The sequence below is a fragment of the Rhinolophus ferrumequinum genome, chromosome 14 (genome assembly GCF_004115265.2).
Source record: "Rhinolophus ferrumequinum isolate MPI-CBG mRhiFer1 chromosome 14, mRhiFer1_v1.p, whole genome shotgun sequence".
In the NCBI taxonomy this organism is placed as follows: domain Eukaryota; kingdom Metazoa; phylum Chordata; class Mammalia; order Chiroptera; family Rhinolophidae; genus Rhinolophus; species Rhinolophus ferrumequinum.
In genome coordinates, this window is record NC_046297.1 from 5,661,201 (window position 1) to 5,725,239 (window position 64,039).

General features: G+C 38.0%; 1 protein-coding gene across 9 annotated transcripts; it reads left to right on the plus strand.

Moving 5' to 3' along the window:
- The first annotated feature begins 15,945 nt into the window (after positions 1-15,945).
- IL7 (interleukin 7) lies at positions 15,946-59,915 on the plus strand. Of its 9 annotated transcripts, XR_004424990.1 has the most exons (7): positions 15,946-16,245; positions 21,628-21,751; positions 50,136-50,216; positions 51,278-51,409; positions 56,140-56,193; positions 58,384-59,054; positions 59,857-59,915. XR_004424990.1 is itself a non-coding variant. In XM_033126523.1 (6 exons), the coding sequence occupies exons 1-6, from the start codon at positions 16,211-16,213 to the stop codon at positions 58,501-58,503; spliced, it is 546 nt and encodes a 181-aa protein (XP_032982414.1). In that variant the 5' UTR covers positions 15,946-16,210; the 3' UTR covers positions 58,504-59,387. The 9 variants fall into 9 exon arrangements, 8 of the variants coding, with proteins under 8 accessions (XP_032982414.1, XP_032982415.1, XP_032982416.1 ...); XM_033126523.1 differs by lacking the exon at positions 59,857-59,915 and having other exon boundaries at positions 58,384-59,387; XM_033126524.1 differs by lacking the exon at positions 59,857-59,915 and having other exon boundaries at positions 21,618-21,751; positions 58,384-59,381.
- Positions 59,916-64,039: the final 4,124 nt, after the last annotated feature.

A 64,039-nucleotide genomic window follows, 5' to 3' on the forward strand; every position in this document is an offset into this window, starting at 1 on the left:
TTTCTTCACACCATACAGTCAACGTGTTAACAGCTTCTGGTGACTCAGTGCTCAGATTATATGTCTCCCCGGCACCCTCACTGTGATCACCTTGGTCCGTGGCTAACTCTTCTCAGCTAGATTATTGCAACATCTTTCAAACTGGCTTTCCTGCTTTCACTCTTGACTCATTCCAGTCTGTGTTCAACAAGACAGCGAGAGGGATCATTTTAAAATGTAAGTCACATCATGTCACTCTTTGCTTAAAACCCTGAATATAAAATAAATGTGCATATAATAACCCTGCATATGAATTAAATAACTCCCCACTTTAGAGCAAAAGCCGAATTCTTAAATTTGCCTACAAAGCGCACACATGTGGCCCCACCGTTATCTGTGTGACCTCCCGTTACCCTCTCTCTTGATCCTTCTGCTTCAGCTACAGTGGATTCACGAGGAAACCTTTACCTCAGGGCCTTTGAACGTGCTGTTCTCACAGCCTACATCCAGTCCCTTAACAAGTCCTGATGGCTCTACCTTCAAATTAATTCTAGAATCTGATCTCTTCTCTACACAAAAATGTTCTCACATTTCTGCCCCCAAAATATCTACAGGGCTCAGTCGCTCAGACCTCACCTAACCAATGAGGCTTAAACTTCTTGTAACTCCTAACCCACTGGGTATTTCCCAACTCCCTTACTTTGCTTTATTTTTCTTCATAGCACATGTTACATATCACATAACTTCATTATTTATCATGTATTTTTGTCTCTCTCTCCTTGCTGGAATGGAAGCTCTGTGTGGGCAGGGATATTTGCCGTTTTTGGCCACTGCTTTAGCTCAAAACTACTCCTGGCACACATCAGTAAACCACTGAGTGAGTGAATGAATGAATCTAGCTCATTAGCATGATGGGATTTACAATGAGAACGGTGAGCTTCCCCAGTCCCCTGGTATTCACATCAAAAGTAATAACATCTTCCACTGCTAACACCTTTCTCACTGTGTACATAAAGTGTTTATTCTAGGGAGTCTTTCTACTCTCACAGTTAGCAAAACAGAGGTGGGCAAACAGGGGCCCGAGAGATCACGGAAGGCATGTGTGCAGGGAGTAATAAAAGTCTGCATTTGAGAGTTAGAACGTCTATCCCATAACACATCTGGGGAGCTCTATTATGTTAATTGACGAGGGGGGAGATCATATCCCCCTGTCAGTTTCCTACAAAAACTAGGCATTATAAACCAACGTCATCAACCAAACTATAAGAATTAAAGTTAACGCTGCAACAAGTACAAGAAGTTGCAAAACCCTTTCCCCAACTGCTCAGACTACCGAGATCTTATCCTTGTGAGCGAATTGTTTTGGATGCTGTGCCTGTGAGATGGGTTCTAACAAGCTGCAGCCTCCTGTCAGCCAGCTCCCTTCCACAGAACGGCGTGCCTTCTCCCTTCCCCAAACCCACAGACTACAGGCCAGTCTTTCCTCAGTGCATAAAGGAAGGAGGCTCTTTCAGGTAGTCATCTTGCCGACACCTTTTTTCTTCTTCTATGGGCCTTGTTCATTCTTCTCTCCACAGTTACTTCGAAGCCCCTTTGATATCATTTGCCTTTCTTCCTCTGTCATTCCTCCCACCAGTTTAATATACCTCGTGAGAGAAAGTAGAATGTAGAAGTTAGGAGCACAGGGTGAAGCAAGACTGCCTGAATGCAAATACTAGTGCCACCATCTAATCACTTGAATGACTGAGCTGGGTAATTAGCCAGTCTATTCTAAAATGAGGATAATACCTAGATGAGTAAAACAATGGCAAAAATGGCTTCAGTTCTTTATTGAATCCATACATGTAGCACTTTGACTTTGGAACAGTAAGCAAAGTGTGAGAAAAAATTATGCTGAAGAGAAGAGATAAAGGGGATTAAGGAGAAGTCATCATGCAAGAGTAGATTTCGAAACCTCTTGCTTCACCCTGCCATTGGTAGCCAAGTTTATACCAACTGTCCCTTCTAAGAGACTGGAAGAATCTTCTCTGCTTTTAAGATACAGAGAACAAAACAATGAAAGAGAAAAAAGAGACTCAAGTGCAGACAGTGCAGGTAAAAAAAAAAAAAAGGACATTTAAATATATTTCTCTCTCTCTTTCAACACAAAAGAAAGTATTGCAGTCACAAATCAAGAATAGGCTTCTATATAAAAAGAGGAAAGAATCAGAGAATAAGAGCTCAAAAATGGGGGCTCTAATTTACTGTTCATTGCTTTAAACCGAGACACCAAAAAGTTACAGCCTCATTATAAGCAGGCACTGTAAATAATACCACTCCTGCATAGTCTTAAAGCCTGGCTTTTCATCATGTGGATGGCCCAAGCAATCTTAAACCCTGATCTTGGATTACGATGGTTCCAGACCTGAAGTACCTCTAGTTACCTAGCAAAAGCAAACAAAAGTTCTCTCTGGAGAAAGGTGTCTGTCACTTTACACTTCCAATTATTCTTACAAATGAGGTTTCTAAAAGAATGTCTAGCACACAATATGATATAATCAGAACGAGGCACAAAGAAATAGGACCCCATGAGGGAAAATAAGCAGCAACAACAGGAGATAAAAACAAATCCACAAATACCCATGAATTAGTGGAAGTATACAGGCTTACTTTATTCAATAAAAAATAAAAGACCAATCTCAATTATTTCATTAGGGTACTATTCATCATAAAAAGTGATATGGCACATTAAAAAAGAAACAAATAAAAAAATCAAGAAAATAATAACTTTGGAAAAAACTTTCTATGGGATTTCTCATTTGAGTAGACATAATTGAACAAAGAATTAGTAAACTGGAAGAAAGATTAGGAGAAACTAAACAGTGTAAAGCACTAAAAGACAAAGTGATAAAAAATATGGAGGAAAGGTAAGAGATTTTGAGGGTACAAAAAAAAGTATAGTATATAGTATATCTTCCTCAGAAGAGGAAGATAGAGAATGTGGCAAAAAAAAGTATTTGAAGAAATAAGAGCTGAGATTTTCTAGAATTGATGAAAGATATCACATCAAAGATTCAAGAAAATCCATGAATCTAAAACAGTATACATGAAAAGAAATCCACACCCAGACACATAATAGTAAAACTTTAGAAAAATTAATGCCAATAGGAAAGGAAGTCTTAAAAGAGCCATAAGACAATGGCCAGATTATTTTCAAAAGAGAAACATGCCCTATAACCCAACCTGCCTGCCTGCGTTGTAAAAGGAAATCTCTAAAATAGACCTAAATACTGCCTGTGAGTTAGGTCATTCTGATGTTGGATGGCTCTAAATGCTAAAAAATGCTTTCTTTGGCTCAGTCTGTATCGCACAATTATGGTGTCCAGTGGTGTGCTGGTAAATGATACAACATTTGTACCATTTGCTGGTTTCTGTGGCGGAGACAGTCTCACCAGGGCTGGCTTCAAGCAGCCAATGGGATTGCTGCAGTGGGGAAGCAAGGCATGCAGTCAGCCCCCGTGTGGGCCATGCCTTCAGCTGGGCTGTAGTTCTGGTTGTCCTTTCTTGTCAAGGTGACATATCCCTAATTCTTGAGTTATTTCCCCCAGGTAGTCAATTATTTGTGGAATATTCATTCACTCCATGCCTAGTTATTAAGGGCCTACTCTTTGCCAATAAATGTTCTAGGACGTAAGTATACATCAGGAACAAATCGTGTCTTCATGGAGTTTGTGTTATAGTGGAAAAGGCAATGAACAAACAAGTAAATATATTATCTGTCAAATGTTGATAAATTACTACAAGACCGGGTCTTATTTTACTGTAAGCCTGGGTCTTATATAATGTGATATTACATTGTATAAGACCCGGTCTTGTATTAATATTTGCTCCAAAAGATGCATTAGAGCTGATGGTCCGGCTAGGTCTTATTTTCAGGGAAACACGGTAAGACCATTTGATATATTTCCTCTCTGCTCTTATTCTATGCTGTAATGTTATTGATAAATTAGAGAGGAAAACTGATGAATTCATGAAAAGAAAGCTGAATTTATGAAAACATTTAGAAGAGCTTACATAGAGTATAAGTACTATGAAGACTTATTGCAGATATTGCAAGTGTTCAAAAGAGCTGAGCTAACATTTAAAAATTGGGAGGGTCCAGTAAATATGCAAAATTTCAGCCCCGCCTGCAAGATTGGAAAACCAGGCAATGTGGCCCCTGCATTCTCGTGTCCATCAGACAAGGTCCGAGCTTTCCATCCTGGCCCTGCCGTCCCCAGAGGGCTGTCTGCACTCATCTTATAGTATCCACCCGGCCCCTGTAGCCATTTCAGTTTGTAATCCTGCAAAGTTAATAATTATTTGTTTTTAAGAATTGATAATTCTATTTGTTTTTAAATTGCTTTTTCACTGTGTTTGAAAATCAAATCCACAATCAAAACCCAAAAAAATTTAAAGTAGGTAGCTCTGCAACCTACTTTATGAGGGGTTTCCAAAATACACTTGGAAGAATGGTAGCACGAATACAAAATAGGTATATAAATTTGCAAGGTAGCCATTTTGAAGGGGGAAAAAAAAATCAGGAAATAAAATATCCAGAGTGTTAAAATATTCAAAATACCTCATATTAGTAATCAAAATATATAATACTATACAGATACTGATATTGTTCAATGTGTGTCTATTTCAACATAAATTGTTAGTGTTAGAGCAGTTTCTTTTTGTGACTGACCTTGTCCTATCAGCATTACTAAAATACAATGACGTATAAGTGACATTTCATACTTTGAAAGTATTTAATATATATAGGACAATATGGAGGAGTATAACTAAATTAATTACAAATCAGTGCAAATATCTTTTCATCAACAGCTGTAATATGGTTATCAAATTATTGCCTATGCAAGTTAAATATTTTATAAATCACCAGCTCCAAAATACCAATCAACTTCAAAACCAACAGCAAAATCAACACCTACACCAGTTCATAAAACATAGTTTATGGACTCGGTTTATGCAACATCACCTTCCATGTGCCAAGACACATACTATTTACAATGCTGCCTAGAAACCACTATTAGTCATTATAAATATTGATATAACTAAATAATTCTCACAAATCAAATGTTGGCAAATAAAAACAAGTGATTCTGAAATACTTTCTAGAGCCAGTCTCAGCCATTTCAAATGGTTTATTTTGTTTGTTTTTGGAAGAATAGGAGGAGGATAAAATAACTAAAGCAAGTATTAAAACGAAAATAACATTGTCAATTTAATAGTGTATATACATGGAAATGGTTGAATAAGAAATGTTTGACATAAGAAGCTATTTTACATTGAACTCAATTCTCTTCCTCATCACATTGTTATTTCCTTATATCTAATTGTCAGTTGTAGAACTCACACAAATACATGTATTTGGTTGACATTAAATCCCTCTGGAGACCATTTCAAAAACATTCTTGTTTCATCCTTATAGTGTTTTTCTATCTAGATTGTGTGAGGTCCGAAGACCTTTAAACTACATTTTTAATATAGCCAAATATTCTAGTTATCACTGTTGATATCAGATTGGCATGATGAAATCGTAATAGTGGATTTGTTGTTCAAATATATGACTCAATTGAATGTGTCTAAAAGATGGAGTCTGTCTGTATCTAGAATTTCTGAGGAGTGAAATATTCCAATTAATCTAAATCCTGGTCATGAGCTAATGAATCAATTACCAGCATGTATACACGCATCTGTCTCTAAGAGGACATTGGTTACACGTTTATGGAGTGCCTGTGATGTCCAGAGCTGTGCAAAATATTGAGAATAGAACCACAGACAAGATAGGTGTCTGTCCTCAGGAAATTGTGCAAACCTAATAGTGTAACACATGCAACAGCAAAAATAGCCATCTATTCACTCGACAAACTGATACCAAACGCCTAAGGCAAGACCACCACTGAGCTTGGCTCAAAAGATGCCATAAATAAGACAAGTCAGTACCTTCAAGGATCTCACACTGTAGGGAGAAAATCATGAAACCTATTACAGTATAGCTGATAAGCACTTGATAACATGAGAACCTAGTCCGTGCAAGTGATATGAGATAGAACAGCCCTCAGGAAATAAAACCTAAGCTTAACATGAAGGATGGAGTGGACAGGGGCAGTCCAGGCTGACGGGACAGATGTAAAGACGCAGGCAAGGCCGAAGGTCTAATGATTTGAGGGTTCAGGTTGTTGGGTGGGGCGTCTGCGTGACTGGATGGCAGGAGGGTGGCGCTCAGTCATTAGAAACCTTGTGTTCCACGCAGAGTGTGTGTGGACGCTGTCCTTAGGAAACAGGAAGCCCCTGGAAAACTTTAAGGGAGTGACATAGTCAATTATTTTTCAAAAACATCTTTTAAGGAGGTTGTGTAGTTGAGGAGAGATAAAAACAGGACCTAAAGAAAGACAGCAGGAATGGATGAAAGTGAACAGTTAGCAGCAAGCAACTGGTATCAAATATCAAATAGAATTTAGCGATTAATTTTATCACGCCTAGGTTTCTGGCCTGGGGAATCAAATGTACATTTAAAGTGTATATTCTGAAAGAATATGGGGTGGGAAGACTAGAGTTGAAAATAAGTACGTGTTTGTTATACATGTTGAGTCTGAGATATCTCAGGTAGAGATGCACCACAGCTTGTTGGGTAACACGGTTGGGATGTAAGGCCTGAAGGACTAGGCCGGAAATATAAACTGTGGGCAGCACCGGGGTGGACGAGGTGACTCCGGAAGTGAATGCAGCCTGAGAGGGGGCAAGGGCAGAGCCCTGAGGAATAGAAAAGTTACAACAAACAGGCAGAAGCAGTCAACCCAGAGAATGAGAAGGGAAGATTTTAAGTCTGTAGGACAAAAATCAGGACAGTGACGTCAGTGGAAACATCAGAGGGAAAAAAAATCCAAGAAAGAGTAAGTGTCCAATGCGCCTGAGATGTCAAGTAAACTGAGTGGTGAAATGTACCCGATATGTTTTTGCAAGATTGCAACCAAACCAAGCGGCCGGCAAGAGGGTTCTGGTTGAAGAAAAGTATGGGCGATTTGTATGTAATGCAGCTATTTCCAGGATCAGAAAAGGTCGTATGTTCTGGTATGGGGAAAATTTTATTTAGTGGGGGAGGGAGAAAAGGATACAAGAGGAAAGAGGTAGAACATAACACACAGCACTTCTGCTGCAGGCTTTTCTGTGTAGCTAAATTTTAAAAAATACCAGTGGAAACAACGGACCCTATCATGTACAAAAATTGGTAGAATAACCATAAGTAGAAAAGATTGATTTTTAAGTGACTTTGGGATACAATATTTTGATATTATATACATTCTTGGAAGGAGTCATCCAAGGAACAGAAAGAACTATGAAGACAGTTTAAAATCCGCTTAGTAGTTATATTGTTTGATGTAATATTAATATCAACATTTTGCAACTTATTTATATCTATTGTTAAAAAATAATTAAGTTAATGATTGAGGAGTCAATATTTTCAGTGAAAGATAAAAGTGATAACATTTTAAGTGAACCAACAAAAACAAGTGAATAAACCTGAACAATGAAAATGTAACTCAGTTTTTCCACCTCTGACCACTGAAATGGCCTAGAGACAATGAGCACTTCCGGTGCCCTGGCTGTCGTCTCTGGTCTCTGCTGATCTACTGAAATAAACCAGAGCTCCAATGCAGTGGACGTTCGGGGGTCAATTTGGGACCGTTGACTGTCTGAGTAGTAGATAAGAATTCACTAAAATGTAAAGGTGAAGACAGGTGACTGAAAACAAAGCATGTTGCAAGACAATATGTATAGTATGATCTCATTTGGGTTAAAAAATTAGACACACACGATCGTCACAAGTGCAGTGCATGGTTAGATGTGGTTTTAATTTTTTAAATTTCGCTTGTCTCCATTTACTAGCTATTTATATTTTACACGATCTGCTTTCATAATTTTAAAAACGCACTTTGAGAAGGAACATCGTCAAGTGGCCAAATAGCTCCCTGGTGACTAACAGGCAGCAGACAGAAGCCAGGGTGTGGTGAACGCTGACCAGGCATGGAAACTAAGTGAAAACTACTCAGGATGAGTCAGCACGTAAGAAAGGAGGGAGCAGGGAGAGGAATGAAAAGCGGACGGCTCAGTCTACAGACAGACGTTCTCTGTATTCGCTTTGGCGCTGCTTTCCACTCCCCGGAAGATGCTTTCTTACTCATGTCTGTGCGGCTCACGCAGTCCCCTTGCTTCAGTCTTCATGCAATGTCTCCTGTCTCCTCCCCATGGAAGCCTATTTAAAATCACGACACTCTTTCCCACCCCACCTCTTCCCTCCACATACACAAATCCCCCCCACCCCCCACCGCACTTGGGGTCTATAGACCTTAGTGAATTTCTAACATTTTATGTAATTTTTACTTTTTGATTGTTTATTGTCTGTCTCCTCTCCTGGAGTGGAAACCCAATTTAACAGAAATTATTTTAGTCCGTTTGGTTCACTAATGTATCCCCCCTCACACCTACCATGTTTCCACAAAAATAAGACCTAGCTGGACAGTCAGCTCTAATGCGTCTTTTGGAGCAAAAAGTAATATAAGACCCAGTCATATTTTACTATGATATAAGAACAGGTATAATATAATATAACATATTATATGATACCCAGGCTTATATTTTAGTTTTTGCTCCAAAAAACGCATTAGAGCTGGTTTTCCAGCTAGGTCTTATTTTCGGGGAAACATGGTAGAACAGAGTATGGCACATAGTATTACTTGATAACTATGTGCTGAATTAAAAGAAGGGTTACTTAGGGTTAGGAGAGACTTGAGCCCATTTATGCGCTGACCTTGACTCTTCCCAGGAAGAAAGACAAACCCAATTCATGAACTTCAGGATGTTAGAAGCAGTCCTCATGAGATTTCTTGTATGTCTTCCTAGAGCGTATATAGTACACATATAGGAGTACGCAGATAAAAGCTGTGCAGAATGTCTTCTAAGCCAGTGAAAGGGGAACTGATTACCTCCTGTGTCCTTGCTATGTGGCCTTTATTTCTAGTAACATAACAGGCACTGCCAGAACAAACAGCTACACAAAATTTTGTTGGTGCTTTTTCGGCGGGGCTGGGAAGGAACTCATTACTTTTATAACAGTGTATTTCAGAAACACACACTGTTGGCGCTGGTACATACTATCATGGAAAAACAAAGGTCCACTTCCTTGCACTTACTGGTATGGCATATTGAACCAGCTATACCAAATAACAGGAAAAGTACCAAAAGAGAACTGCCTAAGAGATCTACCTGCAGAAATAGGTAGTTCCTTTTACAGCTTAATATTCAATAAAGATGTAGCCGAAGGAAGAAAAGGAGGAATTGTATTAAGTCAGATCTTTATTAAGGGCAACAAAAGACCTAGAAAACACTAAAGCAATAAGGAAGATAGTAGTCGCAATCAAGATAAACGCACGCAGCTATAATAACAACATCAGCAAAAGGATGAATTTGATCTATTCCATATCTCCTGGCACTTTTCTAGATTCAACCTCCCGAGATTTCGGTAGGTCTCTGATCTTTCTTCCCTTTGATAGTGATCCATGTGGCTTTTGAAAGTCCTCAATTTTGCTGTTTTGTTTTCATTATTTATGGGTTTTACTTTAAAATCACTTATTTAAATCTGTCTCTTTTTTTGGAGAATGCCTGCAAAAACCTCTGACCTCAGAGGATCATTCTTAAATCATCGATGCACCACTGCACACAATACTCGTTTTTGTCTGTTTTTTTGGCTATGTCTCATGGTGTACCACTTAGACCATGTATATAGAGTGAAGATATAGACACTGAAAAGCTTAAAAAGTAAATTCAAGTAGCTTAATGCATAGGGTCATACTTGAATTTGGTAAGCAGCAATAATTTCATAAAATTTACTTTAGAATAGAAAAGCTTATAAAATGGGTTATTTTGAAATTAGAATCAAAGGATCCTAACTTTTCTAATGTGAATAAACATTTAGAGGTTTCGGAGAACAGAAATGACACAGAATATCATTTTGAAAGGAGGGAAATAATGAGAAATAGAAAACATTACATGTCACGGGTAAAAACAATGTCTTCTCCAGGACAGATCAGGAAAAGAAGTGTTGGTCACAAAAATATATCTAATGAGGAAGACATGATTAGAAAATGTGTTTGTTAAACATTAGTGAGAACTGCCAACATAGTCAAAGAAACAAGGAAATCAAAGCATGTAACCTCCATTTCATAGGGCACATTACTCAAGAAACATATGACACTCCACTTTGATACGCCAAACTCGATAGCTCACTATTTCAGTCTCCTGAAAACTTCCATTTTTGTGCTCTTCTCATTGAGGTGTATCTGTCACTGCCAGCTAATATATTAAAATTTAGGGCAAGCACTTAAGTAGTTCTGGGCTTGTAGGATGCCAGTTATTGATTGACACAGTTCTGGCACAGAGCCATGGCTGGAATCGAAGAGCTCAGGAAAAGTACAAGATCTTTTTAGATTACCGTTTATTGACTTCATGACTGTTACAATACACTTAACCATCCCGTGTCATACACAAGTAGTGGATATTCTGAGAGTCCAGTCACAGTCCGAGGCATTTAGAATGTGCTGAAACAAAGTTGGTGCGCCTGAAGGAGAGGCAGATTGGACTAATTTGCTAATATAACAATAGAAATATTTAAATAGGTCATCCAGCCTTTTATATTTAAAAAAGAAAAAAAAAAGAAGTCTAAATCTATTAAGTAGGAGAATTTTGACAAGCTTACTAGAACCTTAGGCATTTCAAGATCAATCAGTAGTTGGTGCTATAACATTCCTTGATGTTATCACAAGATCTTCAGAAGCACCGGTTCTCTGTGAGAACAAGACAAGACCTGTGTGTATTCTGACTTCTCCCTTTTCCACAAGTCACCCTTGGTGGAATCTGTATCATGAAAAGAATTCTGTTGACTTCAGAGAATTCCAAGTTGAATAAGACAGAATCATGGTTTTCCAAGAGCTCATAAGAACAACTCAACATCTTCCCATAATAGCTGGATGATATTAAAGGAATCTGTCCAGGGACTTGAAGACAAGAAAGGAAAACATTTTTTCCATTTTCTTCAAATAATTTGCATAAAGAAAACTGTCATAGGTGTAATCTTCTCATTAGTTATCTGTAAAGTCAGTGGAGAAAAGCATAATCTGTCTAAAATTTAGTATATAAATGATACCTCTGAATGCCAACAACATATCCATTAATGTACAAATATGTACAAATACAATGGACAATACAAACTACATAAGCCCCAGTTGCTCCCTCTGACAAGCAATTTGGGAAGCGTTTTTCCTCTTCGACTAGCCAGTACACAATCCAGAGGTAGGAGAGTGTTACAGGGAACATTTCAATAAGGGGCGCAAATGTAGGCAGCAGACACACAGTGGATCCTGATTAGTTAGAATTACAGAATTTAAGGACTGAAATGAAATGAGGAGAGAGAAATGAAGGGAGCATAAGGAAAAACAAATCAGATATCTTGGGTTTCTTGGATTCATCCTTTCCTACTTCTTCAGAAGAACCTAATTTTATCAATTAGTATATAAATATGGTCTAGTACCTCTCATACATGAAAACTGAAACTTCTGTGATGCTTTGCCTGCTTTTCAAACCATTACCCTCATCCTTTTATCTTTACCAGACATCTTTAAAAAATTGTTTCCTTTCCCTTTATTCGCATCTCATTTATACCCCCCAGACTGGAAATATTGCTTCTATCTACACTTTTCTCAGACTGTTGTCATGAGGACCACAATTTCTCCTCTGTCAAATTCCGTGGACACACTTTTTAGTCTTCATCTTGTTCAACCTGTTTGTGACAACTGGAAATGATGAATACTTAATCTAATTTGAAATTGTATCCTCCTTTGCTTTCTAGGACACTGACTTCTGACTCTCCCGCTTTGCTGCCCACTGTTTGTCATTTTGTTGGTGGGCACCCATTTCTCCATCTACCTAGTGTTCATGTCTCAAAGTTCTTCTCACATTAGCTCTCTCTTCCCTCTGCTAAGTTGCAGGTTGGATAATTTCATTCATTTCCTTGGCTCAAGTAATCATTAATACACTGACATACACATTTCCAGCAGGGGTTGTGATATTTTGATGTGGCCATTTTGAATTCAGCCTTCAAAAGAAACCTTTTTTTTCTCTCTCTTATAATGCTTGAAACTGGCAGTCTCATCATATCTCTGAGCTTCATCACATGAAATTAAACATGCTTTATTATTGAACTCTAGCCAACCATCCACAAATAAATAGTTCATATAATGCTTAAACAGTTACATTTTCTAGAAAACAATCCCCAAATCCCATTATGAAGGTAAGAAAATGTGACAAAAAGCCAAGCTCAGTTGAATATAATATAAAGAAACATATACCAATTATGCATATAATTGCAAAATTCTCAGTTAAATATTAGCAACTTAAATTTAGCATCATGGTAAATTTGTGATTTATTTGGGAATGCAACAAGAAAAAACAGGACCATGTAAATAGATGCTCAGTAGTCATTTGCTAAAACAAAATTCATCCTCAAGCTCAGGCTTGAAAATCAAACAGATCTGATTTAAATTATAGGTTATCCATCTATATAGCTATTTTCCCACTAGACTGGTAAATTAACCTTTGCAGGACCCTAGATTCACTAATTTTTAAAACAGGTCTGTCTACATTGCATTAAATCCATGGTTTGAAATGACATCTTATTCTTTCCTTTTCATAATAATATTAATCCTTGAAATTACACACGTAACATCTGTTTTCCCCACCAGACTGAAACCATCTTGAAGACTTGCATTGCTATCTACAACGTGTCGTTTAATAAGTTGTGTACATCACCAGCGACGGAATTTGCGCGCGCTCAGTGAAAAGCAAAAATGAGAGTCCCTATGTCCAAAAATGATTATAAATTTCAAAGGCAGTGACATCAGAGCATTAAACCAAGCATAGAGCCCTTGTAAACATGGGTCCCTGTGTGACTACACAGATCACGTGTGTCAAGTGTGTGTGTGTGTGTGTGTGTGTGTGTATATGTGTGTTTGAAATACATTGAATATTATGCCTGGAAAATTAAGTCATAGGAACTTCAGAAAATATCCAGAGACAGAACAATCTCAGGCTATAAAGAACAGTCATATTAAGTTGGGTAAAAATAGTTCAGATAATAAGTCAAGAAAATATTTTCAGGTTATCAATAATTGGCTTTTGATTGAAGACTGTAGAACGTGTAACAAGATACTGGTTAACCTTTAACAATTCTTTCTTGAAGTTGACTTTCATATCTTATTTCAATTTTTTGTATTAATTGTATTATTGAGAATGTTGTCTTCCCTTCATAATATTTATTGGTTATAATTCATACCCTTTAAATTCTATTGTTTCCATGTTGACTTTTCTGCATAATTCATTGAGTCTATGGGTAAACATAATAGTAACCACTGCATTTCTCTAATTATAAGACATCAGCATATAAAAATTCTTAAAACATTTTATACTGGCCTATCTGTCTTATGAAAAATAATGTTCAGTTTATCAAAATATCAACCACTAATTTAAGACTTCACTTTGGATTTTTTTCCAGATGGTATTAATTCTCTCAGACAGAAACATAATAACTTGATGTAGTGAGAATGTGCCCATTTTCGTACAACAATAAAAATTCCAAATCCTTTATGAATATTTTCTTAAGAGTGGTTCTTCACTTTTAGGGTCAGAGACCAGTGAGGAGTTTACATCTCTCCTGGAGCTCTGAATAATTTCCCCTCAGGCTTCCTGAAAGTTCACTTATGCACAAGCCCCTTGTGCCAGGTGTTACGGTGATTGCATGACAAAGGAAGGCAGATTTCCTCTGGAGGACGTTATGGTCAGATGCTCTTTTATCTGTCTCTGAAAAGTGAAAAACAAACAAAACTGTGCAGGTGATGTGCAGTGTATATACCTCAGTGCTGCTGTCTGGGATTTTAAGGCAAGATCCTTGTACGAGTCGACCCCACCCAAGTGTGTTTAGTTAGAGCGCCCTGATAAGTCACTCCACCTCCTGTTTCTCCACGCTGCCCCCCCCCCCAGATGCCAGTTACATTTCCACTTGGCTTTGCCCCCCCCCCATCCATGCTGCCTCCTGTTCTCATTTGCTTCCCTTGCTGGCTCCCTCTTCTCTTCTGTTTCCCTTGTGCCCTCACATGCTTTCACACATGTTCTCATGCAGGTTCTCTCACTCCGTTGTTCTCTCTCATTCTGTCACTCAGCAGTTGTCTGAATGGCTGTGTTCTAGATACTGTTCTAAAGTGGAAGGAAACTTGGCTGGACACGGGGCACAGACAGGCCAGTGTGGCTGGAGCAGTGAGGTGGGCACCAGAGAGGGTAGCAGGGCCCAGGTCACCCAGGGCCATCAAGGCCTGGGAGACAGTGGGAAGTGGCCAGAGGGTGGTCCCAGGTGGCAAGTGTCACCTGATATCCTGCTGCAACGAGGAGAAGAAGGGAGAAGAAGGGGTCGTGGGCAAGAGTGAAAGCCGGTGACCCCTGACTGCAGGGTTTTAATGGTTTGTCCATGGGCGATTCACAGAGTGGCGAGACTGGATTCAGGCTTTATTTTAGAGGTAACAGCTGACAGGACTGGCCTATGCACAGCGTGTGGGAAGTGAGACACAAAGAGGAATCAGGGATCCAAGTTTCAGGCTTGAGCCGCTGTCTCAGTCTCTGGTTCATTGTTCTTTCTCTTTCTCCCTCCCGTCTTTTCCTCTTGGCTCTGTTCACACTGTAACAGAATGGGGAATGCTTCCTTCCCCAGCTTAACTCCTGCTGAGGTCTCCATTCAGAATTCACAACCTCCAGAAACGTTTCCTGAGGTCCCCATACTGAGGCCACATGACCCTGTCCTCTCCTGGCACCCATTTCTACATTATTCGTAAAGATTTCTGTCACAGGGGCTCCCCCGTGGGCTATAGAGCCCAAATGGAGCAGATTTGGAACGGCTCTGTCGCCAACCAGCTCCGCGAACTCAGCCAAGTTACACGAAGGAAGTCTCAGTTCCCACATCTATGAAGTGCAGATAAGAAAACTGCCTAACTCTTAGAAACATTTGCATGAGAGGACATGTGTGAAATGCTCACCACAATACCAGTGCAGAGCAAAAGGGAGACGAACGACAGCCGTTATCATTATCACCGGTATTGCATTACCGTTACCAACCTTCATTGAAGCAGGGTTTCTGCAGAATATCAGAAACCAAACTAAAACAGGAAATACCTAAATAATTCAGGCCTGGAAAGAAAATCAACTCCTCAGCCACACACAGTCAAAACGGATAGCGTGATTTATTAGCCAATTCAGATAAAGGCGCATGTGAGGGTCACAGTTACTGTTACAGAAAGTCTCCATTTCCTCCACCTAATCTGGGCTTTGGTTTTCGCGTGCAGAGATACCTCTTCCCCAGAGCAGGTGGACCCACAGCATTATTTTTCTGTGAGATCTCACCTGGGCAGGTGCATGTAAAAAAGACAGCGGAAAAAGGCACTCAGAGGGACGCAGGGGCTGAGGGCGTGACCCCCTCATACTTCCCTTTTTTACAAGACTTGGCATCGTTCCCCACATCCGCGCAAGAGCCCCAACGCCTCCTCCGTGGCGTCCGCTCGCTACAGCCCAGCTTTCGCCCTACACGGTTGTCGCTTCGGTGGACACATTGGCACAGATACTTTTAGATACCAGTGGCCTGGCTTTTCCAGGGTGGCCAGAGGTCATCTGGAAAGTCTTCTGCCTGAATCGCTGCTTCAGAAGGCCCGCTGGGTCCTCCCAGGACGCGTAGGAGGCTCGCGCCCTCCTCTGGTCCTGGTCCAGATGCACAGGAAGCGCTAGGGGAGGACGCAGGTGCACAGGAGAGGGGGGTGGAGAAGGCGCCCCGTGATGAACCCAAAGATCGAACCTGCAGACCCGGCGCAAAGTAGAAACTGAAAGTACATTGCCGCGGATCCTACGGAAGTTATGGGAAAGGCAAAGCGCTGAGCCGGGCGGTGGTGTGTGCCGCCCCCCCGGGGATGGATGAAGCAGCAGGCGCGGCGTGGGTGAGAGGAACCAGTGGCAAAGGCGGCCCGCCTGCACCGACTCCCGGCACCTGCGTGAAGGCCAGGGTCCTGGAGGTGACCATGGGCGGTGAGAGCCCGCTCCTGCTGCAGCTGCGGTCATCATGACCACGCCCGCCTCCGCAGACCATGTTCCATGGTAAGCGCCCCGCTCCTGGGCGCAGAAGTTCGCGCGCTAGGCACGAGGGGGACTCCGGGGCGCGCTGCCGGGCCCCGCGCCCAGGCGCGTCCGGGAACAGCCCGGCCTTGCACTTTGGACCTGCCGAGAGCGCTGGCTCTCCCAAAGGCAGCCGGCAGCCGCACCGGAGTGCCCTGGCCCGAAGCCACCACCACCTGGGGCGGCTGCGCCTGGCAGGCTGCGAGTAGCCGTCCCCGACGGCCGCTTTCAGTCGCGGGACCCAGCGCTGCAGCCTCGGCGCGGTTCTCAGTGGCAGCCCGCAGCGGGGTCTCGGGGAGCCGGGGGCTCGGTCCGCCCTCCCCAGCAGCGCTGCCCTGGGTCAGCCCGGCGCCCAGCCCGCGGTGCCGGTACTCCCGGCGGCGTCCGATTACTACTCACGAGCGTCGTCGGGGATCGGCGAGCATCTGGGCTCCTGCAGCTCCCGAGTCCCTGGAGAAGTGAAAGCGCAGCTCCCACGGGACGCGCTTTTAAACCCTAAGGGGATAGATAGGTCTCTGGAAAACCCCGTTTTCCTTCCTCAGTGGGGCTGGGAGTTTCCGACTGGGGCTGTCCCTCGTGCGTTTTGCTGGGAAACGAGTCCACGGGCTGGCGCTGAGAAAGGCCCGTTTCGGGCGTCTGTTTGTTTCTATTCGGGAGCTCCTTGACGGGGACAGGATTAAACAGGAGTAACTCTGCATTCTAGACCCTTGCTGAGAGCGAATGTATTTTACTTGTGCGGAGTATGGACTTCAAATGGACAAGGGCAGAGTCGGGGCGAGCTGGCTTCCGCTGGCAGCCATATGGGGCCAGAAAGTTTACTGGAAGAAGAAATGGGGAAAAGAGATGCGAGGGGAGAGGATCCGCTGAGGGAAATTGGAATGTTTTACAGTAAATGCCTCCTCAAGCAAAAGAAGCAGGTGGGGGAGGGTGCGGGAATAGGGAGCAGCTTGTTCCTGCGTTTGGTGCCTGGTCTGTGCGCTTTCCTGGCTCCACCATTCGATGAAAAGGGTCCCTTTCCCGCTGAAACGTATTCAAGAATCAGGAATTGATGGAGCCCAGGAGTACCAGATCAGTAACAAAATACAAAGGGTGGTGGTGGGGTGGGGGATGGAGGATCAAAGGAGAAAATTACGGAAGAAGATTTGTCCTGGGCGTCCTCCAGAAGTTCACAGAGAATTAGATATTGTATCCCTGTTCTCCTTCCAGTGCTCATGGGTCCCCTGCAGTGACTGCTTTCTGGATCCCCAGGGCTCTGTCTCATCCTTGTATCACCTCTGATCTGAAGTGCAGAGGTGAAACAAGACAGGGATGCTAGGGTGTGCGTGATCCGCAAGGAGCCTTCATTGCTTGACTAGATCTATATTACTCACGTACCATAAGTTGTTAGCAGCAAACAGTATTATTCTAAATTTCTCCTAAGGATTACAGTGAGTGGCTTTCAGCGTTTTGTTTCAATAGATTTCACTAGAAGCTTCAGGATAGGGTTACTCTTTGTCTGTTTTCTCTGTTACTTCTTTTGGGAGTTGAAGTAGTTGAGGACCTACTATGTGCATGCCAACCCTGCCGTCTAGTTTAGATAATTTCATCATATTTGAAGACTGGAAAATGGATCAGTAATATGGACAGAGAGCTGAGAAAGATTAGGAAGCCTGAACATGGCACCACATGGATGTTTAAATACCTTAAACAAAAATGTAAAAGGTTATTTTATAGGACTAACTTATATGTCTTATTCACATGAGAGATTTTTTTTTTCTTGTCTCACCTCTGACACATAGCCTAGTGTGTTCCTGAGGTTAGACTGTTTGATGCAAGGAAATCCTTTTAGTGAGGTTCGCATGGAGGAAGATGGTGTTTGTATTCCCCTTGACTATACACACACACACTGCGTTATTTTTGTAGGAAGCAGGGTAGCTCAGTGGCAAAGAGCTAAGTTTTAGACTTTTCACCCCAACAAACTTGGGGATTTGAAACTTGCCTCTTACTAGACACATTCTATATCGGGGGAAGTTTCTTTGGATCCCAGATTCTCCATCTGCAAAATGTTAATAACTAACAGTATTTACCTCATGGAATGGTGAAGGGATTCAGTGAAATAAATATTATATGTATATCATAGGATGGCTTCAGAAATGTCTTTAAGTGTCTGTCATGGGATGTGTGGATAGAATTTGCAGTCCAATCTTAATGTGTTTGTGGCAGATACTAGATTTCTTTACGTGAGCAAAATCAGATTCATTTTTGTAACCTTAGAGAGCTGATTTCCATACAACATATGGCTGTTTTCTACTCTTCGTGAACTTTTTATTTATTCACCCATTAGCTTGTGCCAATGGAGCACATTAAAGCCAAGTCATATAGTCAGATAATGTCTTTCATTCCATCCTGAATGTCTTTTGAACATTTTTTTTTAAATTCCCAGTGAAAATAGGTCTATACATGTTTATAATGGACAGTCAGTTAACACTCATTTGTCTTAAAAGCTGATGAAAGATTGGATTTGGTGGATTATAGAAACTAATTTATTTATGTTCACTTTGACCCCATAACTTAAGTAGCTGAGGATTGAATGTATTATTTGGCTTAAATTAAAAACCAACAGGAATTTTTTTAGACAGCCATCATTTTGGCTTAACCAAATTCCCTACTGAAAACAAACTCTCCAGTTTCAATCCCTTCAGGAGATCTAAAGAAAACTCCACAAGCCCAAGCTCGCCTCGCCTTATTCCTTATAGATTATCTTTTCTGTGACCTAATGAAAAGGTCAGGTTTAGGGGAACGTGTGGGTGTCTGTGTATAATCTGAAACAAAACAAAATAAGAGTCCCTTTCCCACTGTGACAATATCAAAAACAAGCTCAGGCTAAGCGATAGTCAAGTTACTTTCTACGTGGTGTGGAGAGAAGACTTTAATTACAGAGCAAAGTGCGAATGATTCTTGAGAGAGTTGGGGACCTATGATGTGTGGGTCCGAAGCCGCATCATCTATGAGGCTAATTCAGATCTAAAGAGTGACTATATTTGGATGGCCAAGTCGATTTTTAGAATCAAGGTGCTTCAGAGTTGGAAGGGACATGAAGGGCTCCTTTAGAGGAAAGATTTCTTTTTACAAATCAGGGAAGTGAAGCTTAAAAGATGTTCTGTCATTCATTCAGTCACACAACCAACCCGTTGTCATACCAGCACAGATGCCCCAAGTCTCCACCCTGCGAACCCGATGTGCTATACTTGCCTTAGAGTATCTGGGGCTAACTTATTTAACAGTGGTACAAAAGACACTCTTTACGGACAAGTCAAATTATGTTTTCGACTTGAGACACTAGTTGTGATACACACACACACATAAAGACTGAATTTTCCACCAACCTCATTTGAAAGCGTTAGTAAAATGCCATTCAGTGAATAAATGGGCTCATGTGAACTTGGGAGCAATAATTACTAAAAGTTGGGGTGAAGAGGACACAACAGCTATTGTTCTGTATAGAAAATAAAACAACCTTCCTTATTAAAATATAAGAGGTGGACCTTTGAAATAACATTTATGTATAATGGTAAACATGTCTTTTTCATTCTAGTATTTAATTGCTGTGTTATATTTCACTTAAGCTCATTTCAGATTACGTGCTATATAACTTTTCCTCTACTCTTCCCAAAGTATACCTCCCAGATACCTATAAGGTGACAGAGAAGAGTTGGGCTCTATACAATCCATACAAATCTGATTTTAAAGTTAGGACCCGGTAATTGCTCATGTCCGAGAATCTTTAGGATGAACGGCCAGTAGTAGAAGAGAGAGAGGCAGAGTTGTATAATGTTACGTGGGCGTGGTGTTCAGTCACAAGACCAAAGTGATTACATGTTATCAACAGATACGGTCATTTCTGATCAAACCCTGGTGAGGCACCTGTGTTTTAGAAAAAGATGAATTTGCAGGACTCTTGATCTTTGGAGAGAAAATGTGTGTGGCACCGAAAAGTGCTTGGCACATGCTAGGTAGTCCACTAAGGGCAATAAGCATCATCATCACCGTTCATCTCTTTTGAATAATTCCTTGTCATGTGTATAGACACACAGTGGCAGAGCAATGACTCCATTCTGTGTCTCGTGTTGTTTCTCTGCCCTTGTCAGTGTCAGTGGCATAGGAAGATGAGAAGCAGATAGGATCATGTGTTGCCATATCTGCTATCCAGCCAACCTTCTCTATTTGGAAAAATATGGGTCTCTAATAGCATGTAATTTATTGGGGTGTGCTACTAATATTTAGACGACAGATAATGGTATAATGGATGACAGTGTCATTGCGAACTTTATGATCTGTTCAACAGTCTTTTAGGTCATTGTCACAGTATTAGTTCTTTGGGTTCCAAAGAGTATTGTTTGCAGTTTTAATCAGGAAAGGCACACGTATGAAATGCCTTGCACTTAACAAGTACAGTTACATTTATAGAAAGATGCAAACATGAAGCCCTGGCAGGCTTATGAAGAAGTCAGTCACTATATAACCAGATTTTAATGTCTGAGGGAACTACTGGTTTTCTGTCCAGTGTATTACTTCCTGAAATGATATCGTTTATAATCTCATTCCTTTTGCTGAGACAATTGCCCATATTTGTGAAAGTTTATCAAAAACAGATATAAATCATTCGTTAACAGGGCATGAACTTATTTATTGAGTGTTCTAACATGTTAAGAAGCTAGACAGATCTGTGTTTGAAGAGAATATGGGTTTTAGGGCACAGGAGATACTGGAAAGATAAGAAGAGGAGTCTCAAATACGAATGTTATCTCTGTCACAGTTCTGGGAAGGGTAAACCCTTTAAGAACCATCATTAAAAGGAAAGATTATATCATAGTGTAGTCCCATAGCGATAAACCTGCAACGCAGCATGCAGGAAGTAGCTGGATACTTGGACAGCTGTCAAGTTTTTACATAAATATACAATCACGTGCCAGAGGTCATCAAATTTCAAAACAACTGTAACTGTTTTACCTGTAGTTTACCTGCAGATGTTCAATACAAGTCAGCATTGGATTAACAGTATTTATAGCCTAGAATGTTTTCAGAAGCACAAAGGATCTATTGTCATCACACACGTATTCTGCACTTCCCCAAAGAGTAATTTCTAAACTAAAAAGTGAAGGAAACCTAAACACTGAAATACCGTCCTACTTTGGTTACATAATATTGAATTTTAGGGTCCTTCCCACTCTATCCAAAAACCGAGGTGCGTGTACACAATTATTAGACATCAGTGGTCAGGCCAGCTGAGACCCCACAATCAAGTTAGGTAGTAAGGGGTTAAGTGATGAAACCTGCCGTATATTTCGCTTCTTCTTACTTACTGTTGACTTTAGTTTCTCTTAGGTATATCTTTGGAATTCCTCCCCTGATCCTTGTGCTGTTGCCGGTAGCGTCACCTGATTGTGAGATCGAAGGTAAAAATGGTGAAGAGTATCGGCACGTTCTCACGGTCAGCTTCGAGATCCTGGTATGTGCTTGTTTTCTTTTTCTCACACTTGAACTCATTGGGAAAATTTGATAGATACTGTTGTTATGCAATTGTACCTTCCTGTATCCATGTGTGTTCCTCGAAAGAAAGTGAAATAACAAAAGAAGAAAACTTAATGAGCTAGTGACTGTATAGTTTCATTGTTGGCATCATTACATCCTTTAAAAATAATTATTTCCCAGACCTTTGGACTCCTACAACTATCCATCTCAGCCCTGGTTCCTTCCCTTCATTACCAAATACATGGAAGCATAATTTAGCATAGCGTTCTGCGTTTCCTCACTTCCCATTGAGAGTCCCTGTAGAAGCCTTATTAGGAAAGGGAAAATAACAGAATATAACATTTATAAATTATCCTGAAAAGAGATGTATAGTTATTTTTTCTGAATGTGTGTACGTGTGTGTGTGTGTGTGTGTGTGTGTGTATAATTTGCTGTTAGTTAATTTTTCTATTTACTATGGACAATTTTTTTATAATAGATTTTATTTTTTAGAGCAGTTTTAGGTTTACAGAAAAACTGAGTGAAAAATAGAGATTCCCATATACCCAATCTCCCTCTGCACAATTTCCTCTATTATCAACATCCTGCATTTGGGTGGTACATGTATCACAACTGGTGAAGCAATACTGACACATTATTCTTAACTCAAGTCCATAGTGGGCATTATGGTTGACTCTTTGTATGGTACATCCTGTGGGTTTTGACAAATGAATAATGTCACGTGTCACCATTTCAGTGTCATACAGAATAGATTCACTGCCCTAAAAAATCCCCTGTACTCCACTGATTCATGGCTCCCACGCTTGCCTTGAACCCATGGCAACCATTGATTTGTTTATGGTCTCTGTAGTTTTGCCTTTCAGGAACGTCATATAGTTGGGAGTCATGCAGTATGTAGCTTTCTTAGACTGGATTCTTTCATTTAGCAATGTGTAGTTCAGGTTCCTCCATGACTTACTGTGGCTTGACACCTAATCTCTTTTTATTGCTGAATAAAATTCTATTGAATGGATGTGCCACCAGTGTGTTTCTCCATTTACCGATTGAAGGGCATGTCTTGGTTACTTCCAATTTTTGGCACTTACAAATAAAGCTTCTATAAGCATTTGTGTGCAGGGTTTTGTGTGGACATAGAAAGTGTGTTTTCAACTGACTTAGATAAATACCTAGGAGAGTGATTGCTGGATCAATGTGGTAAGACTATGTTTAGCTTTGTAGAAAACCACCAAACTGTCTTCCAGAGCGGCTGCACCGATTTGCATTCCCGCCGGGGGTAAGGGAGAGTTCCTGTTGCTCCGAGTCCTCGCCAGAGTTTAGTGGTGTCAGTGTTTTGAGTTGTAGCCATTCTAATGGGTGTGTTGTGGTAGCTTATTGTTGCTGCTTTAATTTGCAATTCTCTAGTGTCGTCTGAGGTGGGGGATCCTTCGGGTACTGTTGCCATCTGAGTATTTTCTTTGTTGAGGTATCTGAACTAACATCTTAACAATATTGAGTTTTCCTATCCTTGATCATAGAATATCTTTCCTTTTGTTTTGATCTGTCTTTGATTTCTTTCATCAGAGTTTTGTACTTTTCCTCAGCTAGATCCTGTTCATATTTTGTTAGATCTATACCTAAGTATTTCATATTTTTTATGCTGTTGCAAATGGTGTTGTGTTTTAAATTTGAAATTCGAGTTCATTGCAGATATATAGGAAAGCAACTGACTTTTCTATGTTAATCGTGTATCCTGAGACCTTGCTACAATTGCTCATTAGTTCCAAGAGGTGTTGTTGCTGATCCTTTGGGATTTTCTACTTAGACAATTATGGCATCTACAGAATATTTTTTTTTACACTTTAAGAGTTGGATCAATGTAATGAGATGTGTTGATTTAACTGATAACAAGTCCTTGACGCCCCACATGGAAAGTGAAACACCCTCCCAAATGCTCATCAGATGGGAGACATTGTGCGATGTGACCCGCCTTCCACTCCACTGTCTTCTCCACATACTCATACTGAAGTGGCATGACCCTTGGGAAATTCAGCGTTATATTTCTTTGAGGGATATGGGAAATTTAAGATGATATTGAACACTGTGCCAAAGCGGTCCCTGATTTTGCACATTGACAAGTAAAATAATACACACTAAATGGTAATTGCCCCATTTTATACTTCATGACTTTTTGACTTTTTCTGCATTAAATGATACCAGTAAATTAATCTTGCTGAGTCACGATAATGTTTTTTATTTAATTTTATTATCTGGGCAGGGAATCAACTTGTATTAGTTCTGCAACATTTATAAATAATTACATGTGTGTGAAACTGAAAAACAAAAATATGCTGTTGGCAATTCAAAAAGAGTTTTATTCACCGGACTCATTTTTTCCCCCTGGAAATATAGAGGAACTAGTCTCATTAAAACACACAGCAGCAAGGAAGATGCTATTCAGACAAAGCGAAGCATGGCTACTCTTCTTAAGGAGATTAAGTCATAAGACGTGGACGAGCACATGAAGTAATCAATCCAAGTGAATAGAGCCGTGACCATCTCAAGAAAGTTCTCTGTAAATATAAGCTGATAAGTTTGAGGGAAGGAGAACGTCACAAAGAATTGTTCGTGTCAATATGACTGGTAGAGAAGATGTGGTCACTTATTCACTCAGCACACAGCGGGTACTGGATGCTTTGCAGACATGACTACGTTTACATCTCAGGGAGATCATAATAGTACTAACACTTATGAAGTGCTTGTTAGGTTCCCAGCGTCACTAAGTTCACCCTCAAGATGTCCCTAGCAGAGAGGTATTCTTACCTTCCTTTCAGAGGAAGAATCCGAGGCTCGGGGCTGCCCAGTTTGTAAGTGTAAGAAGCATGTAAGTCTCTAACTAACCAGCACACTCCCCTCCCTCGCACCAGCAATCTCCCTTAGTTGATTCATCCAGCACACATACATTTGGAGCCTGTTATGCTGATTCCCCGCCCAGATAATAAAGTTACAGAAAACCCGTTGGGGTCGTTTGTTGGTAGAAGAGTGGCCCTAATACAATGATGGACCAGGTATAGACACTTCTTTCATAAAGCTTACATTTGCGAATGGTTAAGTCTTGGTGTGAAGAGTGCAAGTTGCAGCTTGAAAAGTAGCTGCAGCCCTGTCATTTCTAACAAACACACTGGCTACGGGCCAGGCTGGAAACAAAGAGGTAAACGGTCCTCTAGGAGGAGGTGTGGATCCGCTTGGTGCTCGGAGGGAGACCACGTGGTGGGAGAGTGCGCTGATCTGCAGACGTTTGAGACAGTACACACCTTCAGTAAAAAAAAAAAAAAATGAGCATGTACTTCTAATACACATATAACATTTACCTAGCATAGCGTTTTCACAGTACTTTCGCATCCATTAATCATGATATGTACAGAAAATGAACATTTACAAAGATGAGATAGGAACGAAATGTAGATAGACGCTCTAAACTTTCCCTTCCACGCTGCCATGGACTGTCCACTGTGGACTCCACTCTGAAGACCAGAGACGGGACAGAAGACCCCAGTGGAGCTGTGTACTGTGGTAAGATGAGCGATCTCCATGTGATGGTGTTCAGACTTCAGTCTACACATAACCAAACGTCCACAGTGATGTGAGCATAAAAGTAACAATTACACGACATATTTTTGAGCACTTACTATGCAATGGGGCCCATTAAAAAGTAATAGTCCTTGTTCTTCTGTAATTTATGAGGATGAGGGAGACACATGCCGCTGTACTACCAAGTGAGTTTCATGCACAATATCTTGTTTGAGTTTTGTGATATATCTGTGTGGTGACGATGCTGATGATGATATAATATAATAATAATAATAATAATAATAATAATAATAATAATAATGACACATTCCGGATTGACTGTGTGCCAGTGCTGTTCTGAGTGCTTTCCATGGATTACAACTTCATGTAATGAGGGTACTGAGACCCAGGTCACGTAGATGGCAAGTGGTAAAACTGGAATTCAAACCCAAGTGCAATCTGGTTCCAGAAAATGCCCTTACTAGTATGAGGCAAAGTAGTTAATAACTTTTGTTTTGAGGGAGAACATATTGATGATGACATAATGAAAGAAAGGTATTGGGAACATTGACATGGTGACTGGACTGTTTGAATTGTAGGGACAGGAGATGGGGAGCTGGACTGATGTTTTGAATACCGTTACAGTCATGCAGAGCACATGCGCACGGTGGAAAGGATGGGTAGAAATGATCAGAACTATTACAGAGTCCAAACAGGGTCCGCACTGATAATGAGACTCACTCTTTCTGTCTTCCTCAGAGGGGAAAGGAGGTTTGTAATACATGATAAAGGCCCTCATTTTATACGATCTGCCAAATATGGAATTCAGATTCCTAGATTTGGGAAGGACTAAGTTAAATAGAATCAGCATTTTAAGCTTCTTAATACGTGTTATCAAATTGTTTTCCAGAAAAGACCGACCAAAGTCAATTCAATGCACTTTTTAAAGTGTACTGTTTAGTGCCTTTTAGGATGGTCACAAGTTACACAATCGTCACCGCTGTCTACTTCCAGACCATGTTCATCACCTCGAGGAGTGATGACAACCGTTAGCAGTAACTTTTCATTCCCTGTCATCAGACACGGGCAGCCAGTGGGCTACTCTCGGTCTCTATGGATGTATCCTTTCCAGGCTTTTCAGTATAAATGGAATCATACAATAGGTAGCTTTTGTTTGGGGCATTTCCCACTTAGCATAACGTTTTCAAGGTTAACCTGTATTACGGCCTGAATCACTACTTCATTTCTTCTTACGGATCAACAATATTCTATGTATGGATAGACCACGTTTGGTTTACCCATCCATAAGTTGATGGACATTGGAGTTGCTGCCACTCTTTGGCTATTATGAGTAATGCTGTTTAGAACTTTGGTATATAATGTTTTGTGCGATTCTCTTGGACATATACCTACAAATGGAACTTCTGGATGATGTGGTAACTCTATCTTTAATTTTTGAGGAAATGCCAAACTATTTCCTAAGTGGCTGCACCATTTTACACTCTCACCAGCAATGTGTGAGGGTTGCAGTTTCTCCACACCTTCATAAAACTTGTTGTCTGGCTTTTTCCCTCTAGGCATCCTGGTGCGTGAGAAGTGGTATCTCATTGTGTGAGAAGTGGTATCTCATTGTTCTTTTGATTTGCATTTCCCTGATGACTAATCAGTCAAGCATCTTTCCATAATGACTGTGATTATTGGCCACTTGTATATCTTTTTTTGAAGAGTCATCTCTTCAAATCCTTTGCTCAGTTTTAAATTGGGCTGTCTTTTCATTGTTTGTGAGAGTTATTTTTATATATCCTGGATACTAGATCCTTATCAGATACGCAATTTGTAAATATTCTCCCCTATCTTGTGGGTTGTCTTTTCACTTTCTTGGTGCTTTCTCTTGAAGCACAAAAGTTTTTGTATTTTGATTAAGTCCAATCTATTTATTTTGGGATTTTTTTTGTTGTTGTTGGTGGTGGTGGTCATGCTTTTAGTATCAGATCTAAGAGACTTGCCTAATTCAAGGTCACAAAGATCTACACCTATATTTATTTCCAAAGAGTTTCATAGTTTAAGATCACATGTAGGTCTTTGATCATTTTCAGTTAATTTTTGTGTATGGTAGGAGGTAGGGGTCCAAGTTTATTCTTTCCTGCACCTCTTGCACCTGCTTTTGCCATTGAACTGTCTTGGCACCTTTATTGAAAATCAGTTGAATCCAAGTGTCTCGGTTTATTTTTGGCCTTTCAGTGCCATTGCATTGTCTATATATCAGCACCACACGGTCTGCATCACTGTAGCTCAGCAGTTAGTTTTGAAATTGGAAGTGTGAGTCCTCCAACTATGTTCTTTTGAATGATTGTCTTGGCTTTTATGGGTCCTCATCATTTCTATTAAGTCAGGTATTGATATTTATCCTATGGATTGTCTACACGTTTTTTTTAAGGGACTCTTGTTAAAAAAGCTTTAGAATTCAAATGCAATGGAAAACTCGCTGGGGATGCCATGCTTCTGCGCAATAATTAAACCACGTATCTCCACACAGTTGTAGGAAGGGCTGAGTGAGTGGCACGGGCAGAAACAGGACAGTGCAGCGGGTGGTGATGAGCTTAGGGATATCTTCTCCTTTATAGCCCTCGAGACCCTTTGCCATCCCCCTACTGACGTTTAATACTATTCCTGTCATTTGCAAAGAGCTCATTATATCTTAAGTATAATAACTGCATCACTGTCATATTTGTGAAAACATTTTTCCAGTTTTGCATTTATCTTTATCTTGCTTGTTGAAAAATGTTTCTATTTGTATTTTTTGGATGTGACTTGCTAAGATTTTGTTGAGGATTTTTGCATCTGTGTTCCTGGGAGATACGGGCCTGTGGTTTTCTTTTCCTGTAATGTCTTCGTCTGGTTTGGGTGTTAAAGTAATGCTGGCCTCGTAGAATGAATTAGGAAGCATTCCATTTGCTTCTATCCTCTGAAAGAAACTGCAGAAATTTGGTTTAATTTCTTTCTTAAGTGTTTAGTAGAGTTCACCAGCAAACCCGTCTGGGCTTGGTGCTTTCTGTTTTGGAAGGTTATTAATTATTAATTCATTTCTTTAATGCGTATAGGCCTATTCAGATCATATATTTTTTCTGGCATGACTTTTGGTCACACGTGATTCTTGAATCTTAAAGTATGCGTAGGTGTGACTGAAAGGAGCAGAATAGGGTTGGGGGGAGCCCTTCTCCAGGGAGAGGATGAATCACCTTGCAAAAGAATGTAAGGAAACCAACCAGCCTGCTGTGGTTGGATGGTAGCATGCAAGACGAGACCCCAATCCTCAGAGGAAGCTTGCACCACTGAGTGCTGTGCCACCATACAAAGGAGTTTGGACTTCTCCCTAAGCACCAGAAAATCACTGAGGAGTGTTTGTAGGGGGAAAAAGAGACAATGTAAGCACCAGAAGAATAGAAATCTTTGTCTTTTGTGTTCACTGCTGTACCCTGACGGACTAGCACTCTCAATCACTTTGTTTGATGAATGAATAAAAAATGAACTAACACCATAAGATTTTTACCTTATAATTTTATTTTCTGTCTATCATGTAGATAATTTTGAGGAGGAATGGAAAACAAGGAGACAGTGGTAAATAATTTCAGTAATTTGGGTGAAAATTGTTGATGGGTGTGGACCAAGGTAGTGAGTCATAAATTTAGGGTATTTCAGAATGAACTGAAAGGCTTGTTAAAACACAAACTAGGGCCACACCCTCAGAGATTCCTGTTTTTGAGGAATTTTGATTATCTGGGAGGCCCACTAGATAATGTCATGTATATCCCTCCCTCATTTGGAAAGAATTAATAAACTTCAAGGAAAATTAGAATAGTACCCTGAGTTTAGTCTGAATCCTAAATTCTGTGGCATGAGGTCTGCAAAACCATATACTGCACTCTGTGGGTATTTGCTGATACGAGTTTACTGGCTTGTTTGTTTTTTTAGTATTTAGCTCAACCACAGTATCAAAATAGAAATAATATGGATGAAAAAAAAAACTGAACCATAAATCCAATTAGCAACGATTTTAAAGTTAGATATTTTATTTTAGAATCTCTGATTGAACATCCATTTTCAGGATACATAAAGCAATCTTCTGCAATATGGAAAAATATAATTTCATGGACACCCTTGATTAGATTGCTTTACAGTGAACCAGCATTGCAGTGGAGTGTAGGGACACTGAATGAGGAATCAGACCTAATTTGTTACTAGCTTTGTTCTTAGCAAGTGCTGTGATCTTAGATACCTCATTTAACCTCTTTGGGACTCTTCAATTCCCTATAAAATGTGGAAATTGAGTTATCCCTGAGGTCCTTCAAAGTGCTCAAATTTTTTGAGACATGGAAAAAAAAATCACATTTTATTTTCTCATTTTGCCCCCTTCATCCCTTCCTTTATTGCTGACCCATCTTGATAATTTTCTTCCTTTCATAAATATTTATCAGTCCCCTACTATGTGCAATGCTCTGTGTCAAATTCTTATAAATAACAACAACAACAACAACAACAACAATAATAAGGAGGAGGAGAGGTCGTTTGCAGTGAACATATAATCAAGGACTGAAGTGAAATTTATTCAGAAATACGTGTCTTATAAAGCAATAAATGAGCCATATTTAGAGAAGAAAAGACTATTCTTAACCCGACTGAGTAATCCTGGCACACTTTGACTATAGATGTATGATATGAGTTTACTTCTGGACTCTTCAATTCAATTGCATGTATACACTGATATCATATTTATCCTGTGCCAGTACCACACTGTCTTTATTACTGTTGCTTTGAAGAAGTTTTGAAATCGGGAAGTGTGAGTCCTAGTTTGTTCTCCTTCTTGTTTTGGCTGTTTCAGGTCCCTTGCAATTCCATATGGATTTTAGAATCAGCTGGCCAATTTCTAGGAAGGAGTCAATTGGGATTCTGAAAGGGATTTTGTTGCACCTGCAGATCGATTTGGGGGTTGGGGGAGTACTGTCTTTTTAACAATGCATAAGAATGCTTCTGGTCCATGAACATGGGATGTTTTTCTATTTATTTAGATCTTCTATAATTTCTTTCAGTAATGTTTTGTAGTTTTCAGACTGTAAGCTTTGAAACTTCTTTTGTTAAATTTATTCCTAAGTATGTTATGTGTCTTCGATGCTACTATAAGTGGGATTGTTTTCTTCATTTCATTTTAAAATTGTCTGTGATTCTTAAGTCTGTACTCCTTGAATACTTACCTAAGTTTGTGTCTTATTTCCCCAGACTAGGCTGTAAGGGTCTTAAGGACAGTTTATGTTTGATTCCTCTTTATATCCCACAGAATGCTCAGCACAGTACCTCGCACCTAGTAGTTTTTCATATAAATAATAACATGAATTGCAATAATATATGATAAATACTATGTGAGTTATAAGACAATACCATAAGTTCACAGGAACCCAGAACTGGTTTCAAATAGGCTAGGAAGTCTTTTTCTTGAACATCTGTTTCTTTGTAAATTTGTTATGAATCACATGTCAGGGACTTTTCTGATATCCAATAGGAACTAATTTTTGGATGTTATACATTATTTATCCATAAAAACTATTTTGCCTAACCATGACTCATATGATTGAATTATGTAACTCTTAGTCACTAGAATAGAGGCTGGTTGAAAACACGAGTGTAAAGGCTGCTGGAGAAGGGCAAATGCTTTCTAGAATGACTCAGTCTAATACATGTACATGAAGGGCTGTCCTTTACTATAAGTCATAAAATTTAATATCCAATGACTAAGAGGTTAATAATTGACTTTTACAAGTTCTGATTTTTTAACTTTATCTCTGTTCTAGGAGTCCTCACAGATTTCAGCTTCTGTCTTTGTATAGATAGCTCCCAAGTACACCCTCAGGTGTGCTTCCATGAGCTTTAGAACCACTTAATGCAAATATCAGTTATAAACCACTACCCAGATGCACTGGGGCACATCAGGCACAACAGAGACCTACTTACCATCACTTTTAGCCTGCTCCTGCGTCTGCATTCTCTGTCTTAGGTCACAGCATCTGCACTGTCCAGTCATTCAATCCTGAAAGCCTGGCAGTATCCTTGACACCCTGGCTCCTTCATATAATTCGTCACCAAATCCTGTAAAATAGTGAATCTCCTTAACACCTGTGTAGGTCATTCACTCTATATTCTTGGTTCAGGCAGGCATCAGATACCACTGGGACCACTTCCAGAATCTTCAGCAGGCTCCTGGTTGATCCCATTACCTCAGGTGTGCGTCTGTCCTCTTTACTGGCACTTGAGTTATCTTTCCAAAACTCAAATCTGATATTCTCTCTCTTCTTTTTAAAAACTCTTTAATACTTTAGAGTATCTTTATCTTAAGATTACGAAGAAGTTAATGATGTGCCCTGTCACCGCTCTTACTCAGCATCATTTGGGTAGTCCGAGTTAATCCAATAATACGAGAAAAATGAAATAAAATATATAAAGATGAAATAAAACAGTTTTTTTTTTTTTGTCTACAGAGGACGTCCCTCTTGCCTCCTGGAAAAAAAAAAAATCAAACTTAACTCCTGGACCTAATAAGCAATATAGCAAGGTTGCAGATACAAGGTTAATGTACAAAAGACGATTGCTTTTCTGCATATCAGTAATGAACAATTGACATTTGAAATTAAAAACAAACCATTTACATTATCATCAAAAAAGGAAACACACAGGTATAAATATAACAAATACGTACAATATCTATATGAGAAAACCTATAAAACCCTGATGAAAGAAATCAATAAAGAAGTAAATATGTGGAGAGGTATTTTCCATGCTCAGTATTTTTGAGCATGGAAGACTCAGGATTTTTGAGATGTCAGTTATTTCCAACTTGATCAATGCAATTCCAATCAAAATCGGCAAGTCATTCTTGTCTATCAACAGCCTGATTGTGAAGTTTATGTGGAATATGAAAAGACCCACAATAGCCAACACAATATTGAAAAGGAAAGTGAAGAGTTCTGACACTGTCCAAACTCAAAGCTTATTATAAAGCTAGAGTAATCATAACAATGTGATCTTGGTGAAACAACACACACATCGATAGGAGAGCTCAAAATAGGCCAACACTAACATAGTCAACTATTCTTTGCAGAGGGTCCAAGCCAGTTCAAAGGAGAAAGCAGAGTCTTTTCATCAGATAGTGTTGGAACAACTGAATATCCACACACAAAAAACCAGCCTTATACCTTTCATAAATGGATCATAGACCTAAATGTAAAATACAAAACTATAAAACTAACAGAAAAATAACATAGTAAAAATCTACGCAGCCCTGGATTTAGTGATAACTTTTTAGATACAACATCCAGTAGTACAATCCATAAAAGAAAGAAATGAAATTGGACTTCATTAAAATTAAAACTCTGTTACAAGAATGAAAAGACAAGCCACAGAAGGGAAGAAAATATTTGCAAAAGGACTTGCTTTCAAAATATCCAAAGAACTGTTAAAACTCAATAACACAAGAAATAACAAAAAAAAAATAACAATAACAATAGAAATAATCCAATTAAAAAGCGGGCAACATACCTGGACAGATCCCATAGCGTTCTATTTAGTGGAATATAATCAGTGATAAAGAAGTGAGATAGTAAGCCACAAAAGGACATGGAAGTATCTTAAATGCATATTGTGTGGAAGAATCCAGTCTTAAAGAGCTACATACTGGATGATTCCAATTATACTGCATTCTAGAAATGGCAAAATTATGGTGACATTAAAAGGATCACTGGTTGCCAGGGCTTAGGGAGGGAAGGAGAAATGTGTGGTGTACAAGGTAATAAAGCAATGAAACTATGTGACACTATAATGGTGAGTACATGACATACATTTGTCAAAACCCATAGACGTTTACAGCACGAACAGTGAACACTAATGTAAACTATAAACTTCACTTATTAATAATGTAACAATATTGATTCATGAATTATAACTAAGGCACCACACTAATGCAAGACATTCGTAACAGTGGAAACTGGATGGAGTGGAGGGGATATATGTGAACTTTCTGTTCTTTCTTCTACTTTTTCTGTAAACCTAAAACTGTTTTAAAAAAGTCTATTTTAAAACATGAAATAAAATAATTAGTTAATTAAACAATAAAAAAAGATTAGTATTCCTTACGTTATGAGTACATCAATTCTCCGAATCCAGCATCCCTTGGTATGCACAACTACTTACCAGGAGGAAATAATTACGTTCCCACAGATATATTCCTGGGCAGGATGAGATCAAGAACCCAAGTTCTTATTTGTTGAAGTCCTGTGATATTGGATTGTTTATGAAAGACTGAGTTGTTGCAGACTGATATCCGCTGACGGGGGGAATTGATCATGAGAGAAAGGAACCCTGACTGGTTACTTGGACTGAACATCAGGTTCAAGATACTTGTTGGGGAAAGTTTACTCTAGAAAGGAGTGTAAGGATTGGTACAATTTTCAGATCCGAGTACGCTGCCATCGCAGATCTCTTTTGAGACAATTTTTGGCATATAAGTACGAGTTAAATAATCATAATTTTGGTACCTGAGCCCTCTGAATGGTTGGAGTTCGTACACGTATCTGGACCAACAAGAACATCAGACTACGTTGTGTGGGTTTTCTGTGTTGATACCTCGTAGCTGCAATAGAAACGGAAAACAGAAAGAAAAAGCGTGAGCCAAAAGCTGTGGATGGATCAGAAAGAGTCCCGTTTACTCTACAGGGCAAATAGAAGGCAACATGGTCTCTTTGCGCTGAATCAACTCTCGGCATACGCAGACAATTCAGAACTGAAAGGAGAGATTTCTGTGAATCAAGCAAGTGGGGATAGAACTTGTTAAATTGGAAAAAATTGGGAAGATAGGACATGAGTGCTCTCAATCTGCTGAGGTGTCCCATGCCTGTTTTGATGGCAAACTGCTGTGATCTCGTCACCACAGAGAAACGATCTAACAGATTCTAACCTTTCTAATGGGCGTTAACATACCATTTTAGATGATCACAGAAGGGTCTAAAGGTACATGTCTCACTGTTATTCAGGATTTCAAATGTACTGCTGGGGTAAGACGACAGAGAGAAGCACATTAAAATGAACTAAAATTGGGTAACTAAGTAAAACCTTGCAAAACTATAAAATAGAAGATCACACTAAGGAAAAGGCACTTCTTTATGTAAAAAGTCATTGGAAACCGGAGCCTGAGAATGAGAAAAACCTCTCAAGAACCCATATGACTAACAGCCTCTCCTAAAACAACACCCCTCCAAAAATAATAAGATAGGTGGTTAGTGGGTTGAATGGTGACACCCCAAATGATATGTGTACGTGGAACCCGGGAATGTGCCTTCCTTGGAAAAAGGGTCTTTGCAGATGAAATTAAGAATCTTCAGATGAGAACATCCTGGATTAGGTGGGTCCTGAATCCAACAAGTGTCCTTAGAAGTGAAGCGTAGAGGAGAAAAGACACAGGAAAAGGCCCCCTGAAGACAAATGCCAGGGATGGCCGGCAGCCTCCCAAGGCTGGGAGAGGGGCATGGAGCGCTGCCGAGACCTTGGCTTCCGACTAGGCCTCCCGAACTGTGAGAAAACAATATTTACTTGGCATTTTTCTTCAGTAAATCTGTGTCTTCTACCTGTGACCACTCCACTTCAGCTCACCAGAATCTTTAAATATATTCAGTCTGATCCTTGGAGCGCCCATATTCTCTTATTAATACAATCCTATGGGTCCTATAGTTGAAAGTGACATATAGTGTTCAGGCCAATAGTATGGTAATTAGAAAGCGGAGTATACCAGCACTGCTGATTACAAATTCTATTTGGCACTTTGTTAATTGCTGATCTCCACAATTGTAAGAGCGTATATACCGTTACCACATATTAACCTGAAGACTGATGAGTGATTAAAATCTCTTAAAATGGTCAATGTGCATACGTTGGCAGGTTTGTAATCAGTATTTCCAGATCGCTGTAGAATCTCAACTTCTGTTCCTTAATGGTTCACTTCAACATGTTTTAAGCATCTGCCGATTGGAATCTGCCAATGCAGAGATATTGATAATGTCCTCTCTCTGTCTCTCTCTCTCTCTCTCTCTCTCTCTCTCTCTCTCTCTCTCTCTCTTTCAGAACACTAGTGACTGAAGGGAGCATTAAAATTTTAATAGGACAAAAAAGAAATGATAGAGAGGAGTACAGTTAAGTATGGAGTCGAGGGTTTTCAGTGCAATTTTACCTGCATTTATGAAATGCCTGTTAGTGGTTCTATGCAAGCTGTGAGATTTTGAACACGAGTATAAAAACAGCCCGTCTACTAGACTGGGTCCCAGTCTCATGAAGGTCAAAGTTTTGCAGGATAGAGGCTCTTAAATAAAGAATTTCAACACAATGGGATAGTGCTGATGTTACAGGGAAACGTGTTTAAATAAAGCAACTAGTTCAGTGTGGGAGCTTGTGGGTTGCATTTAAAAGTCAGTGGCCACTTGTGACTTGAGCTTCGGTGGAGATTTGAGTGTAGAAAGTTTGGAGGTTACCCTAGGATCAGATCTTGGAACGTCTTACATGCCAAACTGAGGAACGTGAATTTGATTTTCTAGGACTAGGTAACGGAAGACGTGGAAGATTGTTTTTCTTCTTCTTGTTCCTTTTTTTCAGAGTGAGACCTGGGCTTTGGAAAGAACTCACATGGCTCGTATCAAATAAATTGGGGGTAGGAAGCTTTCAGAAAGACGGGTGATTTCAGCATTCAGAGTTGACCTATGGCAGTTGATGCCCTCTGAAAATCTGGGACTCTGTGACTAGAGACATTGTCATTCGATCAGTGATGTTTTGAAAATATGAAAATGCAATGGAGAAACTGAAGATGGGTAAAATGTAGTTCCTGCACTAGGAATAAGTGAATAAAGAGCAGCACAAACTGAGTGGAGGGTGTTTGTAAAGCAAGGTTTTTAAAGGAGTTTCTAAAGGAGAAAGGGACTGAAAGGGCCTAGCAGCTGGAGAGGGGAGGCTCTTATACGTTGGGGGGACTAGAGGAATGCTGGAGTCCCAGCAGGATGACAGTCTGTCCGAGGCGCCTTCAGAATTCCCTTGTTCAGGTGCCTGTTTGTTTCCTCAGACCTGTCCAGGCTCCTGTGAAATCAGTGCATTTATCTTTGAGCTGCTAATATGCCCATTCTTTAATAACTATTTTGTGAGAATTACCTGATTGGTAATTTTTAGATTAGTTTTGAATCCAGATCTATGCCAGAATTAGACTCGGCGATATTAGATTTGGCAATAGATTTGGTAAATTTTATAGAATTTGGCTTCTTTACCACGTGTATATAAAGGTTGATCACAGCCAGGTAACCAATCAAGTTACCTGATCTTATAACTTGAGATTGCTGACCTTATAGATCACATAATGATAATATGTGTGCTTCCGTTGTTTTCAATTGATGGTGATTATTTGTGCAGGTTATTAATTCAATGACCATCACTGGTGTTGATGACGATGAGGTTAGAAATGTAGTTTAGAGATAAAAGGTTTCTGTCCACCGTGAAGACCATAGATACATTTTAATTTGAACATAATTTAGAATGAACCTATTTGCCATGACCCAATGGACCCTGGGAATATTGCTCGCTATGTGACATTGGATAAATTACTTAATCTTTTAATGCTTTAGTTGCCTTGTTTTTAAAATGGGGATAAAATGCGAACCCACACTTCATGAGGTTATTGTAAGGATTAAATGAATTAATGTATTCAAAGCTCATGAAACAATGTCTGGCACTTAATAAACATTCAAACAGCAATGTGTCTTCTATTTTTTTCTTGTTAGAAATAATATGTCTCCAACACTCCCTTCTAAGTTTCCTATTTCACATCCTCAAAAGCAGCAGCAAACAAAAAACTGTACTTTTTTAAATGGCTATAAATTGCTTGATTTATGAGAGTGAAACTCTATTTAAAGTTGAATGTATACAAGATAATTTTGCATTTCTAGAACTTAGAAGCATATCCTCAGTAACTGTGGTTTTCAAATTTTTATCTTTTCATGAAATTTAAAAAAAATAAAAACTACACCAAACACCCGTGAGGCCTCGAGCCTTGACTACTCTGCATCGTCTTATGCACATTTCTAACTGGCCCTTGAGAAAACCACTGCTCAGTTTTAGTGTACCCATTTCACAGCTGAGGAAATTTGAGCAGGAGCTGCATCGTGTCAGCAGAGCTGCAGGATGACAGCAGGTCTGGGAATGAAAATGTCGGGGTCAGAGTCCCAGCTTTGCCACTTTGGCTTGAGACTTTGGACGAGTCCTTTAGCTGCTGGAGGGCATTAAAAAATCAATTGTTCATCACATTAGAATGTGGGCTTGCATAATCTCTGAGACCCATTCCTGCTGAAAAATGACTGAATGCCCTTAGTGGAAATATTAGGTGGCAGTCATCCACACCTCTGTATCAATTGTCTCACCATTGCCCGGATGTAGGATTACAGTCTATTTAAAATAAACAGATGCATATCCTAAACGAAACTTTTGTATAAATCTCGTAACAACATTCCTCTATACGCACGATAAGATAGGCACCATCTTTCACTTGTGGCACTATACCAACTGCAGGTGGCTATGCTGCCTGCTGTCAGTAATTCTTCAGTATCTGCATTTGACGTGAACACTGATATTTGAGGAAATCTGCCAGTTGCTGAATCATATATTTCTAGAACACCATTTCCTATCCCCAAGCATATATAACCAACCTAGATGAACACAAATGAATTAAAAAACCAAGGAGAATATCTAGGGTGTGTGGGTAAAGCTGGAAAGGCCTCCCATGGATAGAAAATATAAACAGAGGGTGCCAAAAAAAAGTATACACATTTTAAGAAAGAAGATAACTATTAAAATTGTAATACTCAGTATATACCGATAACAAAAGATGAATACAAGTCACGTTTGACTTCTGCAGTTACAAGAGGTGCTCAAAGTGGTTCCCATCAGCGTCCAGACACTTCTGATGACGGCGAACTACTGCTTGAGCACCGTTGACCAAAGTGTCCACTTGGATACATTTTTTTGGCACCCCCAGTATTCACCTCCAGAAAAAGGCCTCCAATGCATATGGAACTTGACACAGGATAAAGAATGGGTTTAACAATTAAGATTAATTCATTACCCTTTTGTGGTTCCTTCTTTGTTCTATATTCACAACGCTATACGTGTTTCTAATGCTTTTTGCTGATTGATTTTCCTTAAATTGAGCCTCATCAAAGAAATTCTATAGAGGTATTTTCACAAATGGAAACACACTCACAAGTTTTCTAACTCTTCTGCATAAAAAGCATTTTAGGGGCACTTATATTATTTTGAAACAACATATTAGATAATATAGTCATTTTCAATGTTATTTTTAGACTGGTGTTCTTTACTTTATTCTTACAGTGGATGACCCTCAATTTTAATTGTCAAAGACTTTAACTTTCTATTTCTGCTGTTTATGTATTATAGACACATGAAATATAAAACATGTTATATTATGAGTGTAAATTAAATGAGAAGAAGTTAAGTGACAATAAATCACATTAGAATTGCTTTACATGGATTACTCTTCGTCAACGGAAAGACTGGGGAATTAACTTTGGTCCCCTTAGAGTTTTGATCAACTAGACGAGTGAGTGAATAGTACTATACAGTCACCTTAGATATTTAGCATAAAATTTAGTAGGAAATATGTTTTGGCTATTAAATTACTGTATTAAATACCTCCCGTTTCTTGAATGTCAGAGCATAATTTATATTTATTTATTTAATAAAAAAGAATAAATGCTAAAGCCAAAAAATTTTAGCGGCTCTTCCCCCACCATTTTGTTAACTTACAGTGTGGAGCTGGAGATGATGGGAAGACAGGAAAACAGGGTTTGATAAAGATGTGTTGTTTTAGTCTTTGCAAATATGTGATGTCGTCTCAAAACCTGTCCATTGAGGATGAATTCTCAGAAGGAGAACAATCCAAAAGATTCAACAGGGCAAGCACAGTCAAGTGCACAAATATTTGTATGGGTTGTGTATGTTTTGTGTTTTCTTTCTCCTAACATTTTGGGAGAAGTTTGAGAACATGATTATAAGTCTATAGTTGATTAATGTATCATGTGTGTCCCAGTGACTATTCCAAACTAAAGATTGCCTGCTTACCTAATGCCATTATCTCCAAACTGGAGCCAGTACCTTTATTCAGCTGGGCTTGCCCCAGGTGTACATTTCCTATCAATCAGAATTCTTACCAACAGTTTTCCTTCTGATTCTTCTGTATTTCTCTGTGATTTATATCTACCCACCACCTCATTTGATTCTCCAGGGAAAGGACATAGCACCACTGTGAGTAAAACAGTATGAACTTCCCTGACGTCTACTAATCAACGTAGGCAGAGTTGAAATCGTGCCCAGTAACTTTCCATAGGTGAGCACTCATTGTTTACTGCCTTGGGGGCTAATCCCTCATCTGGGCATTCGGGAAGGATAATCTGCCCCCAGTCTGCCTTTCTAGCCTAATTACCACTCTACGTTGCCCCTAACCCTCCCTGCACCACAACCAAACCGGACTACTTACTATTTCCCAAATGAGCCCCACATTTTTGTACTGCCGTGCCTTTGCACTGTGCTCTCTCATTTTGAAATTTCTTTCTTCCCGTCTTTCTCCCCAAATATTCACTTGCTCAAATTGAAGTACCCTTTGGGATCGAGCTCAGGTTGTATTTCATTCATAAGATCAGTCAAAAGTAATCTTTCCTTTATAGTATTTTATCTTGATACTATTAAGGCAGTTATCAGTCTATTTTTGCATAAAATATGAATATGTATGTACATCCAATAAATATTTTAAGGAGACACATAATAAGCCAACAAAAAGGATTGTAAGCTATATCAAGTGGACAGGATTCAGCATTTAGAAAATAATATATTTTCTTTTTTTTGCCTAGAACTTATACTCTCAACTCTTTTATTAAACTTTGTTGATTGAAAGTTTTTAATCAAGTTCACATTATTTAAATGGCAGACTTGGTACAGTAGAAAAATCATGGGCTTTGTAACTGAGCAAACCTGTTTGTATGCTAACTCTGCCAATTGTTAATTTTCCCTAGTCTATTTGTGAAAATGCTTTGTCTGGGATTATAGGGTATAATGATTGTGGTGACCGTTGTTGTGTTCAGTACTCTTTGCCCAGTCATTCTAGGAAGAAGACATTCCTGGAAATGTGACAGATCTTTTTTTTTTTTTTTCCTCCAAACGGGAGGAGGAGAAACTCCCTTCTTTTTGGGGCCAGAAATACATTGCTGTAAAAATCTCAGGAGAGGACTAGAGCTATTTTAATGCTAAAGGTGAACTTGTGCTGCCCATATGAAGGTAGGCAGGAGCAGGCCACAGATTTTCATTGGTAAATGTAGCTGTACCAGAAGAGGACTGTTTTAGAGCAGCCAGAATCCAGAGTATCGGTTATGAAATCCTCCAGGCTGGAGAAGCTTTATCAGCAGGGTTTCACTCACAAGTATTGGAAAACTGAATATAAATGACGTGAAACACTTACCTCAGTACGTGTTGGTGGCTTACCTCAGTGAAAAGTCCAGCAGTAGAGTTGTGGCTTAGTCAGAACTTCAGCTCTATTTCTTTACAATTGTTTTCACACTGCATTTCTCCATGTGTCATTTGGCTTCGTGCTGTGGCTTGCCAGTAGCAACCAGAGTTTCTTGCTTCTGTCAAATGCAGAAGAATAATCATTCTCTTGTCTATAACTAATGAATCAGATTCCAAGCCAAACTCTGATTAGATTACCTATGAAACAACCCTTATGCCAGTGGAACACCAAAGGCCCTGATTACTTTAGATTTCGGTTATTTGACAAATTGCTCTGGGATACCCGTTACTGACTTAGTATCTAAGTATTAGACCAATCAAAGCCCAGCCGAGAGGTCACAGTAGAATTAAGTTCCATAAAACAGAGAAACAAACAAACAAACACCTGACTGCTCAATAATGAAAAGGGGAGGAATAGGTAGGATGTGTAAAGAAAAATACAATGTCCTTTACACTGGGAGTGTTTGGACCCAACACCCAGGAAAATGCTTTGGATTTAAGGGACAGGGTCCCTCTTCACACCACAAGTGGGTACGTTAGTGGTTCTCACTAGAAAAACAGCTTTACCCCGGAAAGTAGTGATTTCATAAAGGTCATCATCTCAAGAGGCAGGTGTGGACAGCAAGTTGAGGAGATCAACTGGAAGAACTTGAGGGGCTGATTGAAGAGCACACGTTAGATAATACCAGGGGAATTTCAGAAATCACATGGGGCTTTGAGGGTTTGTTTCCATCAGGTAGGCAGTCAAAGGCATATAATAACGTGCGTATAAAAAGAAGAGTGATTTTATGTTGTAATCATTGCATAGACACACATGTAAAGTCTCCCAAAAAGAAAGAAAAAGCAAAGGCTTTATATAACTATACAATATTATCTTTTTACCCCTCTCTCTCTCTCTCTCACACACACACACACACACACACACACACACACCTATTAATCTGTGTGCGTATATGTGCATATATACCATTAAGAGAAGGTAATTGATATTGATAACATAGACAGAATCCAGACAGCTAATCTACAAAGAATAAATGATTCTGAAGGAAAAAAATAACAGATGAAATAGAAGCAAAAATTTTAGAATTGAAGAGAGATCTATTTTTGCATTAAAAAAAAATAACCTGTTGATTATGAGTCAACAGTAATAGCACGAGACAAACACTAGGGTATATACCAAGGAGAAATTTTTCAAGCAAGCATTCTTCCTGGAAGAATAGGAGGTAGGGTTTCCAATAAAGGAAAATTAGGCTACCTTCCGGTTTTTCACCAATTTGTACCTCCAGTTGGCCAATTTCTTCTGAGATTTGTAATCAAGAGCAGAAAGCCCAAATCCTATACCTAAGCAGGTATTATTGAATGTGCCAAGAAAATAAATATATAGAGAGCTCAGCAAGGATACAACTTCCTTATCTAAAACAATAACAACAAAAAGCTGACTCTCAAATTACTCCAGCTGGACAAGATATTAATAAATAAATGGTGACATAAAATGACTATTATTAAGTATTGAACTATTTAGTGATGTCTAGATAGTTATTGTAATATAGAAACACTGCCATAACACATTTCACCTAAAAACAAATAATATGCAAAGCATGTGGTTATAGGAGGACTGAAAGTAAAAAAGATGATAAATCCCTCTTCTTAAAATGACAATAGATACATTTGCTGTTTATATTGAGAGAGAATACAATTTTAATATTTTTTGGAAAACACTTCTAAAAGAATTGTCTTTTATATACTAAAATTCATATACCAAAATTATAAAACAAAGTTTGTAAAATAAAAAGAAGTATAATAATATCTGACAGTAAATATGAATTATTTTAAACTATACAACTAAATAAGACTAACTTTATAAAAATATGCATTATTTGAGGGATACACCTGAAATAAAACATACAAAGTTAAAAAGAATTCCTAATATGAAATGTAAAAACTGATCATTTAAAAGATAAACAACCTAAGAAAGTAGATAAGAACAGGCTATTCATATAAAGGAAATACAAACTGTCGACATGAAATCATGCTGATCCTGTAGTTATCATGGAAATACAAATTTACACTAGAACGAGTCACAAATTGTCAAATATTGGAATTGGTAAAAATGTAAAGGTTGGCAACATCTGGTGCTCCTTTATTTGCTGGTGGAAGTCTGAATCATTTTGTTAACAAATATATAATATTTGTCAGCAAATCTCAATTATAGGAACCAATTCCACACAAACGCAAGCATTAATATAAAAGGTTATATACATACATGTATATACACACCACTTCTGATTGGTACAGTAAGTCCTCATTTAATATCAGCAATAGGCTCTTGGAACTTTGGCAGAATGATGTCTAACGAAACCAATTTTACTGGAAGCTAATTGATCTACACAAGAGTTAAATTCCTAGAGCATCTCATCAATGTTATAATGAAATGACGCTGAATGAAACGATGTTACTTGAGGACCTGTTGTACTTACCTGTCTCAGCAGTAAAGTCCCTCTGGGTGGAATGCTACCATTTTAAAACACTTAGATTCTTAAGGAATCAGTCATTGTGGCTGCAAGTCTAATCACAGATGCAGTCATTAAATGATAGCGTGTTAATATTCTGTTGATTCCCCACCTGTCTGTGTAAACAACTTTAGGAAGCAAGTCCCTGAAACAGTTTAATTTGCAAACTTTGTTTTCAAAAAGATATGTGTTTGTGTGTAATATATACTCTAAATAATATAAATAATATGATATAAGATACAGTATGGATATGGACAGTGCTACTATATATAAATAATATACATGTATTACATATTATACTACATATGTTATATCATATTATACAATATATACTACATAACATATAGTAGTATATGAGTTCAGACAATTAAGTTCACGAACTTATTGCAACAATGCTGCTAACCTTTTTTGATATCAGAGAGATTATTCATTATGAATTTGTACCAACTGGACAAACAGTTAACCAAGTTTACCATTTGGAAGTGCTGAAAACGCTGCATGAAAAAGTTAGACGACCTGAACTTTTTGCCGACAATTCATGGCTCTTGCATCCCGACAATGCACCAGCTCACACGGCACTGTCAGTGAGGGAGTTTTTAGCCAGTAAACAAATAACTGTGTCGGAACACCCTCCCTACTCACCTGATCTGGCCCCCAATGACTTCTTTCTTTACCCAAAGACAAAGGAGATATTGAAAGAAAGACATTTTGATGACATTTAGGACATCCAGGGTAATACGACGACAGCTCTGATGGCCATTCCAGAAAAAGAGTTCCAAAATTGCTTTGAAGGGTGGACTAGGCGCTGGCGTCAGTGCATAGCTTCCCAAGGGGAGCACTTCGAAGGTGACCATAGTGATATTCAGCAACGAGTAGGTAGCACTTTTTCTAGGATGAGTTCATGAACTTAAATTTTTGATCTTGCATATATTATACATGTTCACATTCTATAGATAGATAGATAGATAGATAGATAGATAGATAGATAGATAGATAGATAGACAGATAGATATAGATAGTTCTATAACCAGGGAAAAGAGGTAGATATAGAGATGTATATATTTTGAAGTTTTGATTTTAATGAAGTCCAGATTATCAATTATTTCTTTCATGAATCATGCCTTTGGACTTTCATTTAAAAAGCCGTTGCCATACCAAGGTCATCTAAGTTTTCTCCTCTGATACCTTCTAGGAGCATTATTGTTTTGTTTTAGATTTAGGACCGTGGTCCATTTTAAGTTACTTTTTTGTGTGTCAGATCTCTGTCTAGATTCATTTCTTTGCATGTAGATGTCCCATTTATTCCAGCACTATGTGTTGAAGGGACTATCAGTGTTCCATTGTATTGCCTTTACTCGTTTGTCAAAGATCAGTTGACTATATTTATGTGGATTATATCTGGGTTTCTAGTCTGTTCCATTGATCTATTTGTCTATTCTTTGGCCACTGTAGTTTCATAGTGAGTTGTAAGTTGACCCCTTCCAAACCATTCACTATGCTGTTAGTAATGTGATCTTTGAAAAGCATGTTTAGTCATTAATTGTTGATTTTAGGATCAAGACAAAGCTCCTTCACAACCCTTAAGCCTCTGAATAATTTTATCTCTTCTAGTACGTCTGGTTTCATGTGGAACCATGATTTCTCTTGCTTTCTTTCCAGCTTTCCATTGCTTCCTTCTTTCCAGGAGCATACCTGCTATTGTTCCCTCCCACTTAAATGCAACCATACATGCCGTTTTCTACATCTTAAATCCTCCTTTATTTACTTTCTTGAGTTTACTTACGCTTTAGATCTCAGTTGAAGAGTTCCTTTTTCAGGGAAGTCTTCAACGAGGTTTCTAAGTAAAATGCTTCTTGCATAGGCTTTCATGGTAGCATATACCTTTTATTCATAACAGCTATTGAGTTGAGATTTGATTGTGGCTTTTGGATTGATGTCTGTCTTTACCACCAGACAGGATACTTCTTGAAAGAAGGAACCATCTCTGATTTTGATCACAGCTCTATCTCCACTATTATATGGCACATAGTAGATGCTCAGCAAGTATTTGGTTGAAGAATAAATGAATGAATTTTCATTTAAATTAGGAATCAACTACCAATTCATACTATAATCTGCTAAGCTACTTGACGAACAGTGAAATTTGTACCATTTGAAATAGCATTCCAAGAACATACATGCTGTTTTTAAAATATATACCTTTTCAAATTTCATACAGATGACAGATTTCGTCAAAAATAAGTCTCACATTTTTCACAGAGGTCCTCCAAATGAGTCTCTATATGGTACAAGGCTTTGGGCCATGGATGGGTTGTGAGAGTGATGATGAGAAATGAAGAATATTCCTGCAGGAACAAAGTTCACTTTCAGAGAATGATATGAATCTCTCTTTTCTGTCAAAACCCCAATCCTTAGAACCAGACGTAAAAAATGAACAGAAGGAGAATAGAAAAGAAACAGCAGTCAGTTACGTAGCTGCTGACCAGAATTATTTATCAGGAATAAATAGACATTAGTTCACATAGTGCAACGTATGGGACCATGAACAATGACTGTGAGCCATACTGACCTTCTCTTTTGAAAGGAAAAGAAAAAACATGAAAACATTAAGAGGAGAACTCTCTCCGTGGCGCAGAATATAGCAAATGCCTAAGAATGTGTGCTGAAGCAACATACTTGAACTGAAGGTGCCGGCTGCGCTGATGTATTACCCTTGCTCCTTCCCACCTTGTATTTGGACAGTTAATTGTTCCAAAAAGCAAAAATTCTGTGTCAGGAAGTTTTCACGTCACAACAAACAGCCACAACAGCATTAGCAATATGCATGTCTCTCAGATTCACAGGTATGCGAGTGGGCTGGGCCGATCGTTTCCACATGCTTCCTTCTGGGTCACAGGATGGCAGAGCAGTGCTGTGGTCGTTTTAACATATGCCCACAAATCCTTTGACACTCCTCCTTTCAAGAGGTGGAATTTACCTTCCTTCCCCTTGAGTATAGACCGGAATTAGTGACACTTCGAACCAGCAGAATAAGAAGGAAGCAGTAGTGTGTGGCTTCCAAGACTAAAGCGTAAACGGCATGGAGGCCTCCTCCTTTCTCTCTCTTGAATTGTATGCTTGGGGGGAAGCAGCTACCATCTTGTAAGGACTTGTAGTTAAGCCTGTGGAGGGGCCCATGAGGTGAGAAATTGAGGCCTCCTGCCAATAGCTGTGGGAATGTGCCATCAGGAGACGTGGATTGATCCTCTAGCCACAGTCAAGCCTGAGGTGCCTACAGACGTGGCTCACACCCTGACGCAGAGCCGGAAGCCCCCAGTTAATTTCCTCCCAAATGTCTGCCCCACAGAAACTGTACAATGATAGTGTGTTGCTTGAAGCTGCTAATTTGTTGTGTGTGATAATTTATTATGCGGTAATAGGTAATGAGCACAAGCTGCTACCAGAGACTTACTCTCCTCCTGTTGAGAGACAAAGTACAGGGGGCCGAACTCAGTTGTGCAAATATATTTCAAGCCTCTGCTCTTGTACAGTCGGCTAATATCCACGACCCAAAGCAAAGTCTTTTGGTGAAATGCAACATCCACGGGCAGAGAACTGCTTCTCTGTAGTGGGCTGAATAATGGCCACCCAAAGATATCAGGTTGTAACCCCTGGAAATTTATAAGGACCACGAGTCTTGGCAGATATGATTAAGGATTTGGACATGGTGAGATTATCCTGGATTATCCACAAATACCATGACAAGTGTCCTCATATAAGAGAGCGACGGAGCCTTGACAAATATTCACAGGGAAGAAAGAGATGTGAAGATGGAGGCAGAGACTGGAGTCCTGTGGCCACAAGCCAAGAAATACCAAGGAATGCTGGCAGCCACCAGATGATAGAAAAGGCCAACAAATTCTCCACTGGAGTCTCCAGCTGACACCTTGATTTGGACTTCTGGCCTCCAGAACTGTGAGAGAATAAACTTCTATTGTTTTGAGCCACCAAGTTTTTGGTACCGTTTGTTAGAGCAGCCCTAGGAAATGAAGACATCCTCCAATGGAGTAGTTAAATACTGACTGAACAACCTCATCTACTGTAGCATCCCTTCAAAAAATAATCGGAAAAACAAAGGGGAAACACTGTGTATTGATACTACCTAAATAAATGAACAAATGAATGAACACATAAATAATCAAATGAGTACATAAATAAGGAAAATGAAGAATTCAGATCACAGATTACTTATCCATGAAAGCAGTAGAAAATGTCGAAAATTTTATTCTTAACACTCTCTAAGAAACCAAATTAAAAAGAGTTCAGAGGAGAGATACAAAAAAATGAAAGTGAGCTCTCTACATTTGGGGGGGATAGTGGAGAATAAAATAAAAACCAGAAATGATTACCCTGTTAGAAAGAGGTATATGGAAGACATGATGGAGAAAAACCATACAAAATGGAATTAAAAAATCAAAGACAAATATGTAAAAGAAAAAGTGAAATAAAAAAGTCATTGTATACATAATTAGTGTTTCTGAAGAAGAGATTATTACAATGGAAAAAAATTCAAAGATGTAAGAAAACTCTACTGAAATGAAAGAAGATATAATTCTAAAAACTGAAAGGACATGTATTTTAGGAACAATTTATATAACATAATGTTTTATACTAGAAAATACTGTAGTTCAGAGTCAAGGTGACATTGGCTTTTCTCTTGTAATTTTCTATATTCATAATCGATACGAAGAGCTTCAGGTATGTCAAGATGCTTGTAAGAAACTATTATTGGTAAAGTAATTCTACTATTTGTTAAACAATGGATATATAAGGTTGTTTCCAATGCCATGATTCATTCTATAATCTTATCCTTCTTACAGGGTTGGAATAGAAATTTCAGAAAGCAACTGTAGTTGGCACTCATGTACACTTACGTTAAATTTATTCATAACATGCGCTAAAGTCAACTAGTTAATAATAATTGTAACCTGTGTATGAGTCAACCTTTTAAGTGTATAATGAACATCTCTATATATTGTAGCAAACACTTGGCAAACAAATCAATTGGTACAACATTACCTATCTGTATCTGCCAAAATTGAGTTCTTTTTAATACCTGGAGCAATGCCTTAACCAATATGGCTTTGGCTTTTCAAATATTTATGTGTCTTGCGATTTGTTCAATTCTCCAAGAAATTGGTACGAGTTCTGGACATATTTCATACGATATTTTTGATAAATTGGAAAACATTACACAGATTAGCTGCACATTTGTCTGTCTTTTTTTTTTTTTGGATGCAAAAATTAAATGCATGCTTTATCAAAGAGAAATGTATGTGTGGTTTATTATCCTTCTTGGGGTTATATGGAAGTCAATAGGAAAATGATTTTATAGGCAAATATTAATTCTCTACTACCATTTTAGGAATGTGCATGAAAGCAACATGAGGAGAGCTTTAGAAAATATATCTATTTGCACTTGAGATTATTTGCAGTATTACTGAGGTGGTTGGTACTAACCAATCTTTTGTTTACAAAAGCATTCTTTTGCAAAGATAAGGAGTGATGTAACAATGTCCAATGGATGCAGCACCCTCCCTTTATATCAAATGGCACAAGAAATGGGACTGTGTTCTTATCTTTGTTTCCCCATAGGGCTTGGCAGAGGACCTTGCACATTGGTCCGTAGTAAGTGTCGTATGGTTAAATGAATGAGTATATGTTCAGACAGTAATTCCTGTCGGTAAAACAGAGTACATTCGTTTAAAGTCAGAATAAACTCAGAGAGCACTTACGCGTTTTGCAGATGACAAGAGTAATGCACAGTTTTCTGAGAGGGAGATGAAGATCAGAGGCCCATGACTAAATCCTGCCATTATTCCACTTTTTATTCTGTTTCTTTCGTGACAACATCCAGGCTAAGATTGCTTGAAGTCTTTCTAGAAGTTCTGACAGCGTGGAATTGCTAGTTTGCTGGACGGAGCTTGTCCAACAGTATACATAAGAGAATCTGAATTCTTAGAAAATTCTTCCTAGTATTTCAACTAAATTCTTGATTTGGGCAATCCCCACCTTCTAGTACTACATTCCTTAGAAATGAAATATGAGAATGTACCAGTCTGCGCCTCCGCTCCTACATTACAGTGCACACATTCAATTCCATCATTTCTTAGCAAAATTCTACCTCAAACATCCCAGACAAATTGGATTGTTAAAAATGCTATAGAATGACTTTAAACTTTATTCTCAACGTCAAGAGGTTTTTCCTTCATTCTAATGTAAATTCCCTTTGTTTTTGTTTGATAGTGGCAGAAAATTGAACCAAATAACCTCTTGAATGCATCTCAACATCATGATTTCAAAATTTGTAGTATTTTGTCTGTATAGTATAACTTCTAAAATAGGTCCTTTTATTTGCCCAAATGGGCTAGATTCTCTTAATGATTTTTAGGATTAAACTGTGGAATCTGGGGAAGCTCTGCATATGTGAGGGTTTGTGTATATACTTGTTTATTCTTCAACTATAGAAAACTATTCTTCATGCCTACTCACCTAAGCAGCGCTAAAGTTATTTCCTTAAAATGTACATATAAATACCAAGTATTAAACATTGTTATTTTTATAATTACTACATATTAGAAAAGTCCCCAGTTTAATCATATAATTTTATATTATTTATTACAGGCACCGATAGGAGAAAATGATAGCAATTGCCTGAATAATGAACATAACTTTTTTAAAAAGCATTCATGTGATGATGATAAGGTAATGATAATTATTTGCAGTTTTATATGTCACTTGAGTTTGATTTCACAGAAGTCTATATTTTTTGTATCTCTCTGTTAGATAATTATATAAATAATATTAATAACATTTTTTTGTTGTTGTTCTAACCAGCTAGTTCCCACTAATCTATTAAGTTATACTATGGTCTTCTTTATACTTTATTTTACAAATAGCCTTGTGCTTATTTGATTATTCTTTTTTATTTTAGCATTTCATTTTTCACCTAGAAAACACTAGAAGAACTGCTGAATTCAAAGACACACATCTCTTATTTCTGAAATTTTTATTCAGGAAAGTACTTGTTAGAGTGATTGCTTACACACACATAAACATATGTTATGGGCATAATTTAGTTGTAGGCATCTTGAAATTTTTTCTTTCAATATTTGCTAGCCTTCACACCACTACCACTTCTAGTTGGTATAATAATACAATTTACAAAACTTCCAAAAAAAGTTTGTGTCATTTCTTTCTACAAAAACTAGTGTGGTATTCAACAGTCTTTTACAAAACTCATAATAGTTGAGTTAACCTCAGGACTTCTAATAGTATATCCCTAAATTCTTTTTAAAAATTTCTTAAATATCTGAAAAACTTGTTTTAGGTGAATATGACCCTTATCGCCAGCTATTCATCCATAGCTCCAAAGGTGCAAAATTAATAACAACAAGTAAAATCACACATACCTTTCATTATTGTTGCTTCTAGGAGACTTCTCCTTTGGTTGTCTTGAATGAAATGAAATAAACTTGTGATATGTTCACCCATATGTGGTAAGACCACTCATACACAAAAGAGAAAGAGAATTGAAAAAGTCAGATAATCATTAGCCAAGTTCTAGGCACTTCAGACTGTCACTTAGGAGCTAAACAGTTTCAGTCTAGTTACTTGTCAGTCATGTGATTAACCGAAATAGAAAGCCTGGGTGGGGGTGGGGCATTACTTAGCAATACAGTTCTGGCTTTAGGATCCTTAAGAAAGCTTATCATTTCTTAATATTTTATTTGAACCATAGCCCTTCTGATTTTTTTCTGTAATAGGAAGCTACGTTTTTAAAAACTGCTGCTCGCAAGTTGAAGCACTTTCTTAACACGAATATCCATGAGGAATTAAAGCACCACTTATCAATAGTTTCCCAGGGCACATTAAAACTGTTGAACTGCACCAGGAAGGTAAGCTGAGGGCTGTTTTCTTTAACAAAAATATACACTCCTCCCATGATAGGATAGTATCATTCTCTGGTGATCATATCCAGTGTCATAGAATTCTAAAAGATTATAACTTAACGTTGAAATACATTTACTCAGCTTGGATGAGGAAAATCTCCACTTGGAACGTGCCTATTCATCTGTTGGTGAGGGCAACTAAATAGTTTATAAAATGGGAGTACAAATAAATGAATGCATACTTCATTGCCATAGTAACTTTCAGGGAGTCCAGTGTGAGAAGGTGGGTGGGAAAGGGTAAATTTTTATCTCTAAAATTCATTAATAATTTTAATCCATATATGTATACATTTATAAAAACTCATAGCCAAAAAAAACCATGTAATCTCATGTATTTAACAAATATCTTTATATGTTAAAACTGGGCATATATATGTCCAACAATTTTCTATTTTTTTGCTTTAATAATTTTGATAAGTATAGGACTACCTTTTCCCTACTCCTCTGCTAGTGGTTACTAAAAAATAAAAATTTGGAAGACATCTTGAAACTAGACAACAGTTACGTCATCTACAAAATGGAGGAAGAATATATCTACATTATAGGATATTAAAGGCTTACACGGCATAACTCATTAAAGTGCTTAGTACAAAAAGGTTTTAATAAATGTTATATTGTTATTACTATTACCCTCCTCTTCAGGAATTTTACCAGCTGCCACACAAAGCCAAAAATTTTCTTAGGATTTTTTTCAAAAGAAATTTTTAACATTTTTCTGATAGGAAAAAGTGTTGTGTGTGCTTTTATTTTTTAACACCAATCATTGCCCACAGAAGGTAAAATGTTAAGACTGTTTTTGAGCTATACTGACATTGACAACAATAAGATAGTATCAGTTATCACTGTGTTATCACTTATCATTGTTATCTATGTGAGGCAAGCCAGTCTCCTCTTCTGTCCTAGATTTGCCAAGCTTCTTTCCCATTTCGTCCCCTTACTTATGTTAGTCCTTTGTGTCAAATTTCTACTGTTCTCTTTTCTATAAATCTGATCTGTTCTGTTCTTTGCATCCTATAAGGCTGTAGCTCAAGGTTCATGAAGACTTCATATTCTAGCCTACCAGCTCTCAATCCTTATTTATAGTGATTTCAAAATTCTGTCTAATGTAGGAATGGCAGATAGGTTTCGTGTTGCTTACAAATCCAATTGCTTAGTAGCAACTGTTGGAAACACTGTGCTGAGAATAAGCCTCAAGTCAGGGCTTATCTGAAAAAACCGCAGAACAAATTAGTGATATCACCTCTTGGCCTAGGGAAGGGGTAAGGGCTAGTGGGTATGCGATATATTTGTAATTCCTCTTTCTGTGTGTTGAGCTTTGCATGGATCAGCATGTTCCAAAATCAAGTAACTGTAGAGAAAGGAAACACAAATAATTAATTCTTGAAATTACATAAAATTATGTTACAACACTAACTAACCTGATACAGTCCAGCTTTGTCTTGAAATGATAAGGTAAGATGTTAGAAACGTTGAAAATTCAGCTACGTTGAGTTTTCTTCGTGAGTCAGACATGCTACAGGCTTTTATTGTTCATTTCATTTTGCTTCTGATGGGTAAAGTATAAAAAATTTATAATCAGGCTTAACAATTGAATAACTTTATTTTCATATTGATGAGAATTTTAGTTTTGTCTCTGTTACTATACACTGCTATATTAGTTTTCCATTCCTCACAATCATTAACACAGTGCTGGGCATACCTGCAAACTCATGGATCCAGGGTCTTCAGAAGGCTAACTTCCTTGCTTTATCCTTTTTCCTGAAACAGGCAGACCTTGGAGATATTGCGGGTTAGTTCCAGACCACCGCAATGAAGTGAATACCGCAATGAAACGAGTCACACAAATTGTTAGGTTTCCCAGTGCATATAAGTTATGTTTACACTACACCGTAGTCTATTAAGTGTGCAATAGCATTATGTCTAAAAATGTACATACCTTAAAATACTTTTGTATTTTAAAAATACTTTATTGCTAAAATAGTTTAAAAATACTTTATTGCTAAAAAATGCTAACCGTCATCTGAGCCCTCAGCAAGTCGTAATCACTTTGCTGGTGGAAGGTCCTGCCTCCGTGTGGATGGCTGCTGACTGATCAGGCTGCTGGTTGCTGCAGGTCGGGGTGGCTGTGGTGATTTCTTAAAATAAGACTGCCTTGAAGTCTGTCACATCATTGACTCTTCCTTTCACAAACAATTTCTCTGTAGCATGGGATGCTGTTTGATAGCATGGTACCCACAGTAGAACTTCTTTCACAATAGGAGTCAATCCTCTCACACACAGCCACTGCTCTATCAACTAAGTAATTTATGTAGTATTCTAAATCCATTGTTAATTCAACAATCTTCACAGCATCTTTACCAGGACTACATTTTATCTCAAGAAACCACTTTATTTGCTCATCTATAAGAAGCAACTCCTCATCCATTAAAGTTTTATCATGAGATAGCAGAAATTCAGTCCCGTGTTCAGGCTCCTCTTCTAGTTCTAGTTCTCTTGCTGTTTCCACCACATCCGCAGTGACTTCCTTCACTGAAATCTTGACCCCCTCAAAGTCATCCCAGAGAGTTGGAAATAACTTCTTCCAAACTCCTGTTAATGTTGATATTTGACCTCTTCCCATGAATCTTGAATGTTCTTAATGGCATCTAGAATGGCGAATCCTTTCCAGAAGGTTTTCAATTGACTTTGCCCTGATCCATCAGAGGAATCACTATCTATACAGCAATAGCCCTTTGTTTAGGAAAATGTATTTCCTAAACAATAAGACTTGCAAGTTGAAATTAGTCCTTGATCCATGGGCTGCAGAAAGGATGTTATGTAAGCAGGAATGAAAATAATATTAATCTCATTGTCCATCTCCATCAGAGCTCTTGGGTGACCAGATGCATTGTCAACGAGCAGTAATATTTTAAAAGGAATCTTTGTTTTGTTTTTTATCCCCGTGAGCAGGAGGTCTTAACAGTGGTCTTAAAATAGTTAGTAAATCATGATGTAAACAGATGTGCTGTCATCCAGGCTTCGTTGTTGCATTTACAGAGCACAAGCAGAGCAGATTTAGAATATGTAATTCCTAAGGGCCCTAGGATTCTCAGAATGGCAAATGAGCATTGGCTTTAACTTCAAGTCACCAGCTGCATGAGCCCCTACCAAGAGAGTCAGCCTGTCCTTCGAAACTTTGAAGCCAGGCATTGACCTCTCTCTAGCTACGCAGGTCCTAGATGGCATCTTCTTCCAATCTGAGGCTGGTTTATCTACAGTGAAACTCTGTTGTTTTGTGTAGCCACCTTCTTCATGAATTATCTTAGCTAGAACTTCTGGGTAACTTGCTGTGGCTTCTCCATCAGCACTTGCTACTCACCTTGTACTTTCATGTTATGTATATTCATGTTAAGGCTTCTTTCCTTAAACCCCAGGGGAACCAACTTCTGCCAAGCTTCAAACTTTTCTTCTGCAGCTTCCCCACCTCTCTCAGCCTTCCTAGAATTGAAGAGAGTCAGGGCCTTGCTCTGGATGAGGCTTGGGCTTAAAGGAAATTTGTGGTGGGTTTGATTTTCTATCCAGACCACTAACACTCTCTCTACATCAGCAGTAAGGCCATTTTGCTTTTCTTATCATTCGTGTGTTCACTGGAGTAGCACTTTTAATTTCCTTCAAGAACGCTTCCGTTGCATTCACAACTAGGCTAACTGTCTGGCACAACAGGCCTAGCTTTTAACCTGTCTTGGCTTTAGCCAGGCCTTCTTCACTGAGCTTAATCATTTCTAGCTTTAATCATTTCTAGCTTTTTACTTAAAGTGAAAGATGTGCGTCTCTTCCTTTCACATAAACACTTAGAGGCTGTTGTAGGGTTATTAATTGGCCTAAATCAGTACGATTGTGTCTCAGGGGATAGGGGGGCCCAAGGAAAAGGAGAGAGACAGAGGAACTGCTGGTCTGTGGAGCAGTCAGAACACACACAATATGTATCAGTTCTGCATCTTATATGGGTGTAGTTAGTGGCACCCCAAAACAATTACAGTGCCATCAAAGATCACTGATCACAGATCGCCAGAAAAAAAATAATAAGAATGGAAAACTGTGAAATATTGAATTACTAAAATGTGACATAGAGATACGGAAGCAAACAAATGTTGGAAAAATACTGTGTTTCTCTGAAAATAAGACCTAGCTGGACAATCAGCTCTAACGCGTCTTTTGAGCAAAAATTAATATAAGACCCGGTATTATATTATATTTATTATATTATATTATATTATATTACATTACATTATATTATATTACATTATGTTATACCCAGTCTTATCTTATAATTTTTGCTCCAAAAGATGCATTAGAGCTGATTGCCCGGCTAGGTCTTATTTTCCGGGAGACATGGTAGCACTCACAGACTAGCTCAATGCAGGGTTGCCACAAACCTTCAATTTGTAAAAAGTGCTTTATCTGGTGAAGCAATTAAAGAAAATGAAGCGCAATAAAACAAGGTATGCCTGTATTCTATTTCTAAATGGAATTATTATTCTGCTGTACTAACAATAAATAATTGGAAGTGGATTCTCAAATAGATTAGATGAGCTGAGAGGCATGTGAACATTAACGATTAACATTAGCGATTACATTAATGGGAGGAGTGACAAAGGATTAATATTCAATGTTGTAAATGTAACTTTGTTTTTAAGGACAAAGGAAAAAAACAAGCTTCCCTGGGTGAAGCCCAACCCACTAAGAATTTGGTGAGAATAATTGTATAATTTTCTTTCTTTATCAGCTTTTTACTCAACTTTTTTTTTTTACTCCTTAATATTTCTCTTTGAATTTTCTTTCTTATGGTTGGTTTAGAAAATATTCATTATAATGTTAATAGAAGGAGTAAGGAGATACTCCTTACAAATTGGATCCCTTTACACCACTTAAAAACAACACTATTTTAAAATAAAAGAAGCTAGGAGAAATATCAGAGCATTGATTTTTTTTTAAAAAAGCAAATCGAAACATTGAAACATCAGTCGGTAATAGGCAAAAGCCATAAACTATTTATATAGAAGAAAAAAACTAGAAAAAAAGCATATGAAGAAAAACAGCCATACTTTTGAGTTAGTAAAGAAATATAAATTAAAAGTGAGAGCCTATTTTACACCTATTTTATTAATATACAGTATGAAATATATACCGGGGTGCCAAAGAAATGTATACACATGACTTGTAGTCATCTTTTTTTATTGGTGTATATTATTACAATTTTAATACAGTTTTTTCCTTTCTTAAAATGTGTATACTTTTTTTGGCACCCTCTGTATTATATATGTATAATAGTATATGAATATTCTATATTTATATATTTATACATACTATTAGATATTGCACAAAATTATATAGCAATACAGGAAATATTTGTGAATGAAAAAGTCAGAATATTGAATTGAATTTGATGAAACCTTAAAAGGATATAAATATTAAGTAGGATGGGAATGTGAAAATGAACACACCTGGTTCATGAGAGTCACGGGTTCTTCTTTTACGTTCCCATTACTATTATTATAATGTCATTCACCCAATAGATATAAGGAACATGGAAATTCCTTACTCCTCCTGGAGAAGCAGGGTGAATTTGCATACCCTGGGACTCAAGAAACCTGGAAATTCCACCTGAAATGGAAGAGTTAAATGAGTGCATGAGCAATATAATACATTGAGGGCTTCTGGGCTAAGAAAATATGGAAAGGAAGTTTTAAAAAGAAAGATCACATCTTTGTTCCCAGGATTACAGAGACAGAATCATGGTTCTTTGTTTTTGGCCTTTTTAATGAATGTTCAATCTTGGTCTCTGAGGAAAAGTCATGAAATTTTCACATCTATGTATTTAAAATCTGCTTAGTCACATAAATGTCAGTTTGTGCTTTTTAAATATGTTCTGGGTCTCTTATTAAAAATAATATGAGAAATTCCTCTTCATATTTATCTTTGAAATCTGTTGTCTAATCTTTTTAAAGGATTATTTAGAGGTTACGTGTTAATGTTATTAAATACATAACTAAGAGTGATCGAATTTGTGACTAAACCAAAAATAGGAAGATGAGCTCAAGACCCAGTAATTATACTTATTTGTCATGTGATCTGGCAGCTTATTTATCCTCTTTGTAGCTCAGTTTCCTCATCTGTGAAAGGAGGCTTAAACTGTCAATTTTCACAGTTAAGCAGATAAGAATGAAACAATGTTTGTAAAGCACTGAGCACAATACCTGACCAATAACTGGTTGTTGTCTAAGTGAATTCCCCTGCCCTGCACTAAGCCCACCTCCCAGGGGCTCACGGGAATATAACTGAGTCTATGCAATTACTCCCCTATGTCTGTTCCGTGTGAGCTGTCTCTTTCTCCTCTCTGTAGGTTGTACAGGCAACACTTTTTAAGGTTCTCATCAGGAACTGAAAACTAGCTCATGAGGAGGTGTTGTCCGTACTGTAGTGAAGATTGTTGGGGTGCCCTTAGGACTCCCACTCAATCGGGTAGACCCTTAGTAATCGTCATGGTCAAAATACTCTGGATATTTTCAGTGTTAACTATTCTTTCTACAAAAAAATACATTGTCTTCCACATTAAAATACTTAATTAAGTAATCTAAAAAAATCTTACTCACAGAAGTTTGAACACCATTCGTATGTCCACTGTTGCAGGGGTGAAAATGGCAGCCACTTGACATAGCTCTTTAATGAATTTTAAACCTCAGACCACAACTTTGAATTTCAGATACAACAATTATAGTTAGAAATCATAGTTTAAAAATATCATGCAAGATTCTTCTTTTCCATTACACCAAAATTTCAGTATAACCTAACATGATGGAAGTTATAGGTTGAATATTTTAAAACACATATTTTTATCAAAATGTGAACTTAAAACTTTTTTTAAAAATATATTTCTATAGGAAGCGAAAAAATCTTTAAAGGAACAGAGAAAACAGGATGACATGTGTTTCCTAAGGATGCTACTACAACAGATAAAAACTTGTTGGAATAAAATTTTGAGAGGCACTAAAGAACATTGAAAAATATGGAGTGACTATGTAAAAACATGTGAACTTCAGTGTATCCATCAAGAATCTGTCTGCTCATGCAGTTTTGGGGGGTAAAATGCCTTCTAGAAGTTACTGAATGTATCCTGGTCTAAATGGATTAGAGCAATTGAGAAATACATATTGTGGTACTAGAAGATGGCCATAAACAATGGAAACCGAATGCTGCAATCAACGAACTATTTCATATGTATGGCGGACATGTATCAGCTGGTGTTCATTTTGCAAGACAATCCATGTAAGGTATTAGTTGCAGCAATACTTTTTAAACCTGTTAAAAATTTTCAGAAGAAGACATATGTAATCTGTGAAGTATATAAAAGTTACAAGGATTAAAAATTAACATTGCTTTATTATCAAAATAATTTTGTGGCCTACTATGCATCAATATACTGCAATGAGAGTGGAAATTGTCATCGTCTGTGCTGGAAATGTTTCAGAGTTAACAGTGAGATACGGATAATGCCCAGGCGAACGAGAGACATAAAGCAACACCATAAAGGAGTCCAAGATACTTAAGAGAGGTACTGAGATGTGATTAAACATGAATGTATAACACAGTACCTCCAATAATGGCATAGCAAATGTTTTAAAATGAAAAGAAAGAATAATTTCACAGAATAGAAAGTCACCTGTTCTAAGAATGCTAAACCGTAGTACTGAGTTTCTTCTGTCATTTATGTGTAATAAAACTTGTCTAAATGAGTTTGCAATTTGGAAAGTATATTTTTAAAAGAATAATATATGATGGCCTTTTAATTAATGGAATATGTGTATTTAATTTTGACACTATATATAAAAGTATTTTCATACAGTATTACAAATTGCTTACTTTGTATAACATTTCTCCTTTGATAATAAATCACCTATGTATTAACACTGTCAGATTCACTTTAACGGATCTCAAAAGGTTGTTTTTTGTTTTATTTATTTCCCAATAAAATTGGGAAATAAAATTGACATACATAACTGTATAAGTTGAAGACGTACAGCATAGTGGTTTGATTTACATATATTGTGAAATGATTACCACGTTAGGTTTAGCTAACGTCCATTTTTCTCATATAATGAAAAGAAAGAAAAAAGGAAACATTTGTTTCTTTTGCGATGAGAATTTATAGGATTTAATCTTAACAACTTTCCTACATATCATACAGCAGTGTTAGCAATAGTCTTCATGTTGTACCTTACACCCCTAGGACTTATTTATCTTATAACTGGAAGCTGGTATCTTAGAACACCTTCTTCCAGTTGCCCCCTCCCTCTACTTTCCTTGTCTACTAACTAGTCTGATGTCTTTTTCTGTGAGCTTTTTTTCTTTTTTAGATTCCATATATGAAGGTGTGACAATTAAGTTTGCGAACTGATCCTAGAAAAAGAGCTACATGCCTCATTGCTGAATATCATTACAGTCACCTTTGAAGTACTCCCCTTGGGAAGCTATGCACCGACGCCAGCACCTAGTCCATCCTTCAAAGCAATTTTGGAACTCTTTCTCTGGAATGGCCATGACAGCTGTCCTCGTGATGTCCCCTTGATGTCCTGAATGTCATCAAAATGTCTCCCTTTCAATATTTCCTTTATCTTTGGATAAAGAAAGAAGTCATTGGGGGCCAGATCAGGTGAGTAGGGAGGGTGTTCCAACACAGTTGTTTGTTTCCTGGCTAAGAACTCCCCCACAGACAGTGCCGTGTGAGCTGGTGCATTGTCGTGATCCAAGAGCTCCTTCGGGACCATTTTTGCACACACCTTTCTCATGCTAAGATTTTCAGTTAAGATTTTCCTGACTGTTTCTCTATCAATGTTGACGTGGTCTGCTATGCTTCTCACAGTCAGCCGACGATTTTGACGCACTATTCAACTAATTTTTGTAATATTTTCATCACTTCTGCTTGTTACTGGCCGCCCTGACCTCTCTTCATCAGTGATGCATTCTCTCTGCTCAGAAAAACGTTTAATCCATTTGTACACTGTCGTTTTCTTCATGGCATTATCCCCATGAACTTGGACTAACATGGCCTTGATTTCACTTCCACTCTTGCCAAGTTTAACAAGGAATGTAATGTTTGTTCATTGCTCCAATTAAAGCTCAGACCTGGTGATGGCACACAGAAACACGGAACAAGGAACGCCACTCAGCAAGACACCGCCACCCGTCGACATGAACACAGCTGTGAGACACTGATAGACCAAGGTTATGAAACCTTCTCAAGCTGTTTGTACAGGGCTGCCAATGTAAGCATATGGTGGCAAGTGCGCAAACTTGTGTCAGACCTTGTATAACCTTTGGTACCTTATTACCAAGAATGTACGAGCATGAGACTATTAAACGTGTCCTGCCTACATATTTTTCCATACTTCAGATTACTTCTTCAAGTACCTCTTCTAAAGAAAATCACTAGGTGAATGAATATATTAAAGGGCCTATATATGCACTAAGGGCATGAATATATTAAAGGCTTTCAAAGTAAATTCAGTCAACTTTTTAAAAACGTTTATCAATTTATATTTCCACCATCAGTGTATAAGGTCATTCATCTTAATGTCCCATTGCAGTTTTCAGTTTTATTTTAAGATTGCTGATTTGACGAATTAAACCAGTATTTTGTTGTTGAGTATACTCACCAGTACTTACCACGACTTACTGGCACCCTCCTTTTCTCAGCCTTATTGTTGCAAATTCAAATTAGCATAGAAACTGAGATTCTTGGAGAGAAAAAGAAAAATAGGAAAGCGAAAGTGTCGAGTTATGGGAGGTAAGATTGAACACGTGGAACTACCAGTAACTTGTACATAACACCGCTTTTTCTCATTCATCAGGACAAACGTAGTCCACGTTTTCCAGCGCCGGCGGAACTCATCACCCGCGCACATCCTTTCCGCTGCCACGTGCCTATTCCCCACTAAAAGGTCATATAGCTCTCGCTCATGGTCTACCAGGTTTCCTCCTGGTAGGGACATGGGAGAAAAATAGAAAACAGGAAATGTGTAAATTGTTATGAGAAAGAAGCTCCATTTTCCTTACTTCTGCAGCATTTTGTTCGTACCTTTATAACCAAGTACTATTAACATAAAGCTTTCTTTTTGTCCTAAGTTGTAATTGTCTGTTTACATATCAGCTTCTCCAAATAAATTATATCAACTTTAGGGCAGAAACTTAATCACATGTTATTTCTCTTGATTCTTAGCACTTCATAGAATGAAGACCATAGAAAGCATATTTTAAGTGTTTGTAAGGATACAGCTTTAGCTTTGTGCATCTTACATTAGTTGGTATAACTACTTACTTAACTATGTAAATAGATGTCAGTCACTCTCGTATGTTAGATAATGTTAAGTAAGTTAGGCTAGATGATTGAAAAAATATCTTAAGGAAGAGTAGAACTGTTGTGCAACAGATGAAATATTAAAAGTACTATTGTACAGGATTATTTGGTAATGTGCATGAATATTATGTTTGAGATGTATAATTTTGCTAACAAAATATTGAGGTAAATATTAAATATTTCTATCAGTTACAAGCACACTGTTGCCCCAAATGAGCTAGACTAGGTTTCTAAGAAATCAACATCAAAATCACAACAAAAACACAACAAAAAACAACTACCTCTTATAAATCTCTGTAATTTCATGCTCCAACACCCCAATAAAAATTCATACCTATATTGCTGAGAGGGCTTTAAGATGAGAGCTGGAAATATTATCCAAAAGCACCCCCTAGTGGTCAAACAGTATAAAACTAATGAGTATCCTGACAATATTTAAGTGAAAAAATTTTAAAATGAGACTAAAAATGAGTGTGGCTATCATTCACTGTTTTAATGATTCTGCACTGCTCTATTCAATAATATAGTCAGTTGGAAAAATCAACCTCTCAGTACTAAAAATATACTTACCCTATAAAATACATGTATCTGCAAATAGACACAAGAACCCTGCTGACTGTAGCTGTGTACCTCTGCTATTATTTTTTTTGTTCACCTCTAGCCTAAGGAAAATTGACAATTTAAATATGCCTAATCTGATCACATTTTCACTAGAGATAACAAAAAAATCCTGTATAAGATTTTATATATGATGGCTAAACTATTAAGTACTCATAACAAATACTTGTTGCCATTAAACTGTGTATTATCTAACTAGAAACATCAGTAATGTTTCTTATCAACTTTGACTTCACTAAAATTTTCAACTGCTTAATTTTATTGGCTGTGAAGAGAATGCTTCTATGCCTTAAGAATCTTGTGATAAAACATATTTAAAGATTTTGAGGTCAAAAACACTTCAATAAAATAGTAATAGTTTCTTTAACAGCTGATGGCATGCATAACCACACACACACACACACACACACACACACACAACAACAACAACAACAAAAAAACCCCTGCCATATATAAAGCCACTCTCTCATTTAAAATGTATTTTGACTTGGAATATTTTTTTTAATTAAATGCAAATTTTATTAAAGATTTCAAATTACATGTTTCAAATTTCCAAAATGGAACAGAACCATTTTGGAATTGGAAAGATGGTATAGATGAACACTGATATCCCTTAAAACTCCAACTTAAGAGAACAATTCCTCTGCAAAGCACATCACCCTCATATAACAAGAAACAGTATCTATTCCTTCACTTTGGCAATAGCTATTTCCTAACGGAATGGGGAAAAAAGTAAATTTGCTACTTTATAAGTTCATTAAAACTGGAACTATCTTTAGATTAAAAAATTTTTTTAAGTTCAGCTGTGTTTAAATGAGCTATGGGTACAAAAAAAAATCAGCAAAGAATGTCTAATCAAAGCAACCAAAATCATTTTGAAAATGAAGAGGGAAAACATAAGGTGCTTTCATGGCATATTTTTTTTCCTACAAACTGTTGCAATTGGTTAAGGATTTCCAGTAGTTAATTAAAATCTCAGAAGCAGAATGAATAATACTATAGAAATAACAAAATGTGTTCACATTCCAAAACCTTAATACTAAATTTTCAAAATGGAAGCTTGTTACTTCTAAAAATGTAATTTTATTACGTGCAGAAACCCTAAACTGTCCTGTAATTACAATCTACTTAGTCCACTCTGTCAAAGCTTTGAAGCTCACCACAAAGAATTAACAGTAATTAGTCTGAGGTATTTTAAATGTGGCTTTACAGTCTGAAATTTACTGGCATTCCCTCCTTTCCCCCCAAACTGGCCTTACTTCTATTTTAGCTTCATGATCTCTGTAATATGATTATAACTAAAATACCTAAAAACAATTCTTGGAACTTTTGAAATAGTTGGTTATCCATCTACTTGTATTAAAATAGGAGTCACACAAAGAGTGTTGCCTGACTAGATCTAGAATCAAGTACGTAACTTGTTTTCCAATTTATCAAACCCTAAGAATGAAATGCTGAATATCACACTTGTGGTGCAAATAGGTCCAAGCTGTTAAGCTTTTAATAAGGTTGAGAAACATTTCATAAAATGTAATGTTCCTAACACATCTGTGAGGTAGTTAAGT

Bases quoted from the DNA above. Each gene is read 5' to 3' on its own strand.
- IL7 (XM_033126523.1), top strand. From the start codon at position 16,211: ATGACCACGCCCGCCTCCGCAGACCATGTTCCATG. The intron at 16,246-21,627 runs GTAAGCGCCCCG...AGTTTCTCTTAG, and splicing joins TCCGCAGACCATGTTCCATG to GTATATCTTTGGAATTCCTC. The intron at 50,217-51,277 runs GTAATGATAATT...TTTCTGTAATAG, and splicing joins ATTCATGTGATGATGATAAG to GAAGCTACGTTTTTAAAAAC.